Here is a 71,369-nt window from a genome sequence, read left to right as displayed (position 1 = left end):
AGTGACCTTTTGGTGCATAGGGTGATGCCCAACCAACTAAGCCACACTGGCCAGGGCAACATCCAGGTTCTTCATCTAAATGACTAAGATCCTGGCGATGGCCATGATGGAAAGAGAAGAATAAAAAAGATTCCTAGCTGTCTGGCCTCAGCAGCCGTGTAGATGGCTGTACCATTAACTGAGAAGGTTGAGATCAGGGGTGGGGAACCTTTTCTCTGCCAACGGCCATTGGATATTTATAACATCATTCCCTTAATATAATCCACTTAATATAAATTTATGTTGCTATAAAAAAGCTCCTAGATTTATTGAATTTCGAGTCCTATCTGCGGTTGCCTTGGCAGGGCCAGAATGAATGATTTTGCAGGCCTTATGCAGCCTGCGGGCTGGACGCTCCCCACCCCTGATTTAGATCAATGGTTCTCAAAGTATGGCCTCTGGGCCAGATGAATGAGTATCACCCCACCCCACCCCCTACCTACTAGATGTGTGCTGCTACAGAGACTACTAAGAAACTCAAAACTGGTTGATCAGAGGAGGAGGAAAGTGTCAAAAACAAGAGAAGAGAGGGCCACTCCAAGAGAAGGCTGGAGTTGGAAGTCTTTGAAGAGGTAGGAGGGGCTGACCAAGCCAGATGCTGCTGGGAAGTCTGCTAAGATGGAGATAGAAAATCAACCATCTTGATTGGCAAGGTTGAGGCCATGGGCAAGGTCGTGAACAGCATCTTCAAGGGGATGGTGAGCAAAATGCTGTCTGGAACTGGCAGAGGAGGGAATAAACAGAAAGGAGATAGAGACAGAGAATATGGAAAAAGCACTCTCTGAGCAAAGCCAACCGCCGCATACAGGTAGACCTGAAAGAAATAGTCTTTACCACCAAAAAAAAAAAAAAAAGTCATGAAATGGGCAGCAGGAACCCCAAGATGGAAAGAGTACACGAATGACTAAGCTTTCTCTTCTTGGGAAGCATGGAAACTACATGAATAAACAGATGATGACAGCGTCTGGGTACCATGCTCACCTTCTCCTGGCCGCTCTCTCGCTCTCAGAACCCAGGAGTAATGCGAGATGCATTTATAAATACACCCACACTTGCCGGAAGCTCAGTAGCGTCAACTCCACGTCCCTGGAGGACTGACGACAGGAATCCATTCGGGGAATGAGGGGCTGGTGCAGCTATTATCTGTGCAACATGTTATAAGCATCAGGCCACACCTGAATCAGGGGTTGTTTGCAAAGCTCTCGCTTCTATTTCTTAAGTGTCAGGGTGTTGGGTGCCATGATGGGCACACAGAGGAAGATATGTGATATCTTACATGAGCTGTGAGGACACGGATGCTGTACTAACATCACCCTCATCCTCTTCCCCTAAGGAAATGGATTTTTTTCCCCCCTTAATATATTTTTATTTTTTTCAGAAAGAAGAAAGGAGAGGGAGAGAGAGATAGAAACATCAATGATGAGAGAGAATCATTGATCGGCTGCCTCCTGCACCCTTCCCCCCAATGGGGAAGGAGCCTGCAACCGAGGCATGTGCCCTGACCTGGAATCGAACACTGACCTCCTGGTTCATAGGTTGACCCTCAACCACTGAGCCACACTGGCAGGGCTGGATTTACTATTTTATTTATCATCTCTGGGGGAGGGGGAGGACTGTCAAGAGAAAGACTGATTCTTCATCTACTAAATGTTAGGTTAACTGAGGAAAGTGAGGACATTTCACATTTTTTACCTTTTGAATTTAAACAGCTAGAAATTCACATCTACTTTGTGTCCAAATCTGGGACAGTGCAAGGTGTCCATTATTGATTTTCATGAATAGTGCAAGGAGTCAATCTATTATTGATTTCCATTATCAGTTATCTGGAGAACTGCTCAAATTTAATGTCTTCACCAAGGCTAGAAGGGGCAAAAAGAAAAGGGCCCTCGCCCTCACTGGTTTTGCTCAGTGTTTTTAGAGCATCGGCCCGAGGACTGCAGGATCCCAGGTTCGACTCCTGTCAAGGGCATCGGTTGCAGGCTTGATCCCTGGCCCCAGTCTGGACATGTGCAAAAGGCAATCGATGTGTCTCTCTCACATCGATGTCTCTCTCTCTCTCTCTCTCTCTCTCTCTCTCTCTGTCTCTTCTCCTCCCTTCCACTGTCATAAAATCAATGGAAAAATATCCTCAGGTGAGGATTAACAAAACAAAAACAAAAACAAAAAAAGAAAGAGAGAAAGAAAGGATCCTCTGAAGAAGTAAATTGGATTTTCCAACCAGCTTTGGGTGACCGGTGTCCATCGCCCCTCGATGTGTTTGCCTTGAACCCTGATTTCCTGACGTCTACTTGTCATTTCAATTCCAGTTACGTGGTGCCTGAAAGTGGCTTTTGTGAGTCTACGCAGGTTAATAAGCAAAATGCAAGATGATTGCCTTTTGGGCAGCGTGTCCTCCCATGTTCTCATTCTCTCCATTTCTCTCAGACCCTCCCTGGCCCTGTACTTCCCTGGCACTGGCTGAGCCCAGCAATGCCCCTATGTATTTCCTGGCCCCTCTCTGGCACAGTGCCACCTGGTGGCTCCCCTCCGCTCTTACAGCAGGACGACAAAAGCATGAAAAAAACCTACCCAGTAAACTTCTGGGATTGACCGCAGAAAAGACATCAAATGACGGATAGGGAGAGAAAAGTTCCTCCTTTCGTGCGATGGCGCATACATTCACAGGCTGTATAAAAGCGGAATAAGCACTGACTGGTTCCCTGGAGACTATTTCACAAACATCAAAACTATTCCTCTCCACGTCTTCTCGGAAAATACCTCTTATGTTGTATTTTGTCAGTAGGCGAGGATGACTTCTGAGTGGTTAACAACTCCCGGCGGAAGCCTTTCTTGACTGGCTTCTGAGAGCAAAACTGTACAACGGTTTGCTATTCGCTGACAATTGTGATGAACCATCGATATCATTGATACGTGAGAGTTTATCTCTTCGAATGGCTGCAGTGACCTCGGAATGACACCTGCTATTGCATACGCAGCGTGTGGCTCTCACGATGGCTAGCTGCGCGCTGTAGTGCTGGGTCCTGCCTGGGGCTTTGCCAGGGGAAGAGAGAAAGAAAAAGTGGTAATTATGTGTTTCAGCCATTATCTTTCTTTGAGCTGAAAATGTGGAAAACGACAACAAAAATGGTCGTTGGATGTGATTTTTAAATTTTTCTATTTTTTAAAAATGAGCGCTGCTTGGTGATTCCCTCCTCCCCCATCACTATTTGTGGTCAATTCCTCCCTAGAAACGGAGAAAAATCAGTTCTTTTCCTGCCGGCTTCATCTTTCCCATTGATTTCCTGGCCCGACGCATGCCCCTAATGGAGCTTGAAATGAAGGTGGTTTTGCTTTTGTTTTCGTCCTTTGTTGGCACACCTCTGCCAGAGGCCAGCTGTGGTCTGAGCCCTGGGTACTCACCCCTTGGGAAGAGAGCTGCCCCTCTTAGCGGCTGCCAAACACTAGATAAGGAAGGGGAGGGGGCGATGCGGTCCCCTTTGCTAGGCCTGGAGCCATAACAGAGCATGGTCTTTTGAAATGAGCTGCATCACGGAAAACAAAAACATAGAGTGTCGGCCTGCAGACCAAAGGGTCCTGGGTTCGATTCCGGTCAAGAGCACGCACCTCGGTTGCAGGCTCCTCCCTGGCCCTGGTCAGGGTGCGTGCGGGAGGCAACCAATCGATGAGTTTCTCTCACATCAATGGTTCTCTCTCGTTTTTCCCTCTCTCTTCCACTCTCCCTGAAAACCAATGGAAAAATATCCTCGGGTGAGGATTAACAACAAAAACAAAAACAAAACAAAAACTGTATAAAACGCTAGAGACCCGGTGCACGAAATTGTGCACTAATTGGGGGTGAGGGGTCTCTCAGCCTGGCCTGAACCCTCTCGCAGTCCAGGTCCCCTTACTCCTTACCACCCTCCTGCTCACTGCTCCTTATGGCTCGACTCGCTGCTCCCCTGGTGGTCAGTGTGCATCATAGCGACGGGTTATTCTGGTCATTCTGGCGTAATGGTCGCTTAGACTTTTATTATATAGATGTGAGAATCAGGAAGTTAGCGATCCAGGTGTTCAAGTAGAATGACAAGGCTGAGAATGAGAGGGGTCCTTATAAAATGCCAGATGAAGTCCCTTAGACCTTAGAAACTGCACAATAAGTATTCAAAACTCATCTCAGATGGGCCCAACGGGGGTTATTCACAGAGGAGCCGGGCAAGCAAGGGCCCTGGGAGAAGGTCCCCCGAGTCCTGCGCTGTCACTGGTCTTCCTTCCTTTATAACCTGTCCCTGCAACTCCAGAACCACAAGCCACACCAACAGCCGGGACCATGGACTTGACCCAGTGGGTCCTTCTGGTAAAATTTAGAGTTTGGCTGAGGATCTTATGGGCCCTTTAAGGCCTAGAATAACCCCGCGAGGAGGCCTTTTCCAGATCTGAGACCCTTGCTTTTTCCCTTTGAAGGAAAACTAAAAATAAAAAAATAAAAATTCAAACTAGCCTTCCTAACCTCTCTGGGACCCATGTGCAGCTAGATTGGGAAAATCACGGGGCATCTGTCTGACTCAGGATGTGAGGAACTTAAGTGCTCACAGGTGTTGCCATTAATGGCCCTGTCTGCCTCCCAGTGATGTCAGATGGCTGGGAGCCAAGCCCGCTCCCAGGGCCACTCAGGACCAATTTAATGAACTGCTTCCCGACCAAAAGGGTGACCCAGCACTCATTTGTCATCTCGATGAATTTCCAGAAACCTGCAAAATGGACTGTGTTTACTGCACCAGATCACGGCAGTAAGTGGGACTCTGTTACTGACCAGGGACTTGGAAGCCAACAAATCACAGCTATTACCCATAATATGTTGACAAAAGGCAGGTACGCGGCTACAAATCTCTATAATCATTAAGAACTGTCAAAATCATTTCCCTGTTCGTAAACATTTTACTTGCAGCTTCGGTTATTCATGGGATTCTAATGTGCCGTGGAGAATATTTGCGGCACAAAAACACGCAATACTACTGGGCCGTAAACACGGTCTTTCCAAAAAACGTGAACGCGAATGAATGTTAAGGAGTAATAATGCCCTCTTAGAGTTGGGGAGAGATTGAGACAATTCGAATTTTATAAATCTCTAAAAAAAACTGTCTAGGAAAACTTTTTCATCTCTATAAATTTTGGAGGAGGAGGAGGAGGAGGAGAGGGAGGGGGAGGGGGAGGGGAGGGGAGGGGGAGGGGGAGGGGGGAGGAGAAGAAATTCAAAAAAATGTAGTGCTCATGTACCTGCATACAAGGTGAGGATTATTCTTCTCTAAGAGAGCTGTGTACAGTGGGATGACTTGAAGGCCTGGCCAAAGACTTCATTTGTGACGATATGAAAAGAAAGGATGTCTTTTTTTTTTTACTTCTTTTTTTAAGGAAAGGATGTCTTAAGATCCTCCGGTTAATGTTACTCCTTCAACCCCTCATTCTGTTTTTGGTTTTTGTTGTTTGTTTGGTAATCCTCCCCTGAGGATATTTTTCCATGGATTTTTTTTTTTTAAGCCAGAGTGGAAAGGAGGGGGAGAAACGGAGAGAGAGAAACACCGATGTGAGAGAGACACCTCGACTGGTTGCTTCTCACATGCGCCCCAACCAGGGCTGAGGATGGAGCCTGCCACCGAGGTATGTGCCCTGGACCAGAATCGAACCTGGGACCCATCAGTCTACAGGGCCACCCCTTGTTTTAATGTATCCTCAGGACTGTTGCCTGCACACGGGCAGTAGAGTTGGAGCAACGGTGAGGCAGAGGGGACGTGGCCGGCGGGGTTTGGGGCGCCACGTAGGTGTAAAACCACTACCTCCTCTCCCTGCACACGGATCTCTGAATGGCCTCTGTGCTACAGCAGCTGGGGTTTGGCTGTGCCCAGAGCATCAGAGAAGTCCGGGTTAGGTGTCGATCAGGCTCAGGCAAGAAGGCTAGGAGAGGACGCGCCCCCAGGAAAACTTCTCACACCAGCAGGACAAAATTGGGTCAATTGCGTTTCTTCATCAGAAACTGCACTATGAATATTAGGCAGATCCTTATGAAACATCAAGGAGAGATGGGAAATGGTTTGCAAAACCAATTTTCTACACTAAATATGTGTGTTTATATTGGGTTATTGAGAAAGAATATTAAACTCTGGCAGGAAAAAAAAATTCAGTGCAGAGAAAACAGGCACAACAAATGTTAATGACTTTTTTTTTTTTTCCTGATTTCCAGAGTAATTTATGATCACCGTAGAAAATTTATAAAGCGGAGAAAAGTATGAAGAAAAATAAAGAACCACCCAGGGATAATCACTATTTGCATTTTAGATATGCCCTTTCTACTTGTGCATTTTCTTAAAAACAAATGAAAGTCCATAACGTAACGATCACTTACTTTTATGCTCCCATCCTACTCAGTGCTTGAGATATATTCATTCAACTCCCAAAGGGACTTCTGACAGGAAATTTTCTTGGGGCTAAGGGTCCCTCTCCTTTGGCATGTTCTGTGCTAAGATCCCAGCAGGGGGACGTTCTGCGGGGTGTGGCCATGACTTTGGAGTTTATTTTAGAAATGGTACTTCACCCAGCACGCTCACCAAGTTGATTGTGACTGTGGCAACTTCTGTTGTGCTGGAGATGACTCATGCTGATTGATCAACGGAGCCCTCCTTAAAAATGAAACTGACAGCCTGGCCAGTGTGGCTCAGTGGTTGGGCATTGACCTATGAACCAAGAAGTCACGGTTCGATTCCCACTCAGAGCACATGCCCGGGTTGCAGGCTCGATCCCCAGTAGGAGGCGTGCAGAAGGCAGCCAACCAGTGATCCTCTCTCATCATTGATGTTTCTCTCTCTCTCTCCCTCTCTGAAATCAATAAAAATATATTAAAAAAATTAAACGTACGAGTAAATAGTTACGAAAAGCAAAGGCAATGCACACTCAGAACTCATCACTGTCTCATTTCATTGTCTGCCTTTTGCTATTATCTATGCTCTTGAGATTATGTCATATATTGTGTGTATGTGATGGAAATACTCTATCTCGGTGTGTCAATGCCCACCTCTTCCCAAGGTTGCCTTCAGTTGTGAGATGGGGTGACTTGAAATTGGCCATGGCAGGAACAGGTAATTGATTGGGTTCCGACCAGACTAGATAACATGGAACCAGAGGGGAAGAAGGTGTCCCATCCCGTGGGAGCTTACAATCCCACCAAAGTGTCGTGAAAAGGTGTGCGTGCAGGAGAAGCAGCATTGCACTCAGCCAGGAGACAGACAGACAGCTCTCAGCTCGGAAACTCCTGTGGGCAAGTCTCTTGGTCCCTGGGCCCCAGGGTTTTCCATCTGTAAAATCCCACAGGGATCTGACCTCCGCCAGGGTTGGCATCATGCCTGTCACTCACACGGCTCCTGATCCTCTAGTGTAAATCCGGACACGGGACAGGTGAGGCAGCAGGCTTGTTAAATGGCGAACAGACAGGAACACACTATCTCTACCCTCCCCTCCCAACTCTGGAAATGTGCAGGTCCATGATGATCCAAGTGAGACTAGAGTCAGGGGTGACTGACAGGGCCCAGATTCCCCAGATGCCTCACTAGGGGGTGAGGGGGGAGGGATCATGCTGGACTGTGGGCAAAGCTGAGCGAGCTGATTCAGAGAAATCTGATTCAGAGGAGAGGTGACAGTGACAGTTCCGTGGAAGCCCTGGTGGGCATCATGAGGGGACAATCCTTTTTCTTTATCCCTGCCATCTGGTACCTGACTCTTTGCTTGAGTTCAAGACCACCTTGAATCCCTGGCTGGAGTCTGGAAAAATCCCAGCAAAAAAGCAATTGACCATCTCCCCCTCCCCCTCCTCTGCTATCACCTCCAACTCTAGGCGGAGCTCATGTCCACATCCCTCCCGACATCTCTTGCTGTTAATCCCAGAAACATTTAGAGCGATCGTCCGGGCATATTTCTTTTCTTTCTTTAGCTAATACACAATTTTGCTGTTTACAAAAGCTACAAATGGAATGCAAATGTGTCCATTTACTCTTCTGTGCCGATACTGCTAGGATTCTGATCGGAAGGGGAGAGCACTGCATTTGTGAGAACATTCTAATTTAGTGCCAATTTCAAAAGAGAAGGCGGGTTCTCTCGGTTATGGAGGTGCAGGAACACAATAGCCTGTTAGTCTATTCCAACTATGATATTCTACCTCTTGACACCCCCACCCTGGATGGACGTAGAGCTATTCACCGCTCCCCTTTCACAGAGAACGCAAGGGCATTACCATTTTGTAGTCAACCTTCTAAACTGCTTTCTGAGTAAGTTCCAGGGTGTTGGGTACTGGATCAGAATTTTAGATAAGAAAATTATTATTTAAATATTGAGCTTTCCCCCCTCCGCCCCCAAGTCGGATTGACTGCAAAGACTAGTTTCTGCGATGTGGAAAGATAAAAATTGAGATTGATGATTACGGTCTCACCGATATTGAAGAGTGTGCAGTGAGCTAAGATAAACTCATTCCCTGAATCCTGACATTCCGGAACTAAGAGGATACAGTTGGAATCAAAGGAGGTGCCTGTTTACAAATCTATTTAAAACTGCCCACCCTGCTGGCATGGGTCAGTGGTTGAGTGTTGACCTATGAACCAGGAGATCAGGGTTTGATTCCTGGTCAGGGCACATGCCTGGGTTGCAGTCTCCAACCCCAGTGGAGGCCATGCAGGAGGCAGCCCATCAATGATTCTCTCTCATCATTGATGTTTCTCTCTCTCTCTCCCTCTCCCTTCCTCTCTGAAATCATTAAAAAAATATATACTTTTTAAAAAAAAAAAAAACTGCCCCAACTACTGCAGGGGATCTTGGCCATCCCGTGTTGTAGAAGTTGCTGAGGTCAGGGGAGGATGACTGAATTAAAATTCCCTCTCTGGCCCAGCCGGTGTGGCTTAGTGGTTGAGCATCGACCTATGAACCAGGAGGTCACAGTTCGATTCCCGGTCAGGGCACATGTCGATCCCCAGTAGAATCCCATCTCAATGACTCGCAAGAACAGCTTCTACATTGCGAAGCTAGCTCTTTCCCAGCAGATGTACTGAGGGACGTTGCTCTGGGGATCTCTTCCTGAGGAGTGGAAACTTATTCAATACGTTTCCACTTTTCCTGACTACTCTTAATGACTCCTCACAAGTGGCTCCCAAGGAGGGAGGCTCTGAACCTGGGGCGATAACAGGGTCACCTCATAGGAAATGCAAATAGGCTCCAGTGTAACAGTGTTTATAGCTATGAGGTTTACCTGGCCTGGGATGAATTTAGGATCGCCACAATCACCCCATGATGCTCAGGATAGTAAGAGTGGTGTTGGTAGAGAAGCAGAGAGCAGAGGCCAGCGAGGCCAGCCAGCTTCTTCTTGCTCTTGGGTGATCTTACTAGTGAACTAGAGGCCCGGTGCACAAAATTCATGCACAGGCAGGGTCCCTACGCCTGGCCAATGACCAGGTCCGATTGGGGCCTTCCTTCCCATGGCTGCCAGCTGGGGCCTTCCTTTGTTCAATGCCGCCCCCTGGTGGTCAGCACATGTCATAGCAAACGGTCAAACTCCCAGTGGGTCAAACTCCCCAGGGGACAATTTGCATATTAGACTTTTATTATATAGGAGGATTATAAGCCACTCAGGACACAGCTGGTTTGTAGCTCACATCCCATATAATTATGCACTTGCACATCTGTCTTCTTCCTGAACTGTGAGCCACTGGAGGGCAGGAAATGTGTGTCTCTTGTCTTAGTATCTCTAATCCCTAGCATAGAGCCTGGCACAGGGTAAGTGCACAATTAACACTGTTGAGTGATGGAGGGAGTGAATGAATGAATGAGTGATGGATGAATGAATGAATGACTAGAATATCGAGCAGCGTTAACAGCTGCACCCTGTTCTTACCTCTCCCTGTTCAGATATCCCAACCATCAACCATTCATCTCAGGAAAACAAGGCAAAATGATGAACACAGCCCCAAAACTCCTACCCCCACCCCCCCTCCCCCCCGTCTAGCAAGAGTGCCAAGGCACTCAGAAAACTCAGAGACAGGACGGTTTGACCACGTGGTCTGGGGAGCTGTTGGAAAACCCTCTTTGGATGCCTGCTGCCACCTCTAAGGGACAGGACGCGTGGCACCCAACAGTCTCCCCCCAAGAAAAAGAAGTGGCGATTTAGAGGCGCTCGCTGTCCCCTTGCGTGAATTTTGCAAGGGGCTGGGGGAGAGATGAAATGCTCACCAGGGAATGGGTGCGCCCTCCTCTTGGGAAAGGACATCTGCTCCCCACACTCAGAGGGTCCCCGTTTCTCTGTGCTGTTTCCTTCTGCTCTCAGGCAGGGCGATGGGAACTCCTCCTGCAGACTGGCCAGCAGCCCCTGGCTGGGAAGCCTCCCTCCTGCCGGTCCTTCTTATACACCAAGAAGCAAAAGGACTCTGGGCGCAGGTGCTGGTGGGGAAGGCCTCTGTCCCCCTCTTACCTTCCCAGGGTCCCCCTGAAAGGACTGAGCCATTGCCAGCCCCTCTGAGGCCTGGCTCTGTTTGGAGGGGGGCGGGGGGGGGGGGGGGGGAGGAGAGGGGGGGCGGTATAGGCAATCTGCCCCACCCATTCATTCAGAAATCCTTTCCAGGTGGTTAGGACATTCCACAGGGCGTCTACACAGGACTCTTTCCCCCAAATGCAAACCCCAGGGACCCTTTCTGTCATGAAAAACAACATGATCATTTTTGGGGAGTTACGTTTCCTGATTTCAGGATTGTTATAGTTAGCGCAAGAAAAAAAAAAAGATAACTATTAATTTCAGTAAAACTTAATGGGGCCCTTCCCACCCCAGGCTAAGGATTGGTGCAAAAATTGAGTTCAACTGGCTAAGACTGGGGACGCATAAATATTAGGTATGGGGGGGGGGCATGTTACTTCTTGGGGGAGCCATATTTTCTAGCAGGCCCTTCGATCAAGATCGGACTGGAGTGGGAAGAGGGGGCTACTGCTTTTCCAGGAGCCCAGCCCGGAGTCAGCACTGCAAGGGTTAAGGCGGGCGGGCGGGCGGGCGCTGCTGTCTGACATTGTGGATAGCATGCGCCTAGGGTTCCAGCCAAGGCGGTGTGACCTCTGGCAACTCAGGGAACCTCTCTGAACCCAGTCTCCCATCTATCAATGGAGACCAAGATGACTGCCGGGGGAGGGGAAAGGGTGGAGGAAGAGGTGCGGCGTGTCTCAGGGTTCAGCACCTACCCACAAACCGCAAAACCCGCAGTCAACATCTCCACCGAAGTTGGCCTGTCTTGGATATTTCTTCTCCCCTCCCCTTCCCCCACCTCCCCTCGAATGTGTCTCTTGCAGAAACGCCTGGCGGCAGGAAACCCCCTCCTGGCCGTGCGCTGGCGGCTGTCCCCAGGTGCGGGTCTTTGTGTCGGGAAAACTTTTCGAGAAAGCGGGCGGCGCTGGACAAAGAGCGGGCGGCGGAGGGCGTCTGCCAGCCGACGGGGTACGCGGGGCGGTGCTGGGTACCTGGGCGCACGCGGCTCCCCAGCTCAGCCTCCCTAGGCTGGGAGTGGCCGGCTCCAGCCGCGTCCCAGAGCCCCCCCGGGAGCTGGAAGAAGGCAGGAGGGAGACGCCACGGCGGGCGGCTGGACATCGGAGTGGACTGGGGTGGGCGGAGGCGAGCAGAGGCGCGGAGCAAAGCTGTCAAACTGCGCGCGGAGCCCCACGCAGGGCGGGGAAAGGGAGGGGAAGGAAGGGGAGGGGAGGGGGAGAGAAGGGGCGGGCGGGAGCCGAGGGGGAGAGCTGGCTCGCCGCGCCTGAGCAACCCCTGTGTGCCGCTGTCGCCGCCGCCGCCGGCCCGGACTCGCCGGGAGCGCAGGGATCTGCCCGGCTGCGCACCGCGCGCTCGGAGGCTCGGGCGCCGGCCGCTGAGCCCTCCAGCCCCGCTCCTCGCTCCAGCCCGCACGGTCCCGGGGGCGCGAAGCCACCATGCAGCTGCAGTTCCGGAGCTGGATGCTGGCTGCGCTCACGCTGCTGGTGGTCTGCCTCATCTTCGCAGACATCTCGGAGATCGAAGAAGAAATCGGGTAAATAGCTGCGCCCGGCCGCGCCGTGCCGGGCGGGTGCCGAGCCCTGGCGGGATCTCTCCCTCCCGGACTCTCCACATACACACACCCCAATCCGCTTTGTGTGCGCCGCGCCCCCCTATCGCTTAGCTGGAGAGGTGGCGGGCGGTTTTGGCCAGCGTGGCCGCACCTGGGGCCCGGGACGGTTTGGTGAGCGGCGGGTGGGGTGTCCCCTGGGCAGGGAGCGCGGGCAGCCTCCAGCCGGCCAGCATGTGGGAGCAGACTCGCACCCCTGTCCCCCTCCCTTCTCCGAAGTGTCCACGCGCGATGTCGCCGGGTCGAGGGAGGGCGCTGGGGAGTGTCTAGGGCGGGCGGAGGGGCCGAGAGTGGAGGAGGCAGGAGTTTCTTTGTCTCCGGCTCGGCCGCTTTCTCGCCTTGGCAAAGTGGGCAAGGGGCGCGCAGGGATCTGTGCGCTGGGGGAAGGGCTCCCCGGGCCCAGCGGAGGGCGAGGGCTCTGCACGGGCTCCCGGGAAGGGGAGTGTCCCCCATACAGACGGACACACACACGCTCTCCCCGCAGCCCCGAGAGCCTGGCGTTGGGGTGCGCGCTGGAACCGCTAGAGCTGGAGCGCGCGGGGCGGGGCTGAGACCCCCGCCCTCGCCGGGCTTTGGACGCTCAGCGAACCCACGGCGCCCCTGCACCCCCGAGTCCCAGTGCGCTCTCGCCGCGGAGCCTGAGACCTTTCTGGAAAGTCTGTATCGCCGCCCGGTGGTCTTCGGGGCCCCCTGGCGCGCGGTCTCGCCCTAGCGTTTCTCGGGATCTCTCCAGGGGCGGGGCGGGGCGGGGGCCCCTGCCCGAGCTGGGGACTCCCAGGAGCGCGCACTCGCAAAGCTGGACACACCAGCCCTGGTCCCGGAGGCTGATATGCGCACCCGGCCTGGCAGCCTCCCGCACGCACGTGGGGCCCGGCCCCTCTCTGCTCCCGCACCACACAAAGCCTCCAACCCGCAGTGGGCAGGAGGGGAGGCAGCGAGGGTTCTGAGGGGCCCAGAGCAGGGCTTCCTAGCCCCGGGCCCCGAGAAGGTGAGTTCTCAGGGTGGGCAGAAGGTCCCATCCTCCATGGGGCTAGTGCCCATCCAGGCACCCGCGCCGCGGGGCGCCCCTCCTTTGTCCCATTTGTCATTTCATCCTGTCAGCACGAGTTGAGGGCCCCTGGGTTGACAGTTTCCTGGAAAGGGAAATGCCAGTCCTAGGCTGAGGCTGCCCAGGCCCTAAGGACCCCCAGGTGGGGCAGGCGCCACTTCCTGTTCTCCCCTTTCCCCCTGCCCCTATCCAGCAGTGCCGCCCCAGAATTCCTCCTGTGAACTCCACCGCCCTTCAACAACCCTCTCTGCCTCTCTCTCCACATCATGCTAGGTTTCCCCCACGAGCTCCGAAAACTTTCACAAATGCTGTTGAGTTAATACACGCGCGCCACCAGCTCCCACACAGACAGGGAAGAGCGTTCTGTAGCTGTTTAACTCCAAAGCGTGGGTAGGAGAGGAAGTGGGCTGGCCAAGTTTGGGGTGATGGCGGTCCCACTGGGGAGGGCCTTCCTCTAGCCGCCCCCCTCTGCCCCCAGATACTGGGCTCTGCCTGGGCCAGACCACTTGGCATGTGAGAGGGCGGGACCAGCGGCTGCCCATTGTTCTGCTATAAAATCCTAATTAGATGCTCATTCAGGCATCCCTTGCTTGTCCATTCCCGGAACTTTTGCCGAATGCCTTCTACATGCCGAGGACTTCTGATTTTTTAAATGCCATCAGGACATCACTTTGAGCCCCCACTTCCCACATCAGGTTGTTCCAACAGGGTATCCAGCCATCAGCTCCAAGGCCTGAGCTAAGAGGGGCGCTTACATATATATTTAAAACCCGCCATTGAGCATGGCTTAGTGGTTGAGTGTCGACCTATGAACCAGGAGGTCACAGTTCAATTCCTGATCAGGGCACATGCCCAGGTTGCAGGCTCGATCCCCAGTAGGGGGCGTGCAGGAGGCAGCCGATCCATGAGTCTCTCTCATCATTGATTTTTCTCTCTCTCTCCCTCTCCCTTCCTCTCTGAAACCAATAAAAATATATTAAAAACAAAATAAAACAAAACCCAGAGCTCTTGTGCTATGAGTGTGCCCCCCAGGACCTGTTTCATTGGGGGGTCCCCCGTTTCATTGTGGGGGAGGTCCCCTGCCTGGGAAAAATTGTCAAACAAGTCAGATGTGTTATATGCCATACCACTGTCCTTCACTCTGGTGCCCCTGTCCTGAGGCTGACCCCTGGCTTGACCAGTTCCGACCTGAGACACCTACCTCCTCCAGGAACCCCACATCTGCCCCAAATGCGTTGAACTCAGACGAGTGGAGGCATATCTGGGAGTTGCCACGGCTGGGGAAGGAAGGATATGAGGTGTAGGGCGAGAACCCCAGCTGCCCCTTACATCTACTTGTAAGCCAGGCGCAGTCACTTATTTGATCCTTGTAAGCACCCCAACTTTGAGCAGCCAGAGGGCGCTCTGTGCGGTGAGTGTCCTGGCACAGTGACAGGGAGGGGTGCCAGCTCTGTCGCCCTCACCATATGCCTTTCCAGGAGACCTCAGATCCCACTGGAGACCACGGTGCCCTTGTACCAGCCCTGCCCACCCTTCCCCAACTCGCTCTCGACCTGTGCTGCGGAGGATTAGGCATCCTCTGCCCGGGTCAGCCCCACGGGCACAGCCCTGATTCTGTAAAAGCCCGGCTGTAGCTGGAAGACAATGAACAGTGGGACCCCATGATTTGTTAGAAAAGGAAGAACCTCTTTTCGGAGTAAATGTTCAAGGATTAAGGCATGAGAAGTGAAAGAGGAGTGAAGAATGACACCTGTGTTGTCTGAGGGACAAAACTGGGGTATCTTTTTCTTAGGATCTTGATTCTCTTTCTTAGAAAACGAGGCTTTTGATGTCGTGGCCTCGGAGGGCCTGCACCGCCCCGGTAAGCGTGGACGGTACCGTGAGGGGCAGAGCTTTCTTCCAAAGGGCTCTTCTGAGAGACACGCCTCTTACTCCTAAGTGATGATTTTCAAAGTTACATTTCTGCACAGACAGCAGCATGGTGATTACCAGAGGGGAAGGGGGTGGGGGAGGTAGAAGAGGGTAAAGAGGGGAGAAGTGGTGATGGAAGGAGCCCGGCCGGTGTGGCTCAGTGGTTGAGAGTTGACCTATGAACCAAAAGGTCACGGTTTGGTTCCAGGTCAGGGCACATGCCAAGGTTGCGGGCTCAATCCCTTGTGTGGGGTGTGCAGGAGGCAGCCGATCCATGATTCTCTCTCATCATTGATGTTTCTATCTCTCCCTCTCCCTTCCTCTCTGAAAACAATCAATATATATATAATATATATATATATATATATATATATTTTTAAATGGTGATGGAAGGAGACTTAACTTGGGGTGGTGAGCACACAATACAATATACAGATGATGTATTATAGAACTGTACCCCTGAAACCTATATAATTTTATTAACCAATGTCACCCCAATACAGTCCATAAAAAAGGGGAAAAAAAGTTGCATTTCTAACTCACCTGCTTGTGAAAATACTAGTACCTCCCTGAGGCTGAACGAGAAAGAGGAACTGTAGAAAGATGAGCTCTCTGTAAAGCACCCAAACAAATCAGGGGCCGGGTGGCGCTTTGGGAAAACCACCTCTGATGAACTAATGCACCCCAAATTTTGGAGTCAACTGGACCAAGTTATAAGCTAAAATCTTTTCCTGATTGTCCCTTGGGTTTCAGTTGTGATAATAACCTCCAGGCGGGGGGGGGGGGGGGGCGGCACGACGGCTTGCCTACCGTGGTGTCCCCTGAACCTGGCATTCAGAAGCCACTCAATGAACATCTGTGGGATGGATATCCTTCAGATGGCACACACCATCCCTGGCCAGGGCTGGGACTCTCAGAGCCTTGGGACAGGCAGGGAGTGTGGGTTCCCTCTAAGAAACCTCTCTCTCTCTCTCTCTTTTTTAAAAATATTTTATTGACTTTTTACAGAAAGGAAGGGAGAGGGCTAGAGAGTTAGAAACATCAACGAGAGAGACATCAATCAGCTGCCTCCTGCACACCCCCTACTGGGGATGTGCCCGCAACCAAGGTACATGCCCTTGACCGGAATCGAACCCGGGACCCTTTAGTCCGCAGGACGATGCTCTATCCACTGAGCCAAACCGGTCAGGGAAGAAACCTCTCTTTTTATACAATTAGGTAAACTGGATCCTGAGAAGCAACACTCGGTTAAGGAGAGGGCACGCCTGCCCAGGTCTCCTCCTCCAGCCGAGCCCCTCTAATCACAGAGGAGGTACAGAACTCTGGTTCAAGAGGAGGTAACTAGTGATAGTGATTCAGATAATGGTGAAGATGAAGATAATGATGGTCCTTATCACTGATTGATTCACTGAGTGCTTGCTATGAGCCAAGAGCTAATCCAAGTGCCTTGTAGACATGAGCACCTGCCATCCTCGGGGCCGCTTAATGGCCACCTGCCACCGAGAGTTACTCTCTTCTGAGCTCTGTGCCAGGTGCTGTGCTGCTTCGTTTATTTATTTATTGTTAGTCCTCAGTCGAGGATATTTTTCCATTGATTTTTAGAGAGACTGGAAAGTAGGGGTAGAGGCAGAGAGAAACATCGATGTGAAAGAGACACATGGTCTGGTTGCCTCCTGTACAGGCCCAACCAAGGCTGACCTGCAACCGAGGCACGTGCCCTTGACCGGAATCGAACCCGGGACCTTTCAGTCCACAGACCAACGCTTTATCCACTGAGCCAAACCAGCTAGGGCTGTGCTCACTGGTTTAAAGTACTAGTTCACTCCGTCCTCACCAACCTCACCGAGTGCAGTTCTGTAGCTACATTACGTGTAGGAGTGAGGACACGGAGGCTCCGAGAGGCTGTGTAAGTTGCTAGTGATAAAGCAAGTAACCTTAGTTCTACAAGAAGTCAAAGGTTGGCCGAAACCGGTTTGGCTCAGTGGATAGAGCGTCGCCCTGTGGACTGAGGGGTCCCGGGTTCGATTCCGGTCAAGGGCATGTACCTGGGCTGCGGGCACATCCCCAGTAGGAGGTGTGCAGGAGGCGGCTGATCGATGTTTCTCTCCCATCGATGTTTCTAACTCTCTATCTCTCTCCCTTCCTCTCTGTAAAAAATCAATAAAATATATTATAAAAAAAAGAAAGAAAGAAAAGAAGTCAAAGGCATGCTCTTGACCACCCACATGCTAGCCCGCCCTGTCCCCTGAATTCCTTCCCCTCTGGAGCCCTGTGACAGAACAGGTGTCAGAACCAGCCTTCCTCGCTCATTCCCCAGGGTCCTTCCCAAGGCCCGGGTGAAGGAAGAAGCCTGGAGATGGACTCAGGCCTGTCCCCCTGCAGTGTCCCTCTGGTCCAGTCAAGGTCGGCGTGATGCGACAGGACAGAACGGCACTGTCCCCTGGCTTTCCAGACCAGCTCACCCGCCGTGGGTATGAGCAACTCAGGCCCACAGGTGTGCCCTTGGGCTGCATGGGGAGGGATCGCCCCCATCCCATTGCACACCTGCCTCTGCTGTCAGTGGAAGGCACCTTCCCCACTTGGCCATGCCACTTGCCTAGGCACCGGGGAGTCTGGACCGAGGGTGATAGGAAAGATATTTAACAACGGGTCCCTCCTGGTAGAGTGGACATTCAACCAATCAGAACCAAGGCTGTCCAATATACTGGGGCCAGCAGACCCAGTGCCCCAGCCAAACATCAGGCCAATCTAGGGAAGTAGCAGATGCCAAGCGGTGAGATGTCATCATCAGCCATGACTAGATCCCTGAGCCAACAGCCAAGTTCGAGGTGAGGGGCACCCTTTAGAGGCGGTGTGAAAGGAAATGACCTTTCCTTTGAGTTGTGGCAGCCAGGCACTCCCTAAGGAGCATATGTATTTGTTCAAGACGATGTGACTTTTTTCTCCCTAAAGTTCATTCTTTTCAGTCCCGGATACTTCACTCAGATAGAAACATGCCTGGAGAATGAAATAGGAAGGGAAAAGTCTCTGGTTTTTAACTCGCTGTTCCCAGTCCTTGTTGCCAGTGGTTCCTAGCATCAAATTTAAGTTGTAAATAGATGTCCAGCTTAGAAACCAATCGCTACTCGTGGTCTCTCTCCTGTTACAGGGCAGGGTTGCTGGGTTTTAAAATTGTTTAGGTCTGACCAATTGGGGGTGTTGTAAATGGCAAATTATAAATCCTTCTCAGAGAGAGCGGAGTTTTATAAGGGCTCCCCTTGCTTCGAGCACAAGTAATACACAACCTAGCCCCTGCCTCCCTCTTCATTCTTCCTGGGCTCCAGCCATCCATCCATTCCACCCCATTCACAGTTCCCAGAATGCACTGTGGCTTCAAGCTTCGGGGCCTTTGCACATGCCTTCTTCTTTCTGGAACAACCTCCTTGCAAAGCATTCGCAGACCCCATCCCCCCCTCAGAATGTCTGGGGTAGCTGCCCCTCCTGTGTATACCCTGATCATGCCAGTAGCCTATGGAGATGGGCTCAACAATTATGTTTTAATTTTCCTTAGCCCCGGCCCCTGGTGATAAGTATATGGCTTATTAAACGAAGCCGATAAAATATCATTTGCATGGCCAAAACCGGTTTGGCTCAGTGGATAGAGCGTCGGCTTGCGGACTGAAAGGTCCCAGGTTCGATTCCGGTCAAGGGCATGTACCTGGGTTGCGGGCACGTCCCCAGTGGGAGATGTGCAGGAGGCAGCTGATCGATGTTTCTCTCTCATCGATGTTTCTAACTCTCTATCTCTCTCCCTTCCTCTCTGTAAAAAATCAATAAAATATATTTAAAAAAAAAATATCATTTGCATGAACTCGGGCCTAGGACATGACAAAAATAAGCATTCAGCCTTCTGCCCCCCCCCCCCCCTACCACCCCCCGACCAGGCGGCACAGCCCAGGGAAGGGCACTGTTCATGGTCAGCACGTGGGGAAGCAGCCCGTGGAAATGGAAGGCCCTTTCTGGTGTGTAAAGAGGAGGACCGGTGGTACATTTCCCGCTGCCGGTTCAGTTATAAGCAGAGGTGGAAGCCCACCTCCAAGCCTCTGTCCAGCTCTTTATTCTCCGAGAGTCACCCTCCTCCTGCCTGGACACGAGGTGCCGTTCTGTCTTTATCACCTGACCGGCTCCCATGCTGGCCGTAAGAGCAGACTGAACTTGGGGCCGATCGTTTCCTTGCGAGGGCTGCTCCCCAGAAAGGAGGCTGGGAGTCGTGTGTCTGAAATATTGAGGGCGTAAGACATGTGAGGCCAGGTCTGCGTGTGTCATCTCAAAGATTTTCTTTATGAAAATAGCACTTGTCAGCTGGGTTTTGGTTTTCAAATGCTGGTCACACCAGGGGGTGGGGGTGGGTCGGTCAAGACTTGTGGCAGCTGTGTGGCCCCGAAACAAGCTCAGGAGCCTCATCTCCCTCAACAGAAGTGAATTGGACAGACAGATGGGAACATGAGTGAAAATACCTGAGGGAGGGGCAGAGACCTGAATTGGGGGGGGTGCATCAGGAGACAAGCCCGTCTCCCCAAGAGAAGCCCCGGGCGAGAGGCTCAGGTGCCATCAGTGCCCGGGGACACCATCCCCTGCGTCTGGGTGACTGCTGGTCCGGGGCTTGTCCTTAAACGTTGGGATTACTCACTCTCCTGGGTGGCAGCTGGGCTGGTTTTAAAAGCTCCCCGGTGGCCTGCAATTCGTCACTCGGCTGGGAAGCTGCCTGGCGTCCTGACGGGACCTGTTTGTCCCAGGGTTTTCTCAGCGTCAGCTGTCTCAGACTTCACGCCGGAAGGGGGTCGCTCCGGCTGGGGAGACAGCCCTGGTCCCGACAAGACGTATCTATTAGATCGGCGGGGAGCGGCCCCGCCTGGCATGGCTAGACTGGGAGTCTTGATTCACTGCTGGAGGAAACCAGCTCCCGCCTTGCGTGTGGGTGTGTATTTGAGTTCTGGAATTGCTCCGGGAGAACGACGCTCTCGCCGTCACAGAGAGTTTCCCCGAGCACTTTTTTTGTTATTATTGGACGCACTCGGCTCTGCTTCCTGGTCCCTTTGTAAGGCTCCGAGCTGCAATTTCCCATCCTCCGTCAACGGCTGGAGGTTGAGTGACCCTGAGGTCAGTGGTTCCCAAAGGCTGGTCTGCTTACGGGGGGCGATCCCCCAGGACAAAGAAAGGAGAAGTAAAATAGCACAGGGCAGCTAACAGCAATTATGTTAGTTTCAAGCTGCCAACTGGCATCTCCTGAGAACTGCTCTATATTCTGAGATGCTCTTCTTGTTTTCTCGTAGGCATTGATATTCTTTCTTTCCTGAAAGGGGGAGATGGTAGATAAATCTTGCGATCGCCTTGTTAGCTGAAGAGGTTGGTTAACCTGTGACTCCCCAACCCCAATTTTCTGGAATTATTACTGACCCCTGAAATCCGATAGTCTGGCTCTGAGTTCATCTTGAAGAGCACCTCACACATCTTTTCCCCGTGGAGGCTGCTGTCAGCAGGGATGACAGTGGTCATTTTTGTCCTCGCTGCTGTGTGCCAGGCGATATCCTAAGCCAGTGATGGCGAACCTATGACACACGTGCCAGAGGTGACACGCGAACTCATTTTTTTGGGTTGATTTTTTTCTTTGTTAAATGGCATTTCAATATATCAAATAAATATCAAAAATATAAGTCTTTGTTTTACTATGGTTGCAAATATCAAAAAATGTCTATATGTGACATGGCACCAGAGTTAAGTTAGGGTTTTTCAAAATGCTGACACGCCGAGCTCAAAAGGTTCGCCATCACTGTCCTAAGCCCTCTTGCTATATATTCACACCTGTCATCTCCCCAGCGAGCCCCTGGGGTCTGAGTTATTGTTATCGCCATTATACAGACGAGGAAGCTAAGGCCCAGAGCAGTTAAGTAACTCAGCCACAGCCACACAGCGAGGAAGTGGCAGTGCTGGGGTTTAAACCTCCAAAGGATGAGACCTCTCCAGAAATGACACCCAGTGGGGAAATACGCTGCCTTCTCTCTTGCCCTCTGCTCCCTGGCCCCACTGAGTCTCATCAGAATCGGAGGCTCTGGAGCATGGCATTTGTTTGACTATCTCATTGAGAGAGAGAGAGAGAGAGACAGAGAGAGAGAGAGAGAGGGACTGGAGGAAGAGAAAAACAGCACACATGATCAAGGCCTGGAGGAATTTTCTTGTGGGAAGAGAAAGGCTAGTGCAGTCGGCTTCCGTAGGCCCCGTGGAGCCTGGTAAGGATGGAAGGACGTGGCCAGGAGGGGACAGACTTCTGCAGGGAGGCTGCACAGGCACAGGGAGCCCAGGGCTGACGCCGTGCCCGCAGTTCTCCTGGGAGCGCCATGGGTCACGTGCTTAGCCCTCGTAACCACCCTGTTTGCCCCCTGGCAGACGAGGGAACAGAGGCTCAGAGAGGTGCCAGGACTTGCTAAGGTCACGCAGCTAGAAAACACGGAGCTCAGATGTCACCTGGGTTGGCCTGAGCCACGGCTCACACTACTTACTCTGCTACTTTCATGCACTGAAGTCACCGGGCTTCCTGCTCTTATTCCTCCTGCTGCCCCAGGCCCCCGACACTCTCAGTCTCACTGTCTGTGCCACACGGAGTTTGTAAAGGGAAGCTGGGAGCATTGGAGATGATGGGAAAGACCCATGGCAGGCCCGGCCGGTGTGGCTCAGTGGTTGAGCGTCGACCTATGAACCAGGAGGTCACGGTTCGATTCCCGGTCAGGGCACATGCCCAGGTAGTGGGCTCAGTCCCCAGAGCAGGGTGTGCAGGAGGCAGCTGATCAGAGATTCTCTCTCATTGTTGATGTTTCTCTCTCTCCCTCTCCCTTCCTCTTTGAAATCAATAAAAATATATTTTTTTAAAAAGACTCATGGCAGGTCAGAAGAGCCTCCTAATCCCAATCACCCTCAGGAGTGACACTTCAGCGGATGTTGAAGGGGTGGCCGCACTTGGACTCAGCCCAGTGAGGTGTGGGTGCTTGCTATTGGGTTTCCCCGTCTCTGATTTCAAGAACAAGAATATTGGCTGTGCTCGGAGGAGCGGGAGCCAGGATTAATTCACACCTTTCTCGGTAAATGTCAGCGGAGCTTAAATAATGAAGGGAGGAAGCATATGATATCCAGAGAACATGAGTGGGTAAACTGATAGGGTGGTGGCTTTCGTGTGCTCTTCTGTACTCCGTAAGCCGCAAGCTCCTTCCACCGCCCTTCTGGTCCCAGAAGTTTGGCAGTTACTTCACATGGACTCTGGATATGCCTGCACTATACCCTAATCAACATGAAGAGCGCCTGGCAGGTGCCCAAGGCACATTGATTTAAGAGTGGGATTTTGGTTTCAACAACGCAACATCAACGTATTATTTAATTCAAAAAATTGTATAATACCAAGAGGCATGGCGGGGAGGTGAAAGGAGGGAGAAAAAGAGGAAAGGACACACACCAAGAATTAAAGAAATGATCACATTTTTTGTTATGCGTATACTAGTACTTGAACACACTTTCTGGAAGTGGCCCAAGCAGCCGACACCAGGAAGTTAAAACTGTGACAAGTGCACATGCGTACTGTTTTGTGGGTCCTCTGTACATGCTGTTGGCCCGCCTGCGTGTCCCCACTCAGTGGAGGGACCCATCGGTCTCATGAAAGCCTAAACCAGATGGAGGGAAGACGCGGACGGTAGGGCAGGGAGGGTGGGGCAGGGAGGCTGGAGGCCAAGGGCGCAGACAGCCCAGAGCACCCCCGCTCCCAGATCCAGAGTCCTAGCTGCCCCTTCCCTTACCACCGGCCTCCTTTAGTGTTTGGGTCAAGGGTAAATCCGAAAAGAGAAGAGGGTCCCAAAATGCTCTTCCTGAGATGTGGCTCTTGCTCAGCTGGGAACTGCTGACATACAGCTGTCCCTTCTCTTTTAGGCGCATGCCACTCAGTTCCACTAAGACAGTGGTCGGCAAACTGTGGCTCGCGAGCCACATGCGGCTCTTTGGCCCCTTGAGTGTGGCTCTTCCACAAAATACCGACTTCTGCGCATGGGCCACGAAGTTTCAATCACACTGTACATCAGCGCCCGCACGTGGTATTCTGTGGAAGAGCCACACTCAAAAGGCCAAAGAGCCGCATGTGGCTTGTGAGCCACAGTTTGCCAACCACTGCCCCAAAAAACTGGGTGCAGCGTGTGCTGTGGATTCCAGGGGCAGTATGTGCAGAGCTGTGGCTCAGGACTGTCTGAGGTAGAAGGTAGAAGCCGTGCTGGCCCCACCCCAGAGTTTCTGACTGAGCAGGTCTGGGTGGGGTCTGGTACCTTTGGTTCTTTTGGAGGGCCACACTGGAGGACCACTGGGGCTAGAGCCTGTCACTCAAAGGGAGGACCACACCGGGAGGACCACTGGGCTAGAGCCTGTCACTCAAAGGGAGGACCACACTGGAGGACCACTGGGCTAGAGCCTGTCACTCAAAGGGAGGACCACACCGGGAGGACCACTGGGCTAGAGCCTGTCACTCAAAGGGAGAACCACACTGGGAGGACCACTGGGCTAGAGCCTGTCACTCAAAGCGAGGACCATACTGGGAGGACCACTGGGCTAGAGCCTGTCACTCAAAGTGAGGACCACATTGGGAGGACCACTGGGCTAGAGCCTGTCACTCGAAGGGAGGACCACACTGGGAGGACCACTGGGCTAGAGCCTGTCACTCAAAGTGAGGACCACACTGGGAGGACCACTGGGCTAGAGCCTGTCATTCAAAGGGAGGACCACACCGGGAAGATCACTGGGCTAGAGCCTGTCACTCAAAGCGAGGACCACAATGGAGGACCACAGGGCTAGAGCCTGTCACTCAAAGCGAGGACCACACTGGGAGGATCACTTTTGTATGCACCCTCCCAGTACTGGTGGGCACAACTGGCTTCCCAGCTTTGTGCAGAGTCCCGGCCCGAGGCAGTGGCCTTGGCCACTCAAACCAGGGCAGACTTGTCTGAGGATCCCTGGTGCCCATCACAGAGTTGGTCTACAGTGACCCTCACATGGATGCCATAGAAAGTAATAATTATTACAGCCACTTACTGGATGCCTACGTGTGCACCAGAGGTTTTCATATATCATTTCACATCTTTGTTATAAAACCCCGGCAAAACCCACTTTATGGACAAGTAAACTGAGACAGTGAATTAAGTGCTTAATAAATAGAGGAAAAAGAGCTGGGTTTTGTCAAGGTCCAGCCACTGTTTCTCAGGTGCCGGGATTCAGCCCTGGGCACGGAATGCTTCTCTCTTTGTCCCTCTCCCAATGAGGCCCAAAGCATGAGGTACGGCAAGGAGGAATCCTAGCGAAGGATTGAACTGATTACGGAAGATGCTTAAGGAGGCTGCAGTGTGCCTGGGCATGAAACCACCTTGACTCGGGGCTGGAACAGGGATAGAAATCTCCAGAGAAGCTGGTCAGCAAAGCGCTCCTTGGCCTTGGCCTTAAGCCCCTCGTGAGCTTAGCTAAGACGTGACCACTTCCACAGCCAAGGGCCCCACTTCACGGCTGGCACACACAGTAACAGTTCCCTAGAGTTTTGGGGGTTCCTGAGTGGTCTGGTCTTAGTGGCCTGCCCAGCCTGCAGTCTAATTCCAAACTCCACTCCGAGTTACGAAAAATGGAGGAATTGAGGCGGGTCAGGGGCCTCTAGGGGCGATGGAAGGTGAGGGTAGGGGGCCTTTTAGAACCCATCTGCTCCTTCGGATAAAGACAGCCTCCGGGCGGGATGGAAGCCAAGAATGTAATTGTATTTGTTTTTGCCATTATTTTCGATTTAGGGCAAGGGACCGTGGTATGCTACTTAGGATAGTGATATCAAGATTCCTTTATGATAAATTCATTGATGTTTTTAAGTGAATCAATTGAAAGCAAAGTATTAAGTCAACAAAGTAAAACTATGCAAACCCATGAAGGCAGGCCGGGAAGATGACTGAAGTCTACGCAGTGCCGATGGGCTGGCCTTCCTTCTTCCACACAGCCATCACCTGCCCCCTGTGATGCACAACTGTGACAACTCCTTGCAAAACCTCCAGAGAGAGTGAGCTAATCTTTTCCAGACAAAGTATCAGATATAATTTCCCAATGTACCTGGGAAACTACCCAGTGCACAAACACAGCATCCTCCAATCAAACCATCTTGTGGATGACTTAAAAGGCAAGGATGGCTCTGACAGCGTGGCTCAGTGGTTGAGCGTCGATCTATGAATCAGGAGGTCACAGTTCGATTCCCAGTCAGGGCGCATGCCCGGGTTGTGGGCTCGATGCCCAGGTCGTGGGCTCGATCCCCAGTTGGGGGTATGCAGGAGGCAGCCGATCAATGATTCTCATCATTGATGCTTCTGTCTCTTACTCCCTCTCCCTTCCTCTCTGAAATAAAAAAAAACAAACAAAAACCACACAATATATTAAAAAAAGAAAAAGAAAGAAATCCCAGCCCACAGATAAGTAAGCATTGTTAGCAGGGTGATTCATGGTTCTACACAGGCTCCCTGGCCTGGTACACAGAAGCCAGAGGACTGGAAGGATGTGGCCAGAATTGGGAATCAGCCAAGCTGGCGGCTGGCTGGCTGCAATCAAGCTGATAACAAGGAAATTCATCAGGGTCCACAAGCTCCCCCCTCCCATAGCATCACGGAGGGTTTTTAAATCAATGCTGGTCTCGCTGGCTTGAATGGTACCTAATCTTACCTTTTGAAGCTGGAACATTTGGGAGTTGAGATCAATTGAGATAAAATAAAGTAAAATGTATTGACTTTGGGATTTGGGGTCTTCATCAGAGCCCCATTGTGTAGTGTTGTTTTTATTTTCTGTCTTGGAAATAGGTGGAGGTTAGCCACTGAGGAGGAGGGTTCTGCCTGGACCCAGTGCTGGTAGATTGTTCTAGTCTTTCTCATCTTCTACAAGATGGTTTTTCCTAAGGGAAGGACCCTCTCCTGCCCTGTTTATCACTGTATACCCAGCGCATGGCACCTGCCAAGTGCTCAATGCCTGTTCTTCACGGGCAGCGTTTCAGGGTAGCCAGCACCCGCTGGGAAAGCATGTCTGTTTCCGGCGAGGTGCCGCCGTACCAGGCCCTCACGATGCCCCTGGAGAAAAAAGCCTGGGGACTGCTCCCCGGTGCCTGGCCTCTGTGACAGGTCCGTGGGCTCCCGCAGTCATCACAAAGCTGGTTGCGTGACATGTGTCTGCCTCGCCATGCACAGGGGTTTAGAAGCTCTGTGCTAGATGCTGGGGACACACAAAGATGACCGGAGCACAGAGAAGGTGCCCAAGGCGCCTGCGGGCCAGTCGGGGGGAGAGTTCTCGTGTGATGATGGGAAACGAGTCTGGAGTCGGAGATTGGGGCTTTTCATGTGCCCTTAAGGACAAGCTCTAGCTCTCTGGTCCTCAGTGGCCCCATCTCTGAATGAGGGTTAGGTGAATGGGCAGGTCTCTCTGACGCAGTGGTTCTCAACCTGTGGGTCGCGATCCCTTTGGGGGTCAAATGACCCTTTCACAGGGGTCGCCTAAGACCATCAGAAAACACATATATAATTACATATTGTTTTTGTGATTAATCACTATGCTTTAATTACGTTCAATTTGTAACAATGAAAATACATCCTGCATATCAGATATTTACATGACGATTCATAACAGTAGCAAAATGACAGTTATGAAGTAGCAACGAGAATAATTTTATGGTTGGGGGTCACCACAACATGAGGAACTGTATGAAAGGGTCACAGCATTAGAAAGGCTGAGAACCACTGGTCTAATGCATCACAGTGGGCACCGCCCTCCATGAGTCTCCCTATTGAGAGGGGAGTGCAGACTCGCTGGAAATAGCGAATCCTTTTGCTTTGCCTCTAACTTCCTTGCTCTGAAATTTTAAAGCGGGGCAGGAAATAGGTGCTGATCTATTTTCATCCACCACCTGCTCTACATTGAAAAGGGGGGGGGGGCACTAACAGAGGAGGAAGGCAAGCTAACCCACTGAGCATCTGCTCCAGGCCAGGCCCTGCAATAGAGGCGTTGACACTCGCAAGACAGACTCGATGGCACTGCTATTCCCGCCCCTTGGCACCACCAGGAGAATGGTGGCCTTACAGCAGGACTGGTGTTCCGGGGAAATTACGCTCCATGGACCACATTTCAGAGAAGCTCACGAGTATAATCAAATACAGCAGTGGTTCTCAACCTTCTGGCCCTTTAAATACAGTTCCTCATGTTGTTATCCAACCATAAAATTATTTTTGTTGCTACTTCATCACTGTAATGTTGCTACTGTGATGAATCGTAATGTAAATATCTGACATGCAGGATGGTCTTAGGCGACCCCTGTGAAAGGGTCGTTCGGCCGCCAAAGGGGTCGCGACCCACAGGTTGAGAACCGCTGAAATATAGGAAAGCTGTCATCAAACATAGCTAAGTTGGGGGACTTGGGAGGCCTTCTTCCCTCGGTTATCAGAAAGATTCCTTCTCTCCAGCAAACATCTGGGGTGTCCGGTATATCAGCCGGGGGCAGTCCCTGTCCTCGGTGTGAGCCCTGCCATGTAATAAGAACAAAAAATGGCAATGCTGCACTAATGATGCTGATGATTAGTACTGTAGGAGCCCCAAGAGAGGCGTCCCCACGAAGGACGGGGGACCAGAAAGACATTCTCTGGAAGAGGCAGGATCAGGGTGGACCCTGTGATTCTCTATTCCCTCGGCCTGTGAGTCTCTATTCCCACTTCTGTTTTCTCAGCGCCAAGGCCTGGGTGGGTGCTCGTGACTCTGTGCCTTTGTTGGGATGTTTGTCTTTCTTATGAGGGTTTCCTGCCTCCACATTTAGTTTTTAAGCAGCTTCACAGGGGAGACTATCTGTCTCCATCCCCGCTTTGTCCCCCCTCTCCCGCAGCCCAGAGCCCAGCTCAGGGCCTGGCACATAATAGGTGCTCAATAAATGAATCTATGGAGCAGCAGGAATCATAATTCTATCTCAGTTAACACATTCTGTTTTCTTCCACCCACTGCTCCTTGTTGCTCCCTCGTGGGCAGCCCTGATGAAATGCCACTTCCCTGAGGGCAGCTATTTGGGGGTCTGGGCAGAGTCCATAGGCAGCAGTGGCTTGTTCTGCTCCAGAGCGAGGGCAGCAGCCATCGCCTTCCCTAACGACTCCGCACTGACAGTCACGTGTGTCCGGTGCATCTCCCTGCCTCCCCGCAACAGGACCCTGCTTTCCAGGGATGGACATCAAGACCTAGAGAGTCAAGTCTAGGGCGGCACAGCTGGAACCCCTCAGGAGCCAGGACCCGAGGCCCCGCCCCGGTGGCCCCAGCTGTCCTCTTCCCACCGCTGGGCAGGGGCAGTGGACATTTATCCAGGACCCGGCAGGGTGGGGAGGGGGACACATCAAAGACACAGATGAGAAGCAACTTCAAAGGCCTCCCCTTGCCGGGTGCCCTCTGGGGGTTTTCTCAGGAAAAGGCGGCAGCTGACATTAATGGGAACACTGCGCCTGAATGGGGTCCCTCAAGAAACGAACAAAAGGAAGGGGAGAGAGGCTGGCTGAAGGCAGAGGCTTTTCAAGTCCTGGCGAGGCGGGTTCAAGAGCTAAGCGTGGCGTGCGGGAGTGATGGAGGGGCGTTCTACTCCTCTTTACAGAGCCCAGGGGTTGTGCCACGTGAATGAAACGAGAAGTTGGCAAGGCTGCCAAGCTCAGGGCCAAGGTTTTGCAGTAGTATATGTCTAATACAATAAAAGGTTAAATGACTTCCAAGGTTAAATAATGGATACTAGCCGGGCTGGTGTTGATCTCTGGTTGAGCATCTATCTATGAACCAGGAGGTCACAGGTTCAATTCCCAGTTGAGCACATGCCCAGGTTGCAGGCTTGATCCCCAGTAGGGGGCGTGCAGGAGGCAGCCGATCCATGATTCTCTCTCATCATTGATGTTTCTCTCTCCCTCTCCCTTCCTCTCTGAAATCAAATTTACAAAGCAGATACTAAGTAACTGGCCAATGGAGGTGCTATGGTTTGAATGCGTATGTCCCTCTAACGTCATGTTAGAAACCTAACCCCCCAATGTGATGGCGGTAGGAGGTGGGGCCACTGGGAGGTGAGTAGGCCACGAGGGTGGAGCCCTTGTGGTGGGATTAGACCCCACAGAGCTCCCTCTTACTGCTGTCAAGTGAGGGAACAAGGGGACATCTGCGGCCTGGGAGAGGACCCTCAATTAACATGCTGGTTCTCTGACTCAGGCTCCGGGCTTCCAGAACTGTGAGCAATAAATCTTTGGTGTTGATGAGCCACCCAGGCTATGGCACTTTGTTCTAGCAGCCCAAATGAACGAAAACAGGAGAATTCAGTGCATTTCCACATAAAACCATTCCTAAGCACAGCTTTTCATGGCTGGATCGCTTTTTTCCCTTCTTGGAGTGGTGGATCTCACATGGATAGTTTCCCAATTAGCTCACGAACTGTCTCACAGCTACTTGTCGAGTGACTTTGCCCCCTCTTAATTCTCAGGTGCCTCCTGGACTGTATCGTCAGTGCTTACGTGCAGCAGGTGAAGGGCAGGGTGCGGGGCCTCGCTTTCTGCAGGCGCAGGAGACCTGGCTACACTCAGACCGCAATCTGAATCTTGTTGGGCGTGGATAGAGAGAAAAATGGAGATTTCCCATTGGGGGCACCCGCCGCCAGGGGGACAGGAAGACTCCAAGAGAGGCTCGATGTCTTACAAATGGAGCCATAAAGTGTTGAGAGGCGATGATTTAAAATAATGGCTTTTCTGAGCCAGAGGAATATTAAAGACGCCCTGAGGACTCTAACCCATCCCTTGGAGTCGTTCATCACGCCTCAACCTAGTATAGGGTGTCCCAAAATTCACGCAAGATTTGCAATTGAATTGAATTGCAAATCTTGCGTGATATATTTCCTCCCGAGGAGAAGCTCTGTCCAGGGCCACCCTGTGGTCAGACCCAGGTGCCTCCGTTTACTCCGAAGGCGTTCTGGTTTGGGTGGTAAATTATTGGGTCCCCCTGGTTACAGGTGACAGCTTCATGGTGAGGAAGGATCAGGAATAAGCATGGCGGGGAATGTTGGGCATCCAAGTGACCTGTTTTCTTGCATTTTGATGTGCAGTTGCCTATAAGTACTTTTATAGAAAGACAAGCGCAGTTGGCTGGAACCTGACCAAAGCCTTAAGTTCTCACTGGTGTTTTCTGAAGTTGAGCGGAGGGGAGAACCTAGAGCAGTGATGGCGAACCTATGACACGCGTGTCAGAGGTGACACGCAAACTCATCTTTTTTGGTTGATTTTTCTTTGTTAAATGGCATTTCAATATATAAAATAAATATCAAAAATATAAGTCTTTGTTTTACTATGGTTGCAAATATCAAAAAATTTCTATATGTGACACGGCACCAGAGTTAAGTTAGGGTTTTTCAAAATGCTGACACGCCGAGCTCAAAAGGTTCGCCATCACTGCCCTAGAGTGAACCAGCACCTTTTTGTACTATGACGGAAGCTGACTGATAAGCACAAGTTTGCTGAAATGAAAGCAAATGGCTAAATCACATCAAGCTAATATTTAACAGGAAGAAAGCGAGGCTGGCAGAGCAAGGAGCTGAGCAGTCAATAAGGGGTGCGCAGTGGCAGAAGAGAGATGGCCATGAGCTGCTGACCTCACCCTCCCTGTTGGCACCTATGGAAGCATCCATGGAAGCCCAGTTGTCATGGAAACACCATTGTCAAGGCTGCAACCTACACTGGTCTCTTCAGAGCTCTGTGCCCAGCATTGTTTCAATGTCTATTAAGTTCAAGAGCTTTGGTACACTGATAAGACTTGCTCTGTAGGAAAAGGTGTCTCAGAGACAGCTGAGCACAGGGATAGAGATACTAGGCCTGACCTGATGAGCAAGAAGTTAGTTGAGTGGGTGGAGCTGGAGGAAATGAACACTTTAAAGCTACAGCTGCTCTGATGTTCACGGTCACACTGAGTCCCCTCTGGCCCAGGGAGCCCCGGGTCTGACACGAGTGGATTTATGATTATGGAGCCAGAACTGGCCAGATAGTCCCAGACCCCAAGTTAGAAGTCAAGAGCTCCATTGTCCCCAGGGGAGCCAGGGGGGACAAAAAAGAAATACTAGGAATAGACTTAAAGTGTGAAGAGCCAATGACACTCTGTGTAATTAAGAACTAGACTTGGGAGTGACAAATTTGAGACATGAGTCACAGCATCCTTTCTGTTGTCTGGTCATCTGGCTGTGAACTGGGAGAACATTGCCTGTTGCCAAATAGTTTAAAAAGACATGTACGTCTATCAGGAAGAGACAGTATATGTGTTTATACATACACACACACACACACACACACACACACGATATCTACAAGTATGTGGAGCCTAAAGAAAGCCGATAGAAAAATCCAAACTTAAGACCACTGTGGAGATAAGCATCAACCTCTCCCAGAGTGTTCTCATTAAACCACATTATTCCTTAAAATACGCAGCTTTCCCAGTGACTTCAATTGTTTCTTTGCAGTGCACCAACACCTTGACTGAAAGGCTAGATTGAACTTAAAAAAAAAAATAGTAACAATGAGAAAAGTACGAAGAAATATGTCCTCAAACCACACATTCTAGAATCAGTAAGAAAAAAACCGATTTAACGTAAAGTAATTAGCCTCACATACAACTTTTTAAAAACAGTGCACATGGCACAGAGTGGGCAAGGTACCAGGGTAAGATGGATTCATCCATCGCCTGGCCCCGCGTGATAGCAAAGCAGCGCGAGACTTCATGGCCTGAGAGCCCAGGTCCGGAGTGGAATCCAACAGAACTGAATGGATGGCTGGGCTGGAAAGGGCCTCGGGGTGCTTTTACTCCAAAAACATACCCTCCAGAGGAACGAGCAAAGGACCCCGTTAGTCACCCACCTCCTGCTCCCCATAAAATGACATCACTTAGTATTATGTCTCTTGCCACCAAAAAACAAACCGCTACCACATTCGGTTGGAGGCACTACTGAGCCATCTTGCTGCCTCTGTTTGAACTTCTGGTGTCTCGAGTGTGGAGAGAATGTGATAACAACATCTTAACACGTGGGAGCGAAAGCCAGAGACTCAGGGAGCAGATGCTGGGACGTGCTAAGGAGTGGTGGCCTGTGGGGTGACGCAGGGGAAATGAGTCCCAAAGGACTTTGTCTCAGGGCCCAAGTGGAAGCCTCAAGTGGAAACCGTGGTGCGGATTAAACTATGTTCCGGGGGAGGAGGGGAGGACCTGGGAGGCCTACGTCCCTGAGAGATGTTTGGGTTTGTGGCCGGGTCGGGATGTTGCCCCTCTTGGAGAGGCCAGAGGGAGGTCTCGTCCACCCTCTGTGGGTCTCCGAGGCTGGCTGCGGGATCTCCTGAGACTGAGGAGGGCTGTGCCAAGAAGAGCTGTGTTTATAAATAATGCATTTCCTTTGTCTTGCAGGAATTCTGGAGGCAGAGGTGCAATCAGATCGGCTGTGAACAGCTTACATAGCAAATCTAATAGGTTTGTAAATTAGATTTTGTGTTCATTTGTTTTTGCTGTAAGGCAGCTATTAATCTGCTTCTCCTCTTGGCTGGATGGTGCCCTTCCTACTTGGGAAACAGATCTGTTTTCTTTCACTTTGGCTTTGCATTTTCCTAATCACTTTGTGCGGGGGTTGGGGGGGGGGGGTGGTGTCCATAAAAATGTCCATGAAATGGCCCAAGGTCTAGAGGCTGCAGAGATGGGATGCTCAGATGCTAAGAGTCACTTTCTGGACAAGAGTCCACCCACATGGAAGCACGTGGACCACCAAGGAGCTTATTCATAACTTGCATTTTTGCTGAGCAACGGAGACTCTGAAGGGAATCAGGACGTTCACCCAATTTCATTGTCGATCTCGCGTCCAGGACGTTAAGATGGAAAGTAAAGCGTTCAGAGACTTTTGCTGAGGCCCCTTAAAAATATTAGGGAGTCAACTGAGAAATGCTAACCGTGATAATTGAATGCACATTCTACATTCTGAGCATGCTTCCTCCCATGACAGGCCTTGGCCAGGGGACAGCTTGGTGCAGGGCAGCGAGCAAATGCGTGGCAAGCCAACAGACCCAGGCTTGCCTCTGGCTATGGTTGGGCCATGCCTCCGAGTCCCCATTCTCCATCAATGACGGCTGCATCACAGCTCTGACCGGAGTCTCATAAGCCCAAACTGACGGGGCAATGGGAGGAGAAAGGAAAGGCCAGTGCTCAACATGAAGGGGAGAAAGCACACAGATAATATGCCCCCCCCCCACCCCCCAATGAATGTCTTCTCTCCCTGCAAAAAGCAAATCGAGTACTGGGTTTAGACACCCTTTTTTAACTTGGCTGCTCCATGGTAAACGCAAGCAACATCGGTGCTTGTTTTAGGTTCTTTAAAGCTCTAGAATCGGGCCTCCCAAACCCAGTCATCATCGTCGCTGGGCAACTCTGCCGCCAGCACAGACAGAGCTTGGGAGGTGACCCACATGCGTCTGCGTGCGGCCGGCAGAAGCGGGCTGGCTCCTGCCTGTGGATGTAATTGTAACCTAGTTTCTTAGAAACCCACTAGCATAGATTTCAAGCCTCTGAACTGAGGCGGGGCCTGAGGTTCCTGAATTGGGTGGAAAGATGGTGTGCGCCCAGAATGGTGATTTGCCCTCAGCGAACAGAGCCATCCATCCAGGCTCCCCCAGGACAAAAGGCAAATGTGCATCCAGCAAACACTTAGTTACTGAGCACCCGCATTGGGGAATATAGAAATGAGGAGGGGTATTCCCCGGCTTACAGTCTAGTGCAGTGGTTCTCAACCTTCCTAATGCTGCGACCCTTTAATATAGTTCCTCATGTTGTGGTGACCCCCAACCATAAAATTATTTTCGTTGCTACTTCATAACTGTAATTTTGCTACTGTTATAAATCGTCATGTAAATATCTGATATGCAGGATGTATTTAGGCAACCCCTGTGTAAAGGTCGTTCGACCCCCAAAGGGGTCTCGACCCACAGGTTGAGAACCGCTGGTCTAGTGGGAGAGAGAGACACAGCATCGACAACTCGGAACAAGGCATCTCAGTGACAAAGGAGGGGGTGTTACAGATCTGTGGTTTTCTCCTCATTACGTTTGTAAACCATCAGGATACTCGGCTGCTAATGCAGCTGCTAGTTGGAGTTTTGCTAAAGCAACTTGGAGAAGTTTTATTCTGACCGTGACTGCTAGGTTTCATTGGGAAGAAACACGGGGGTGCAGGGAGAGAGAGAGAGTTTATCACCCCCTTTCCTGTATGTCGGATACACCACAGAGAGGATTTTGTGCATTCTAGAAGATAAATAGACTTTCTTCTCTTCTCAGGTAATAACTGCAATTTTGCTCTTTGGAAGAAGTTTACAGTCAAGCCCCAGCAAAAACAAAGCGATGGGACTTGTCGTTGGCATGCTAACACATCATATTTATCCCTCTCTCCCTTCTCCCTTCCAGAGCTGAAGGTGTAATAAATGGCTCCTCACCACCAGCTGTTGTTGACAGAAGCAACGAGAGCATTAAACACAACATCCAGCCGGCCTCAGCCGCGTGGAGGCACAACCAGACGCTGTCTCTGAGGATCAGGTAGTGGTAATTACCTCTCGGACGAGACCCGGGCTGGGCCTTCTTGGGCACAAGCCGGCAAATTGCCACTCTCCATCATCTAAAAAAGTTGGTTTAGAAGGAAAATGCGTACCTCCCACTGAGGCAGGTTTCGTCTGGAAGCGGTCAATTGGAAATAAAAACCCAAGGCCGGCCCAGTGGCCCGGCATGTGTGTGCAGCTGCTCGGTCCCATGGCTGGCAGGAGCGGAGGTCCTGGGTGGAAGGAGTGGGCGCTCAGCAGTGGGGCAGCTGTGAGAGCCTGGAGGCAGGGGTGGGGGGGTGCGGGGCCAGAGGTTGCTTCTCCAAAGGACCAGGGAAGGACTGCTTGCTTGGGGACTGCCTGGCATCAGGACCTCCCACTTAGAGAGTCTTTGAAGAACTCCCCCCTCTCCCTCCCCCCACATACACATTCACACAGTCCTACAGCTTGGGTAGACTGCCTTCTCCAAAACATGAAAATGAAAAGCCATATCCGATCAGGTGGCCCAGGAGCTGGCATGACACCTGGTTGCAAAGGCAGAGCTCTGAGTTGCTGGGTGGCGGGAATAGGCCCCTGTAACCTAGGAATTTCAGCTTCAGCACTTTGGCTACTTGCCTTTGATATCGCCGCCACTGACCCAGCAACGATGGGTCAGTATAATCCAACCGTTCGTTTCCAGGCATTGCACCGGGGGCCCGAGTGCTGCCATGAATCAGGCATGTTAGTGGGGAGAGGATCGAAGCAAGGACAAGACAGAACAGGACAGGACAGGATGGTGTGATGCACACGGCAGGCAGTACTGCATCTTATAATGAGGTGGAAATAAAAGATCATCCGAGGAAAGACTACTTCATTTTGTTAGAGAACCAAGAGGGCTGGCCAGGAAAGGAGCGATGGGTTTTGAAGGATGATTAGGAGTTTGCCAGGCATGCCAGGCTGCGTTCCCCTCGTATGCAGTCTGAAGAGCAGTGATGCCCAAACCTAGATGCAGGTTACAGTCGCCTGGGGAGCTTTAGGAAGCGTGCTGAGACCTGGCCACGCTCGGGGTCTGGGCTTCTCAGGTGTCAGCGGAACCTCTGGGTTCTCTACAGTCCCCAGGTGATGGAACGGGCACCTGCCGGGATGCACCACAGGCTGCGAACATCCCCATCCCGCAGGCTCAGGGGGCAGTCAGCCATCTGAGTGACGGGGCAACCATCTTGCAAATCCTTTCATTTGCAACGCATGAGGAAAAGCAGACGTTCTATCTGAAAGGGCGTCTTGTGTCTGTTTCACTGCAGGAAAGGGAACGCGTTTCAGCCGATCTGGGTACCAAACTTCCTTCTCTCTAAGACTTGTGTCATCTCTAAGGATATCTGGGGTGAATTAGAACGTTCTTTAAGTAAAACCTCAGGTTCCTGGGGGCCAGGCCGGCAAGGTTTGAGTAAAATTCCCCGGTGATGCATAGTGGACACCCATCCTTTCTGTGGCTACAGGCTATGCTAGGTGATTCTAGAACTTTCCCCCTAAATCAAAGTCAGCCTAGAGCCTAGACAGCTGTCCTTTGATCACCTTCGTTTTGAAACCACACAGAGCAACCGCGCTCTGAGGGACGAGAGAGGCATCACTAGTTACAAACCTCAGACCAGACAGCAGTTAGGAGGCCGGGAAATCATACTTCACAAAACAGACCAGCTTATGAACTCAGTCTCAAAGGGAGAGCGATGGACACACCTCACAGTAACCATGTTCGCATTCACCCCCTGGGAGGGCCCTGTGCCCAGAGATGTCTTCCATGGAGGCATGAGGGATGTGTGTCACCCTGGCTGCCTGTTCCCAGTTCAGGACTCGTCAGATGGTGGCCCTGAGTCCTGCAAAGGAGGGGAGTAGCTGACCACTGTCTGGGCTTTGCCGAGGCTGAGGGGTCTCCTGGGGAGAGCTGAAACCTGGCAGCCCTGGGAAAACCGGAATGTGGGGCACCCTCCCTTCCAGGGCCCTCTGTGATGAGCTCACTTGTGTCCTAACAGAGTCATTTCCCTCCCAGGGCAGTTTGCACGCCTCACAGGAAGTAGGCATAACCATAGCAACTGGGTTGGCCACCGCCATAATCGCCTCTGGGCCATTTCTGACAGTCCCTGCCCAGAACCTCTGCGGGCATCTGAACTCGGCGCTCCCTGGGTGCCGGGCGCCATCAGCCCCGCGAGGCGATGCCGGGCAGGAGAAGCCGGGTTGGCAAAGGGCAGCTGGCACCGGGGAGACTGATCCTCATGTTTGGTTTTGGCAGGAAACAAATCTTAAAGTTCTTGGATGCTGAGAAGGACATTTCCGTCCTCAAGGGGACCCTGAAGCCGGGAGACATTATTCATTACATCTTCGACCGAGACAGCACGATGAACGTGTCCCAGAACCTGTACGAGCTCCTGCCCAGGACCTCGCCGCTGAAGAACAAGCACTTCCGGACCTGTGCCATCGTGGGCAACTCGGGGGTCCTGCTCAACAGCGGCTGCGGGCCGGAGATCGACACGCACAGCTTCGTCATAAGGTACCGCAGCAGGGGCGCTGGGTCCAGGGCCGCAGGGGTGCTGGGTCCAGGGCCGCAGGGGCGCTGGGTCCAGGGCAGCAGGGGCGCTGAGTCCAGGGCAGCAGGGGTGCTGGGTCCAGGGCCGCAGGGGTGCTGGGCCCAGGACCGCAGGCATACTTGAGTGTTGCCAGTTGTCCCAAGGGGTTGAGCCAGGACACACTGGCTGTGTTAGTCGCAACCTCGTGGGTGGTGTAACAATTGTACAGTGTGAATGGAATGAAATAAATCCATGTAAAATGGGGGGAGGGGGAACACCTTGATGTCTCTGGTCCCAATGTCCAGACTGCACCCCAGACCAGTTATCAAGCTGGGGGTGGGGGGGTAAGTGGCCCAAGGAGCCAGGTAATTCTGTTGTACAGTTAAGGATGGGAATTGCTGGTCTAGTGCAGAGGTAGGCAATCTATGGCCCATAGCCTATTTTTATCAATAAAGTTTTATTGGCACACAGCCAAACCCATGTGTTTTCATATCCTCAATGGACGCTTTCTCACTGCGAAGGGTGTAGTTGGAAGGAGTTGAACTGTTGCAATAGTGTATATAGCCCGCAAAGCATAAAATATTATCTGACCCTCTACAGAATAAGTGTACCGACCCCTGCATAGAGCCTGCTATAAAAGAGTAGTAAGAAGATCTCCTGGTTAGTCCAAGTTCGCAAAAGTCTTTGAAGTGTTGTGGCAGGTCATAGGCTCCTAGTAACTTTATATCCTGGAGTCGAAATCTGGGAAGTGAGAGAGCAATGGAGAAACTCACGTTTTATGTTTGACCATCATTCTCACTGAAATATCATCTCTCATTTTTCAGTCCCCTGGGACACACCTGGAAGTATTTACCCAGGCCCCCGACACCTGACCCCCAATCCAGACAGACTCGGAAACAAGGCATCGCTGTCCCCTGGTCAAAAGTAGGGCACTGGGAGCCTCGAGTTTCATCCCAAACAGTGCCCCAGCCCTGGCAGAACCGCTACCGCGTCTCGCGTTTCTGCCGGGACCGTCCCTACGCAAAGGGAGCCTTGTCCTGGCGGCCCCGTCCTAGAGCTCCTGGGACCTCAGAACGTGGGACTGGGCAGTGTGTCTGCCTCGGTGTCCACTGGGATGGAAAAGCCACCGCAGCCTGGCTGCCAAACCTGTTTTAGTTTTAAGTTTATCTTTTGCCAGGTTCTGCCTGTGCCTGGCCTTTATAATGGCTCAGTCCCTCCTTCTCAAAGCCCTCCAGTCTGAAGACTGAAGGAGGAAGGGGAAAGGGGAAAGAAAGCATGCTAGGTTTGTCTCACTGAGAGCCAGAGAAGGGGTGAGGGTGGGATAGGACAGGAGTTAAAGATTTAAAGTTTGGCCCTGGCCGGTTTGGCTCAGTGGATAGAGCGTCGGCCTGCAGACTTCAAGGGTCCCAGGTTCAATTCCGGTCAAGGGCAAGTGCCTTGGTTGCAGGCACATCCCCAGTAGGGAGTGTGCAGGAGGCAGCTGATCAATGTTTCACTCTCATCGATGTTTCTAGCTCTCTATCCCTCTCCCTTCCTCTCTGTAAAAAAATCAATAAAATATATATTTTTTAAAAAGATTTAAAATTTGGGGCGGAGGAACCAGTGTGAGGAAAGCATGGAAATAAGAAGGCAGAGGCACGCATCCTGGAGGTCACTGCCTGGCCACACATAGGCTGCACGCAGGGCTGTTAAGAATTAAGGCCAGACAGGAGGGCTGGTCCCCACAGGGTCCCCGTGAGCCTTCAATGCCAGACAGAGGAGACTGCCTATCTTAGGGTCACAGGTGTGCAGAGTCAATTCCCAGATGTTTGGGGATTAAAACAGCATTGTGCGCATGCGCACGCGCACACACACACACACACACACACACACACAAAACCTTTCATAGGGAGAATCCTATACACAAATGCTCTTCCACAGGGCACGTGTTAACTTACTTAATTCTCACAACTCTGTCAGGAACGTTCTATTTTGTCCTGGCTTTTGCAATGAGGAAACTGAGATACAGAAAGTCAGAGGTCACACGGCTAGTTCAGGCCAGTGTCAGGCCTTGGGCATGAGCTGCCTCTCGCACCTGAAGACTTGCCTTCTGATACCCAATTCCATCCCCGCCAATGGTACTACTTTGTCTAACTGTTGTCTAACTGCTGCATTAAGTGCGAATCTGCCCATGTCACTCTCCTGCTCAAGAGCCTACAGTGGCTCCCTATTGCTCTCAGAACCAAGCCGCTGACACACAGGCCCTTGTTAGCTCACCCTCCTTGCCTCTCCTGCCCCATGTCCTCCATGCAATATGCTTTGGTCCAGTGGTTCTCAACCTTCCTAATGCCGCGACCCTTTAATACAGTTCCTCGCGTTGTGGTGACCCCCAATTTCATTGTTATAAATTGAACATAATTAAAGCATAAAAAAATATGTAATTATATATGTGTTTTCCGATGGTCTTAGGCAACCCCTGTGAAAGAGTCATTCGACCCCCAAAGGGGTCGCGACCCACAGGTTGAGAACCACTGCTCTAGTCACACCACATTACTTGCCTTCCCCTAAATACTCACTCTGTTCCCCACCTCTGTGCCTTTGGACACATTTCTGGCACCTAAAATGCCACGGTATGATGTTTCCTAAACTGTCTGGTTATAGGACTTACCTAAAGAGCTTGCAAAAATAAACATCAATTTCTAGGCTCACCTGTTGAATCTGGATCTCCAGGGGACGGGCCTGGGGAATCTGCATATTTAACAGGTGCCTGAGGTGTTTCTTCTGATCTGTCCTATGCGCCTTTTCCACTATTGGGCTTCTGCTCATCCATCCTTCTAGACTTCCCTCAATGGTCACCACCTCCGGGAAGACCGCCTGATGCTCCACCTTCCCATAATACTGATGACAGTAGCGACATGTACTGGGCCCTTCCTGTGGTCCAGCAGTGTTCTAAGGACTGGGGGTGGCGACTCCTCTAAGTCCTGGGAGGGGTGGGGCTCCGATCTTACTATCGCTAAAGAAACTTAGCCAAGAGAAAGCTCTCAGGAAGCACAGAGAGGCTGAGCAGGTTGCCCAGAATCACACAGACAGCACGTCTCAGAGCTGAATTCTGAACACAGGAGTGGCCCTACAGAGTCCTCCCTCTGTCACCTACTGAGGCCAGGTCACACCTGCCGATGTCATGGTCACCAGTGGGCTGGGGGCTGGCTGGCTTGCTTCTTTCCTCCTCTGCTGGGTACTGAACTCCAGAAGGCAAGCACCTGACATCCCCAGGGTGCAGCGGAAGGTCATGTATGCGCTGCGAGCCTAGTGAATGTGTGTGGCAGGAGGAGGGGTGACAGGAGCCGCCGGTGAGTGGAGGAGGGTGGTTTTGGGATGAGACGTAAAGGATGGATCAGGTTAGATGTAAGCCGAGGTATCTCGGCGTTCCCAAAAGAACCACCTTGTCCTTCTCTCTGGCAGGTGCAACCTGGCTCCGGTGCAGGAGTACGCCCGGGACGTGGGGCTCAAGACAGACCTGGTGACCATGAACCCCTCGGTCATCCAGCGTGCCTTCGAGGACCTGGTCAACGCCACGTGGCGGGAGAAGCTGCTCCAGCGGCTGCACAGCCTCAACGGCAGCATCCTGTGGATCCCCGCCTTCATGGCCAGGGGCGGCAAGGAGCGTGTGGAGTGGGTCAACGAGCTCATCCTGAAGCACCGCGTCAACGTGCGGACTGCCTACCCGTCTCTGCGCCTGCTGCACGCCGTCCGCGGGTGAGCGGCCCCTCCCCGGGGAAGGGGGCTGTCGCTGGGTGGGGGAGGTACTTGGTAGGCAATACTGCTTTCCTAGATTCATTTCCATCCCAGCCCTAGACAGTTTTGCTCAGTGGATAGAGCATCGGCCTGCGGACTGAAGAGTCCTGGGTTCGATTCCGGTCAAGGGCATGTACCTTGGTTGCAGGCTCGACCCCTAGCCCTGGTCCAGAAGCCTGTGGGAGGCAACCAATCAATGTGTTGCTCTCACATCAAAGTTTCTCTCTGTCTCTCCCTCTCCCTTCCACTCTCTCTAAAATCAATGAAAAAATATCAAGGATTTAAAAAAATTAAAAATTTCCATCTCAGCTGATCACTCACTACCTGTATGACCCCCACAAGTCACCTGACCTTCCTGAGCCTCCCCTCCTGGGCAATGGGGGGGGGGGGGTTGGCAAGTGGGTTTTTGACCAACTGGCAGTGCCCGCCTAGACAGCGATGCTGAGAATAAACTGTAAGGGGGCAAGAATGGCAGCAGGGATATTAGTTGGGAAGCTGACTCAATAGTTCGGGCAGGAAATACATTTGACTTAGATAAGGACAATGGTGGTAGATATGCAACAGATTTGCCATAAATTTTGGAATAGAGGCAGCAGGACTGGCTGATGCATTCTCTTTCAGGACCTCATGGGGTGAGAGAAAGAAAACATCAGGATGACCGTTAGGATCAGAGCGTGAGCAAATGGGGGATGGGGGTGCCATTCTCTGTGACAGGAGAGCCTGAGGGAAGCCCATGCTTGTTTGGGGGTGTTGAGGAAGGCGGTGCTTTCTTGGGCATATTAAGTGTGAGATGCCTGTTACAAATGTACCCCCCCCACACACACTCCTGACCTCCCAGCTTGGGGCCAGGCCCTGCATCTAATTGCCCATCCAACCACACGGCAGCTCACAGCCCTGCTCCAGGGACACGAGAAAGGCCATCGTTCAGCCTCCCCCCACGCCCCCCCCCCCCGACCAATAAACCTTAGCATAATGCTGTGTGACTCTGGGAAGCCCCGTGAGCCACCCACAAAGGACTCTGGGCCTCACAGAGGTGACACCCAAGCCTGTGACCAGCACTGGACTCTCTAGGGTGGGTGCACACACAGAAGTCCATTGCCACCAAGGAAGACCTAGAGAGGCAGGCAACCAAAGGCAGCCGCACTCGTGGCTGATGGAGCAGATGACACTTGTATGGACACAGGCCAAACAGGGGCCACCTCCCTCATCCTGGAGGTTGACCTGTCAGGGGTCCCTTCAGCATCCTTCACTTCCTCCCTGGCACGGAGTGGGGCTGCCGCGGTAACCCCCACCTCATGGGTTTAGGATCCATTCTTTAAATCTTGTTTCTTCCCGGAAGGAGGAAAGTGACATGGCTTGGGGGTCAGGGCGGTGAGAAAAAAAAGGGCTGCCTTTCGGTAAAGAGAGAAAAGGTCCCGTGGTGGGGAATGGGCAATCAACTGGAAGAAACATATGCGATGAGAGCTATTTCCAGCTATAACCGACTCATTTTCTTCTGTCAAAACAGCATTAAGCACCAGTAATAAGTGTTAATCCTTAGATCCAACGTCTTCCTTCGCAGGGACTCCCAGAGGAACACTGCAGGAGAGGCAGGTGGGGTGGGTCTCTGATTTGGGGGAGGGGGGAGGGAGTGGGGAGGGGGCTTGAGGGCCTTGGAATGGGCTTCTGCCAATGGCCTTCTCCCTCTGTGGGGCCATGGGGCATTGTGGGGTGCAGGGTCCAATAGAGCTTCAGGGTTGCATCGCAATTATTTTTGACAGGCTGACACAATGAGCTAATCTAAGAGGCAGAAATGTAACAGGGACAAATGCAGCATTCTAAACAACTGTATGGAGAGATGAACGGTGCCAATCACCAGCGGGTGAGTGGTCGCTCAAAAGAATCTATGATCTTGGGTTGCAGCCACGGACATAGGATGTCTCTGAGAGTCGGGGAGGGTGGCCATGGCCTTTTTTTTTACTCTCCCGGGTCAAATCCCACTCAGAGGATCACATTCTGTGTTGGGTACCCGGCTGGAGAGGGACCACAGAAGCAGAGAAATTCGGAAGTTGAAAGGTTTGGGGAGAGAAGGATGCTCTGAGGAACATGAAAGCAACCTTTCTTCATTCAGTGAATACTTACAGGCACCTAGCGGGCTCCAGGCTCGTGTGAAAGTCAATAAAACAAGGCATCTGCCCTTGAAGGGCCCACCAATTTGGCCTGTGAGGCTCCAGGGGTAAAACTAGGGCGGGGAGAGGATCTACAGGGAGTCAGTGCCATCTGGGCATAGGGAAGAGCCTCCCAACAAGTCAAGGTGATCTGCAATGAGTGTGGCTGCCTCCCGGGGGGCAGTGGATTCAGCCTCCTTGGGGACGTTCAGTGAAGTCAGCAGCGGATACCCCTTAGTCCTGGAGCCGGAAATCCACGCCACACAGAACTGCTGTATGAGTTTGCTCAGGCTGCTGTGACAAAGCACCACAGGCCGGGTGGCCTACACAACAGTTCTGGAGGCTAGAAGGCCGAAATCGAGGTGTCGGCAGGGCTGGTTCCTCCTGGGGGCTCTGAGGGAAGAATCTTCCCAGGCCTCCCTCTATGGCTCATTGGTGGCCACTCTTCATGTTCACATGGCATCTTCCCTGTGTGCGCGTGTTCTCCAAACGTCCCCTGGTTTTAAGGATGTCAGTCATATTGGATTAGGGGCCACCTTTATGACATCATTTTAACTTGGTCACCCCTTATCTCCAAATAAGGTGACATTATGACAGTGATGGCGAACCTTTTGAGCTCGGCGTGTCAGCATTTTGAAAAACCCTAACTTAACTCTGGTGCCGTGTCACATATAGAAATTTTTTGATATTTGAAACCATAGTAAAACAAAGATTTATATTTTTGATATTTATTTTATATAGTTAAATGCCATTTAACAAAGGAAAATCAACCAAAAAAATGAGTTCGAGTGTCATAGGTTCGCCATCACCGCCCTATGAGGTACTGGAGGTTATGGCTTCAACATAATGGACCTTTGGGCTAGCTCGCACCCTTTCCCATTCAGACTCTTTGATGCCGTGAACCTGTGCTAGGAGAGTCTCTAACCACCGTGTGCTCTCAAGATGCTGGCCCATCTGAGACAGTTCTTGGGCCTGGGCATTGCAGGGGGTGGACAGCATGGCACAGAGACCTGAGCAGAAGGCCTGCCCTTCGACTCTTACCAGCCCCTGCCGCAGCCCAAGCAGCTCTTCCAAAGGACTTCTGACTCTGCTGGCCTGGACAGTGGCACAGCGCCTCGCTGGCTGGCTATTGGCAAGGGAGGTGAGCAACCGAGGGGGAGGACACCAGGCAACTGAGTGTGGCCGCAAGAAGTGGGAAACTGGTCAGCAGCTGCTAGCGCGTGGCTCTAATTCAATTACAACAACGGGGAAGGCTGTGAGCCGCAGAGAGGGGGGCCCATGGGCAAGAAAGCAGGCCCATTCAGCCGCCCAGCCACAGTCCTGGTGCAGAGGAGGCCTGTGAAATGGTGCCTAATTAGGCACCAGGAGTGCTGAGCCGAGGCCCCGGGCTGGCACTGATCCAGCGGGCATCTCTGCCAGGCCTGGAGCAGCGTGTTGGCAAAGCGGGCCCTGCTGCCCCTCTGTGGGGAGCAGAGACTGAGGACCAGCCTGCAGGCCCAGCGGTGAGGGGCTAAGCATGGTGCAGAGAATTGGGGAGACCAGTGAGGGTCGGAGTTGGCCCCCAGGACATGCCCATTGCAGTACTAAGTCGTGGGCTCTGGGTCCAAGTCTCCTGCAGGGACACGAGTGTGGAAGTGTGTTCCATGGAGAAGAGAAGGAGGGAGTCTGTGGTATTGTGGCACAGGTGGCTGCCAGCATTGGGTCATTTTTAATGGACTGTCTCTATTATTTTTTTTTAAATAGGAATGCACATAGTAAAAAGAAAATCCCAAATAGTATAAGAGGATTTAAAGTGAAAAGCGAGCCCGCCTTCACAGAGCCAGCCTTGTTAATTAAACTGGTTTTCTGTGTCTCCTTCCAGAAAAATCATCTTTTACATACAAGGGAGCATGTTTTAAGCACCACACCTTACTAAATTCTGGAAATTATTTTATACTGGAGGCCCGATGCATGAAATTCGTGCGAGAGTAGGCCTTCCTCCCCCCACCTGTTGGCACCGGCTTCCCTAGCAGCCCCAGCTTCGTCCGGAAAGTCAGAAGGTTGTCCAGAAGAACGTCCAGTTTAATTAGCATATTACATTTTTATTATCATAGATTGACAGGTACTGCCTTCTTTACCTTCACAGCTTCCTGGCCTTCCACTGAGTCAGGCTCATAGTTTACATAAGCAGAGACCATGTGTGAGGGGATTGGGAGGTGCGTGGACATAAGTGGGTGTTTCCATCTTTTGCGGATATAACCAGTACTACAGTGACCATCTTTTACTGACATCTGCACATATATCTATGTGTATAGGCTTGCTTTTTAGAAGTGTCATTGCTAAAGAGAGAGACACAGATATAGGCATTGTTAATTTTTATAGATATTGCCAAGTTACTCTCCCACCTATGATTAAAAATACCTGCTCTCCCATAACCTTGCAAACGTTCCTTTAATTATAAATGAGGTTGAATATCATTTTTCAGCTGGGAGTGGCATTAGTTTAAATTCCAGAATCCAGCCAGAAGGTTTAACTGCCCCCCGCCCCGCCAAGCAATGGTCTGATTGGGTCCCTGCTGGGTCTGTGTGTGAGCAGCAGCATCTGGACACCCTGGGGGGCTCACCCTGAAGCAGGAGGAACCCCTCAAAGTAACCAGCATGATGGTTTTCTCTTTCCTTTTGGCAACATGCCCTCTGGACTGCTGTCAGCCTGCCTTTCACATGCACAGACCTGGTGGCTGCCCAGGAGAGGTTAGGGTGAGGCCAGTGCTGTGTGGGTTGGTCTCCCACACAAAGCTACTGTGATCTCCCTCCCCTCCCCTGCCAGCACCCTCAAAGGGAGCCACTGGCCTTGCTTGTTCATTTTCATGCATTGCTTCATGAAGTTTGTGCATATGCTATGCGAGGATCTGGGGTTATGGAGAAGCTAAACCACTTGCTCCCAGAATTTTTAAGTGTAAGGGAGGAGAAAGACAAGCAACCAGTAGTTACAGTGTCGCATGATGCGTGCTGCAACAGGGAAAGAACAGCTTATGGAACACAAAACCCTCCAGGGAGGTCCGGGAAGGCTTCCTGCAGGAAGTGACATTGAAGCTGAGACCAGGAGAAGGGCTGCAGGTCAGGAGACACGGGAAGTGATGGTGAAGAAACCAAGAAGGTCCCTGTGGCGTGTGACTGTGCCTACCAGGGGGTGGCAGGGATTTCTGGCCCGGATCTCAAGGGCTTCGCGATCCTGGCTGAGGCCTTTGGATGCCATCCTGTGGATTCTTTGGAAGGTTTTCGGTGGCCTGGTCAGACTTGAGGTTAGCTGACTTATTTGGATAAACATGGAAGTACAGGGACCAGGAATCAGCTTCGAGCATCCCCAGGCTTGACCAGCTCTGCACTCCAGCCCCAAATTCTGAGACAACATCCCCAGCTCACCATTACCACTGGGCAGCCTTGTGCAGATGTGTCTCCCTTACAGTAGAGGCTTAACCAGTGTTTCCCAGGGAAGGACAGCAATGGGCTGTGGAGCCCCAAATCAGGGCCAAGGCTGATGATGTGGATGGTGCGAGACCAGAGCTCAAGAGGGGACCTTCTTGGTTTCGTCACCATCACCTCCCGTGTCTCCTGACCTGCAACCCTTCTCCTGGTCTCAGCTTCAATGTTCCTGGCTTTGCTGCTGATCTTGCACCAAATATCACCAAGTGGCCCTTGCCAGCCACCGGGGAGGCATTCCTGCCCCGTATGGATGAGATGAGCTCTAGCCCACAAATTGCTTTGAGCTTCCTGGAGAAAGCCCTTTTGGTCTCTTTTTCCAACACTGGCAGCCACCGCTCTTGCCACGTACCAAGCCCAGGCATCCAGGGAAAAGGCTGAATGTGCTTTCGATATGATTGTGGCAATCCTTATTTATTGGTGTCCATGCTCATAAAATACAGTGCTTAATCGTCTTAGCAGTTGGGGTAACCAATTTGAAAAATAATTATTGCCTTCTTAGAGATGACTTTGCCTTCTAATTAAAATCTCAAGCCGGGGATATTAAAGGTGCACTGTCAATATGATGTCCCAGATGCACCCAGCTAACCTCATTTGGGCAGGCAAAATTAATTAGTTCGTGTTTTCACGCCCAGCTGTTATCCTAAGGAAAGAAACCGTCTACGAATTGGCCAGGCACACAGTCGCTAAATTGGCCGGAAAGACTGAGGAGACATGAAGGAAGTGTTCTGAGTGTTCTGTCCCTGCAGAACTCAGCCGGCCTCTATTACAAGCTGCTCGTTAGAAGGTGCCCCATGTCCCTGTCACACATCTCAGGAGTTCTTGTTTAGCTGTGGAGGCAGAACAGGAAATAAGTGGGTCCCTCCAGGCCACTGAGTTCACATTCACCCCGCAGCCTCATTTGCTGCTAACACCTTTCCCAGTGAGTGATTCTGGGTGGAAAGCCTGGCGCCAGGGACGAACGGCTGGGCGTTTCTATTCCTTTCTCAGCTGGCCACAGCTACAAAGCTGCGTGCACTGCTCGCTTCCTCTTCTCTCCTTTCCAACTTCTTCCTGTTTCTCAGTTCCATTGAAAAATAGAAAGTTTGCTGAGCACAATAGAAGCCAGGATCATTAGTTTGGCTATACTGTGATAGCTAACCGTAGAACTCGCATGGTTTAGCATGGCAGAAGTTAATTTCTCATTCTTGCAAAGTACCATATGTTGGCCGGGGCTCTCTTCCAACCAGTGATTCAGGGATCCAGGATTCGTCCATCTTAAGCTTACACCATCTTTACAGGAGGCTCTGAAGTCCTCTGATGCAGGAGGAGAGAAAGCAGAGGACCTGCTTTTGATCAACATCGGCCCAGAAGGAACACATTTGTGGTCACAGCCTATTGGCCATAACTGGTCACATGACCCCGGCCCAATGACAAGGGATTCTGGGAGATGTAGGGGTACATATGGAGTATTTGCTGAGCGCTGCTCTCTCTGCCATAGAGCCTTGGCTGCACCAGATACTGAGCCAGAAGCCCTTGAACTCCCAACACAGAGGCGTCAGGCATGGCCCCTGCTCTCGGAGAGATCACAGTAGAGTTTGATGAGGGAGACCAACCCGCGCAGTAACGGATTGTCAGCTCGGGTTGATAAGCACATTGGGGAAAGCAGAAACAAAGCTCGAGATAATGATGTGGAAGTGATTAAGTCAGTTTGAGCTGGAGAGAAGCGGGTAGAACAAAGGGAACATTCCCAGGAAGATGTGATGCATGTATTTAGTTTGGGGAAAAAAAAGAGAGAGAGTTCACTGAGGGGACACGTGAGGGAAAGGCACAGCTACGAGGAGGGCGCATTGAATGTCTGTGTAACCTCGGACCCACCTGTCAGCTCCTTGGGTGTTTTGCCACTGATTAAATTCCCCCTCCCTCTCTCCCTCCCGACTACCACAATAGCCTGCAAGGAAATCCATTCTGAAAGCTGGCCCCTGCTAAGGCCTCACTATCACAAGATAAACAAACCACAAATCCCTAATATGGCACGTGGCCGCCGTTAGAGCTTGAATTGGCTCAGGAAATGAACAGCCACGGAGACGCACTCACACGGGGACATTGCGGGTGGCTTGCAGGTCCGTGGGTGATGACTACAGCAGCTGCAGCTAGCTCACTCCCAGCCCCGACTCTCCCAGAGCTACCACAGGGTGAGAGAGACCCAGCAAGCAGGCAGGGAGAAGCTGCCTGTCATCTGAGCTCTATGAAACTGGCTGCATGAGCTTGACTCTTCCCAGACAAATCGCTCTGGCCTCCCCGGTTGGTCCTCTTCATAGAAAGAATCATTCCTAAACTCGGGCCTCCTTTTTTGTTTCTTTCCTCCCTTGTTTCAGATACTGGCTGACCAACAAGGTGCACATCAAAAGACCCACCACCGGCCTCCTGATGTACACCCTGGCCACGCGCTTCTGCAACCAGATCTACCTCTACGGCTTCTGGCCCTTCCCGCTGGATCAGAACCAGAACCCCGTCAAGTACCACTACTACGACAGCCTCAAGTACGGCTACACCTCCCAGGCCAGCCCCCACACCATGCCCTTGGAGTTCAAGGCCCTCAAGAGCCTGCACGAGCAGGGTGCTTTGAAACTGACTGTCGGCCAGTGCGACGGAGCTACGTAAGCGGGCACCCGGCGGACTCAGTGGCTCACATTTCCTGCCAGCTACACCACGGGCAGATGGGAGTCGGGGTGGCACAAACTCTAGAACAAGCAGGCTAGTGGTTTTCTTTGTTAAAGTGTAAAACAGTGACCAGAATATATATATCTATACCTGCATATATATATTGACCTGAGTATTTATAACTGTGTGGTGTTCATCTAGCATTAGGCAGATAAGCCACAAGAAGAAGGTATGGAGAACCCACCAGAATGGAGACCCGGTCCATCTTTGGGGGCGAAAGGATTCGACGTGGAAAGAAGCCAGTCCCATGACTTTGGATGACAAACTGCCTCCCGGGTTGGAGGGATCTTTGGGCTCATGGATGAGTGGAACTGCCTGGAGCCTCTGAGACATGTGGGTTCTGGGTGAGCCAAGACCCAGAGGGGACAATGTGACCCAAGTCTAAACGGTGCTGTTCACGGGGGAGAGGGAGGTCGGAGCGATCAGCTGGGCGAAGGAGCACACGGACGCAGAGAAGCAGGGGCCATGTCCCAGCTGAAGGCCTTCCCGCGAACGCAGAGTTTCAGTGCTCGAGGGATGAACCGCAGCTATGGAGAGAAGGCCGGAGAAGACACGATGGACAGTTTATGCTCTGGCTTAGCACAAACCACCACGAACCTGGGACGGAGCAGGCAGAGGGCAGTGAAGAGTGTGACAAATTGTACTTTTGAAAAATTGCAACCTACCGCTAAGGGTCGGCATTCCCGCCCCGGAACAGACAGGAGAGGGTCCAAAATTTTGCTGTAGTGGGTGTTCTCTAAAGCACCTTGAGTCCACCCAGGAGGAAGGGACCAGGGATGTCATCCCCAGAGTTAACCTCCTGCCCGGCCTGTTAGAATGTCACATGAGGGACTGTACTGTCCCCTCCCGCCTCCGGGGAAGCTCCCGCGAGAGCTGGAAAAGGCCCCGCAAAGACAAATGCCAGCCTTTTTAAAATACGTGGTTGCCTTTCTGGGTGCCTCCAGCGCCCCCGACTGGGAGACCTGGAAGAATGTGTAGTATTCGGCTCCGTTTCTCCGCAGACACTCTCTCTGTTTGCCTCCTGCTCGCGCACACCAGGGGCCTCTCTGGCGTCACTTCTGGTCCCTCTCCCGTCCTGATGGTCACACTGAGGTTTTCTCCTCTGCGGGGAATGGGGCCACCTCCACTTCCTTTCGCCCCAGAGGCAATGATTTTAGAATTTTGCAAAATCCATTTTCCCTTTGTTAAGATAAAGAGTTAAGACTTAAAAAACACACACCAAAAAAACCCCAAAGCACATGCAGTCTCTAAATACTGGACATAAACTCCCTGGGGGAAACCTGGGCTCGGTGCCCGGAACTTGGGGCTGGAACCACAGGTCACGTTGAGACCGGCGTCAGCCGGCTTGGTTTGTTAGATGTGCTTTCTTGTCTGATAAGTGCGTCTTTTACAACGAATTTGAAAGATGAGTCAAAAACCATTATCTGGAAGGTGAAGGGAGTTGAGGAAAGTAATCAAGACCTGCTCCCCAGCACAGGAGCGCGGACATGATGCATCAATGGCAGTTCGGAACAGGCCACTTGCTTCTAATTAATGGCTGACAGGAAGCCAGGGGAGGACAGTCCGATCCATTAACCCCACACACGCACGCTCCAGCTCCAAACCTCGACTGTGATTCTACGACTCTGCGTTCCTTTCCCTGTTGTTCTTGTGGGTGTGCGAAGCCAAGACTTGGGCTTTGCGTTATGAAGTGGATATGTCAGGAGCCCTAGCAGCCTCGGTGGGCAGTGAGCGGTGTGGACTCGTCAGGAGAAGTGGAGATAGTTAGCATCGGACTTCACACTTCTGCAGGGCCTTTTATCGGGAGGCTCTCCGAGGCCCTGGGAGACGCTTAACTTCTGAAGCTTGCAGAGCCGTGGGGAATGGGCAGGACTGACAGCAGGGCCTGCGTGGGTGAGCCGAGGTCTTGGGTTCTAGAACATTCCAGTGGAGAGCCGTGATGTCAGGTCCTGGAGCTGGCTCTGAGCTCCGTCCACCCGCCAGCACCCCTCCCTGGGGAGTGTAGGAGCCCAAGCACTTAGAAAAGCCTGGTTTTCTTCCTGTCCCTTCCTGGTTCCTGAAGCTGACATGATGCGAGTTGAAGTGGAAAAGCCCTTACAACCTGCCTCGGGCTCCCTCCAGAGAAAGGCTGCGGGCCCAGGACCACTCACATGTGCTCATCCTCCTCTCCTCGTCCTGCATCTGGGCACTCACTGTCAGGGGCAGCCCTCCCTCCTCTGTCCCTTAAGAGCTCAGCTTGCGTGAGATTCCACTGCAGCCTCCGGCATAAGCAGCTAGCAGGAGTCCTGGCCTGTCCCCCGATCTACTGTCTTGTGATGGCAGTGGACACAGCCACCCGGGCCCCTTCGGTCACCGCCTGTGGACCCCCAGGCAATCCACCCTGAAGCCCCGCAGACCTCCATTTCCCTCAAGTTCCCCGAATGACCCCCCTTGTCTGCCTCCTCCTCCACTAAAGAAATGGAGCCGCTGGAGTGAGGTCCCCCATGACACGCTCCCTGATACCCTAGCCACTCCTCTGTGGCCTCCATCCTCTCTGTCCACCAACACATGCTCATTCTACCCACCCTGGCTCCCATGGCCTCTTCCCTCACCTTCCCTTCACCCCCCGCCTGGGAAGGGGCCTCCAGGCTTACACAGCCTTTCCTCCCGACCCCCCCTCGGCCTCCATGCCCCTGGCACCGCCCACAATGCCCATCGAAAGGCCCTTTCTTGCCACCAGCTCTCCAGGGACCCCTCCTGGACACTCCCTTTCCTCTAATTTCTGGGACCACACGTTCCTGTGGTTTTTCTCCTCCCTGCCCAATGCCGCTCTGGCCCTTATTTATGTATTTATTTATTTATGTATTTATGATTTATTTATTGATGCCCTTAACCGAAAAAGGAGCTGAGGTGGACCTGACCATGATTCCCCTCTCTCCTCCTTGCCCGCAACATAGACATCCCCCCTCTCCTTACCTCCCTGCACCTCCATCAGCAACCTGCGCCCCCTGTGGGCCCGCCCTCCGCACGTCCCTGCAGCCCAGCCCCTCCCGGGTCCCAGGCCTGGACTGCACATTCCTGTTGGACATTCACCCCATCTGCTCTGGCAGCACCATGAACTCAACACAGGAAGCCAGGTTGGTTATCTCTGCCTCCCTTTCCTCCATGGCCCCTCCTTTTTCAGTTCGAAGGCCGGGATCCTCTCAGCCACCCAGTTCAGAAACCCGCCTACAGGCATCTTCGACTCCTCCCCTTCCTTGCCGCTCCTTCCCACCAGCACTGCCCTGGCCTCCTGGACGTGTGGGCAGTTTCAGCAGCAGTCTCCCCTCCGAGGGCTCCTGGGCACGCGTGCACCTTCTCCAGTGCGTCCTCAACATGCACAGCGATCTTTATCTCCAGCCACGCACACGCTTTTAAAAGTGACGTCCAAGTCTTCATGCTGACATTACAGATCGCCCAACGAGGCCCGTCTTCCTTTCGTCCGGCACCCATTGTCATTCCTGGAAGGGGTGCCCGGCTTTCCTGTCTCTGTGCCTTCGGACTTGCCGTTCTCATCTCCTGGAATGTCCGCGCCTCCTGAAATGCTCTCTTCTGTTTCCTTCAAGGCCCATGCAGAAACCGCGTCTTCCATGAAGCCCTCCCCGATCTACCAACCGCTGGGGTCGCTCCCGCCGCTGAACCACCATAGCACTTTATTTGTACCTTTCTCATGGCACTGACCATAGTCTGCCTTGTATTATAGTTCCTGTGCACTTGTCCTTTGACCGTTCCTAGACTGTAAGCTCGCCGAGGGCAGGGCCTGTGTTTTATTCATGTGTCCATCACGGCACCAGGAGTGGTGCATAGCACACAGCAGTTGCTCAATAAATGTTTGTTGGATTAAATCCTTGATGCCTGGTAAGGGCTGTATAATTAATGAAGTCGTTTTGCATCTATTGTGTCACAAGAACCTTCAAAATAATCGTGAGTTGGGGAGATGCAGAAATCATTATCCCCATTGTATAGGTCAGGGGTCCTCAAACTACAGCCCGCGGGCCACATGTGGCCCTCCGAAAACATTTATCCAGCCCGCTGGGTGTTTTTGCCGCCGCTGTGTGCACTGGAATTTGTTCATAGTTTTTTTTAAACTATAGTCCGGCCCTCCAACGATCTGAGGGACAGTGAACTGGCCCCCTGTTTAAAAAGTTTGAGGACCCCTGTTATAGGTCATAAAACTAAGGCAAAACATGACATGGAAGCCACATAGCTCCCCGGCAGAATTTGCACCCAGAATTTGCATCCTATCCCCAACTCCAGGGCTTCTCTGTTAGTCCTTGTGGTTGGGTCACTGTATACAGAAAATGAACCCTAAGCACAGTCCTGGGCATCACTTCACAGTCAGGAGCACCTCAGCATGAACCCCCGTTCTTTTGCCTATCAACACAGACCAATTCTCACTCCCCCTGGGGGAGGACTGAAGCCACTGAGGTTTCACCAGGCTCGGGGGTGGAGCTGGGGGACCTCATAAATCATTCCCGTTGCTGTGTCACAGGGTAGGGGACTGTCTGTGCAGATGGCGGTGTGACCAACCGCTCCTCGGGTTGCTGTTTGATAAATCTCTTCGTGCTTTTGAAGGCTCCCCTTGCAGAACGGATGGAGCAGGAACAGGAATGAACGGTGCCGCTCAGATGGGAAGATGGGACTCAGACGCGTGTGCTGCCTCCTGAATGCCCTCCATGGCTTCCTGAATGACAAGGCAGCCTGCCCCGCCCTCCTCTCTCTTACCAACGCTGCTGATGTCATCATCATTCCCACCTCCATCCTCTATTTCCGCTCTCCCTCTCCCGGGCTCTTCCCCTGGGCATCCACAAGAGCAGGGTATTCCCAGAGAATTGCAGCTCCTCTTGGGTCCCCGAGCTCTGACCTGGGGCATGCGGGGAGATGGTAAGGAGGGAGGAGGGTGGGGAGCGCTCTCTGCCACCCTGGCTCCAGGAAGCTAAAAAACTAGGGGCTTGGTTCTAATGGCAGGCCAAGCGGACAATGGGAGGTTTCCATGGCTACTGCCCAGAAGCGATGTATTTTGCCTGTGGGCTTCATGGGGAGGATAGGAGTTTCACTTCCTGTAGTCCAGGTGGTGGGGCCGTTTCCACATGCAGTGAATGGAGCCATCCAGCCCCCCATCATCCAGCTTGTCTAGAATTGCTCCAGTTGTGTTTAACCAAAATGAATAGCTCCGACCCACAAGGACACCAAAGGTTCCTGGTGGTGTTTTGCTGTCTTCTCCAGCACTTCCTCTGTGCTCCCACCTCCCCTAGAAACAGGGTGGGAACTGGGGTTCCTAAGAGGTTCTAAGAACCATCAAGAAAGACCCAAAGGCTTCAGCTGTGACCACATGCTCCAATATTGAAGAGGCTTCTCCGAAACTGACCCAGCAGCAGTTGTGAGCAGCCAATCCTGGCAACAACGTAGAACATGAGGGATGACAGCCAAGCGGTGGGGAATCTGCCCCGTGGCCAACTCAGACGCAAGCAGGGCAGGCCCAGACGCCAGTGCCAAACACCAAGGGGAGCCGAGGCAAGGGGTTGGTTCTGCCAAACACCCCTTCAATTGAGTGCACAGAGCCTTCATTTCTAAAACGAGTTTGTCACAATGGAGCTGCCGGACAGGGTCTGAAGGGATGACCGGCTCATCAGAATAATAAGCGCTTAATGGAAGTGGGATGTTGCAAAGAAGACAACTGGGCTAAGCCGCTGTGCTCAAGGGAAGCCAAGGTTGTGCTTCTCCATTTCAACGTCCAGGGTTGGCGAGAATGTCACTCGCTGTAATAACCACGGTGGCTGCTTCTCGTCCTGTGAGCATCTCTGGGCAAGAGCGCTGGGAGGGGTACCAGATGACACAGAGCCTGCCACTCAAGAGCCCGGGCGACATGGACGAGCCACTTCTCAATTGCAAAATGGAGAAAATACCTCCTTACTTCCCTCACAGAGTTATGGCGAAAATGCAAATAAAGGACAGGGTAGAAGCTGGGTAGGGGTAGGCGGAGAGATCAGTTCTAAAGAGCAAATGAAATGCATGCGCTGGGAGTTTTCCAGATTCTGCTCAATGCAATTGCCCGGCTTAACTTTCCTGCACCCTTGGGAGATAATTCCAAGCATCTTACTTGATTTTACAAGGTCTTGAGCCCTCTAGCTCACTACATTCTAGCCACACAGATCTTTCTGCTTCTCCTAGAATTTTCCAGACTCATTCCAGGCCCAGGGCCTTTGCACTGGCTGTTCCCTGTGCATGGAAAGCTCCTTCCCCATCTCCTCATCTTTCAGGTCTCAGACTGAATGTCACCCCTGGGAGTCGGTCCCAGGTCACCCCCAGCTAATCACGCTCTGCTCCACATCACAGTATCCTGCTGGGTGGCCTTCATAAACTACCTGAATTGCCTTGTTTATATTTTGTAGCTCTTAACCCTGAGAAACTTCATCGAAGAGCCCAGTGCCCAGGCCACAATGGGGACACGTTGAAGCAATACCCCTGGAAACTGATCAAGGACATCAGTATTTTTTTTTAAAGCACAGCCAGGATCTCATGGAAAACACTGACATGGATGCTCCCTGGTTTCTTGTCTGTCTGCCTTCCTGGGGACCTGCTTTCCACAGCGGTACCCTGTGCCCTGGGTGGCAGGAGTGACCAGCCTCCTGGACGGTGGCTAATGTCTTTGCTTCGGGTGCTGGCCACAGGCTGGCAATGGGACCACTTCCCTGACACTCTCAGGAGGTACGGACCAGCTCTGAACTGTCACGGGTCACACTCTGCCCCTGCAGCCCAGGTGGGTGGCCAGTGTGTTACTCCTTTGGCTGAGCTGGTGGAAGCAGATTTTCCAGTTGCCCTTTGACCTACTCAGAGAGCCTCAGGACTCCGGCCCTGGACGGGAGGCTCATCCCCGGCCCGAGCAGGCATTAGAACCTCATCCCCACCCCCCAAAGACTGCGGACTACACCGAGCCACTGGGAGAACATTTTTTTTTATTCAATTACAGTTGACATTCAATATTATTTGGTTTTAGTGTCAGGTGTACAGCGTAATGGTTAGACAACCATATACTTTGCAACGTGTTCCCTCCCGATAATTCAAGTACTCACTTAGCACCTCACACAGTATCTTAGGGAAGTCAAGACGGCAATGGGGAACGATGGCCTTGAATGGCACCTGCGAGGCACAGGTGATGAGTGGGAGGGAGATCGGGAACGGAGGGCTTGGCAGAGGCCCATAAAAAAGCTGATAATGTTTCTTGAGCCCCAGTTAAACGCTTTACCTGGGTTAACTCATTTAATCCTCACAGCGCCACCCCCCCCCGCCCCCGCCGTTTGATGCTATCATTATTCGCACTTCACAGATGAGGAAACCGAAGCAAAGAGGTTGATGAACTTGCCAAATGTTCAAGAACTGGGCCAGTGATGGCGAACCTTTTGAGCTCGGCATGTCAGCATTTTGAAAAACCCTAACTTAATTCTGGTGCTGTGTCACATATAGAAATTTTTTGATATTTGCAACCATAGTAAAACAAAGATTTATATTTTTGATATTTATTTTATATATTTAAATGCCATTTAACAAAGAAAAATCAATAAAAAAAAATGAGTTCAGGTGTCACCTCTGACATGCGTGTCAGGTTCGCCATCACTGGACTAGGAAGTGGTTGAGCTAGGATTTGAACCCTAGTCCTCAGGTCTCAACACGGCCCAGGAATCCCCAAGCTTCACCTTGATCAGCAGCCCCAAGGCCCTGGGGACTATATTAGCCTTACCGGCGAGTGACCCAGCTGGGTCCCGTGGGTGCTGTTCCCACACCAGCCTCAGCCGACAGCCCTCCTCACACCCGCAGGCCCATGGAGTGGAAACACTCATTAGTGTGGTGACAGTGACAGGCTCTGGCTCCGCGGCCTCGGGCCCTGTGGATGCAGCTGCTGCCTTTGGAACTCGGTGGGAAATGAGGACGAGACATTTCCCTCTGCACACGCCGGGCCACTTGGCTCCATGTCTGGGGATGACATGGGGACAGCCAAACCGCAGGCTGCTGGAGAAACGTGGAGTCACCCTCTGGCAGAGGCCACCCTGGAAATGAGAACTGAAACCGACAAAGCACAGAATGAAAGAAGGGCAAGCGCGGAAGAGACACAGGGTGGGAAAGTTCCCAGGGTCAGCGTGCGCTCCTGGGAGCCTGGCAAGATGTCACCAGCTGTCCCGGTCAGAAATTCAGCACTCACACCAGGCTGGGCTACAGCAGGGAAGTGGCCTCCAGCCCACCTTTGCTGCACTGGGGGCCCCAGGGATCCCAGATGACCCAGACGCTAACCTTTTCCCCACAGCATCCTGCCTGAGCGGCACAGGCCCAGCCACGTCACCTCCCGTCTCTGTTTCCCATCAGTTGACTGAGGAAAGAAACCCTGCCTGGCTGGGACACGTGTGATAAAACCTGATAAGGCACCCGCCTTGAGTCCTTCGCCAGCAGACGGCATTCGACGCATGGCAAATCGCTGCCCTCTGCTCGGGGCCACTCTGCCAGGCCGAGGGACAAAGGCGAGTTGGTGCTGAGTTATGCTCTGGTTGGTCTCTGATGGTCTCCTGATCTGCAGTCCAGTCTCTCAGGAAATAATACAGAGTTGCCCAGGGTTACTGTCAACTGCAGAGGCCCGTGGTCGGCAAACCACGGCTCGCGAGCCACATGCGGCTCTTTGGCCCCTTCAGTGTGGCTCTTCCACAAAATACCATGTGCGGGCGTGCACATACAGTGCAATTGAAACTTCGTGGCCCATGCACAGAAGTCAGTATTTTGTGGAAGAGCCAGTATTTTGTGGAAGAGCCACACTGAAGGGGCCAAAGAGCCGCATGTGGCTCGCGAGCCGCAGTTTGCCGACCACTGGCATAGGCCATTCAGGGCAGCTCCGCTTTCACCTGTTCTTTCCCAGGGACAATGGACATTTCTTGCACCTTATAATGGGACCCAAACTGGACAGAGATGGGGAGCTGAGGAGGAGAGAAGTGACAGCTCCACACATCGCTGGGACGGGTCAGCAGGACCCTGTACTTTTCTGCCCTGGAGGGAAAGGACCTTTCCTATATATGAGGAGCCAGGGCTCAGTACCCAATGGCGCGTCAGTCAGGATCCCACTCAGGTTGCCATAATTTCCAGGAGACTCTGTTTCCCATCCTGAACAAGGCATTAGCCTTACCCTGTCCAAGGTACGAAATCAGAGCGTTCACCCATCCCCACTTGTAAGAGGAAGATGGCAGGTAAATGCAACATGGTGAAGAGTGGGGTGCCTCACAATTCCCTTCCTCAGCTAAAAAGAAAGGGGGGAAACTAACAAGAGGATCTACCCTGAACCATATCTAGAGGTGGGGGTAGAGGACAGAGGAGAAGGCCGTTCTACAAAGTGGTACCTTTTCAAAAATATTTAGCCCTAACCGGTTTGGCTCAGCCAAACAGTCTGAGCATCAGCCCGCAGTCTGAAGGGTCCTGGGTTCGATTCCGATCTAGGACATGTTTCTTGGTTGTGGACTTGATCCCCAGTGGTGGGTGTGCAGAAGGCAGCTGATCAATGTTTCTCTCTCATCAACGTTTCTAACTATCTCTCTCCCTTCCTCTCTGTAAAATCAATAAAACAGTATTTTTAAAAAATATTTAAGGTAATGAGTTGACATGACAAACTGATGAAAAGAGGTTAGAGGAAGCAGGGTGGTAGTGTTTTATGGGGGCTCTAACCTCACCCCAACCACGTGGATGCCAACAGAGTTTCTGCCTGAGTCACGCTCGAATGGAGACACAAGCTTCCCTTCTCTACACCAGATGGTGCCTTTGAACTCGGTCTATTTAAAAACAGCATGCACAATGTGGCGTCCAGGCCTTCTCAAGGCTGGAGACAAAGAGGAGCCCTGCCTGCTTTTGATTCAGGCACTGTCCCTGCCAGTCCTGAGGGAGAGCTTGAAGAACAATGCGACTTCCATGACAGAATTCAAATGAGGCTTTCCAGGGAAACACGAAAGCAGAGGCTAGCTGCAAACCAAGGGTTTCCTCCTGCGTGTGCCAGGGGCAGGAAGCGGGCCTCGATGGCATGGAGGAGACTGTCTGGCTCTGAAACTCTAGCCCATGGCTCCGACGCATGACACCAGGCAGCTGCCACCAGAGCTTAACTCTGAAGGGTCTTAGTTCTGCTCCAGGGGACTGAAGAGTGGCACATGTAAGTCTGCGTGTGCTGACTCCGAGGTACCCAGAGTAAATTGAAAAGCAGTGTTGATTAACTGAGCGCCGATAATCTTACAAACACTATCCCAGATGAAAGGCACCCTGATCCCAGGGATCAGAAGCCAAATCCCAAGCACAAAGCATCTGTTTGTCCTCCCTTTGGAAGCACGGACAATGGCCCATTTCTACTGGAAACAAAATAAAGCCGGTACAAGCCTCTTCCAGGCCACAACTTTGACATACTGTCCCCATGTCCCTCATGCACTCCCCACCACGTCTCCTTTATTCTGCCATGTTCACCAAGAATAAATTCTACACTAATAAAAGAGAAAAATGGTAATTGGCGTACGGCGATACCTTTTTCATTGGCTAATCAGGGCTATATGCAAATTAACTGCCAACTAAGATTGGCAGTTAACTGCCAACAAGATGGCGGCTAATTTGCATATGTAGGCACAATGCAGGGAGGCGAAAGGGAAAGCAGGAAGAGGAAGAAGCTCCCTGCCATTGACAGTGATCTGAAACCCAGGGGGGAGCTAAGAGCTGGGGGGCAGGGCAAAGGCGGCCTTTGCCCTGCCCCCCAGCCATGATCGGAGAATCAGGCGCCTTTTCCGCCCTGGCCAGTGATAGCAGGAAGTAGGGGTGGAGCCAGCGATGGGAGCTGGGCACGGTCGAAGCTGGCAGTCCCAGGAGCTAGGGGTCCCTTGCCTGGGCCTAAAGCGAAGCCCACGATCGCGGCGCCCCCCGCTGCCACTGCAGGTCCCCGCTGCCTGGGGGGCAATGTTACAATTTGAATATAATTAAAGCATAGTGATTAATCACAAAAACAATATGTAATTATATATGTGTTTTCCGATGGTCTTAGGTGACCCCTGTGAAAGGGTTGTTCGACCCCCAAAGGGGTCGCGACCCACAGGTTGAGAACAGCTGTTCTATAGTCAATGGTCCTACTCTACTGAACTGGCTGTCTCGTCCCCTACTAAGGTCCCCAAAGAGACAAGCATGATCCAGATGAAACAACTACCGCAGCAGTTCTCAACCTGTGGGTCGCGACCCCTTTGGCAGTCGAACGGCCCTTTCACAGGGGTCGCCTAAGACCATCTGCATATCAGATATTTATATGACGATTCATCACAGTAGCAACATTACAGTGATGAAGTAGCCACGAAAATAATTGTATGGTTGGGTCACAACATGAGGAACTGTATTTAAAGGGCCAGAAGGTTGAGAATCACTGAAATGCCGAGTGATGGAACTGCCGTCAACCTGGGTCTCTGAGGATGGAGCAGAGTTCTATAGCAACCTTCATGGCATACGCTGTGTGCAAAATCAACCTTTATGGTGTGAAGCCACTGAGAGTTGGGGATTGTTTGTTTCAAAACATTAAGTCCAGCCTGGCCAGTGTGGTTCAGTGGTTGAGCATTGACCTATGAACCAGAAGATTGTGATTTGATTCCCAGGCAGGGCACATACCCATGTTGCAGGCTTAATTCCCAACAGAGGGTGTTCAGGAGGCAGCCAATCAATAGTTCTCTCTCATCTTTGACGTTTCTCTCTCTCTCTCCTTCTCCCTTCCTCTCTGAAATCAATAAAATATATATTTTTTTAAAAAAAAACATTAAGTCTAGTCTCTTCTAACACAAAGACATACACACAGTTTTCACACACCATTTTGGGGTACGGTGCTAACATGTGAGCACTCGATAGTCACCAGACATCTGGTTCATCACCCTTCCAGTTGTACATCTCAGGCAAAGTCCCGTGTAAGGAATCCCCAGGTCAAATCTCCCCCTTATGTCCATCTGACTCATGGGAAATTCTAACATTGCCTCCCAGCAGCCCTGGTATTCCCAGCTCTGGTACCTTAATTTCTAACTCAGACGTATTTCAGGCCTTAGACCACTGGGTCCCCCAATTCCATGGAAGAATAGCTTGCAGGTGGCTTCTCTCACTTCTTCTGCCTCCCATTCCCTACAGCATGTGCACTGGGTATGGAGACGGTCACATCACATACCAACAACTCTCCACCAAAATATCCAGTCTCTCCAGATGCCAGTCTCAATGATTTCATACCCAAGACAGGTGATGGGCTAAAGGTCAGGACGCTTAGGTTGTAGGTCCAACCCCTTGGCAGGTTCTGCATGGATGTCCTGGCTTTGGAATGTGAAGGTGCTTGTCTGCTTCTGTTTTGTTCTTGGCCTTCAATATTTCAGCTAAAAAAGCAGCAGGAAGGCCTGTTTTAAGACGCTGTTACAGGTAATGGTCCAGGAGGCTTGTGTGACAGGTCATACTACAGGGGCAGGCAATTTCAGAGCCCTACATTCTTAGAACTCCATCTCTAAGGACCTAGAAAATAGACATCTGGTAACTGAAGGGCCGCGATTGTGGCTAACTGGAACGTAAAGAACTGCAATCTAAAACAAGATGAAATTCCATTATCTGCCCCTTGCTTCTGGTTTACAATCGCATTAAAATCAGAATTCCAGATCAGCTGGATCTGTGTTTCCATGGCATCAAATGGTCTGTTGCTAGAACTGTTCCCTAGCCGGGATGTAAAACTTCCCAGCGATGGCAGATGGACACGGGCGTCTGGACGGCGGCTCTCCTGGTGTCAGAGAATGGTTTCGAAGCTGAAGTGCCCTTCTTCAGTCTCCAACAGGTTTCCAAATGGTGCTCAGCCTTCTTAAGGTCAGTTGTTGAACGGACTGAATCACAGTTACACAATGTTATTGCTGGAAGGAACGGTGGAGACGTTCAAGTCTGAATCAAATTAAGTCGTGAGCACATCCTCGCTCAGATCCTCGGCTCACATGTAACGTATTTCACCGCCCTGCCCGCTAAGCCCAGCTTCAGGCAATGCCTATCAGTCCAAGGTGGCATGAGTGATGAAACTCACTTGCCAGTCCAAGTTCTACTTAATACCCTTATTTTACAGATGAGGAATATCATCCTAGCATCTGCTCAAGGTCCGAGGGCTAGTCAATAGCAGAGAAGAAACTAAACTCCCTGCTCAATATTCTTTCAACCACCCCAATCTGGATAGATGGGAAAATGAACCGTTCCCTCTTCCTTATCTTTGGTTAATCCCTCCCATCAAGTCTCTCCAAACACTCAAAGCTTCTTCTAGTTTTCAATGTGATCCAGATGCCATACTTATCAATCTCTTCTGAGCCACAGTACTCCTGCTTTTCCATTCTGAGGTCCCCTCAAGAAGCATCAAACTCAATTTAAATGGTTTTTAATGGAGCTGAGCCACTTAAGTCATTATTTATGGAGCCTTCTGACCTTAACAAAAAATCAAATGCTCTGTTTTCAAGTTAAAGGGCCTAACATATTCCTGGAAAAGAGAAAATGGAATATTTCCAAGGACCATGTTATGGATGCACTAAACTCTTGGAACTGATTGCATTTGAGGTCTTCAGACTGGAAGGGGCCAGAGAAAACAAACACCATTCCTCCGGAATCTCAGCATCTTTCTGAATCTTTGCCAGATGAACTTGCCTACTTCTGTCCAGAAGGGAAAGTGCTTGTGGGTTAGAGGTGCCTGGAAATGCAGATGTAGAGAAATGGTGTGTTCTATTCTTGGACTGCATATTACTGTTCCATATGGGGGGGGTAAGGCAAAACATATGGCGTGCCATCTGCAAGATGGGGTTGGCTGGGTCCCATGAATGGCTTTTAATGCAAGTAGACTCAGCCTGATTTGGTCGGCCTCCAAAGGACACGGAAAGCCAGTGATTCAAATGTTGCTGAAATTAATGGCACAGAACGGGACTCATTTGTATTCCGCCTAATTTAAAAGATGTCTGCTTAGTGTAAAGTAATGAATTCGTTACGGGGGTGTTTGGACTAAGTGTTCAAGATTCTTCTTAAAAGAACAAAACGCCTTTCTTCCTTCTCTCAAGCCACTCTCTGTTAACTTATTTTGTGCCATTTTCCCCCCCACCTCACCCCACCCCGGAAATTTCTCGTAAGCATTTTGGCTCCTAGAATGGGCCAGATTTCACAGAGTTCACAACACGAGGCACAGCTAATCCTACTGCCAACTCCCCAAGATGGGGTTGGGAGGGAGAATTTAAGAAGATGCTCTTTTAAAAGCTGTCTAATGGAGTCATCTTGTTCATGCCCCGCCAGTAAAATCTCCTAGGACCACTTGTCATCAGCGGACCCAGCGGGAGAGAACTTGGAGCTCAGACTTGAATGATTGTACTGCGCTTCTGTGTCACCCGCTCCACTGGAACGTCTCAGAGAGCTCGTGTGCGGCTCCCGCACTGCTCTGTCCCTGACCTGAGGTCCTTCCGCTTCCAGGGTAATAATGATGAGAGTCCACTCTGTGCCAGGCATCATGCTGCGCATGACACGTGAGTTATCTCATTCCACTGTGACAATAACTTCATGCGGTAGGTTCTGTCCTCCCCACTTCGGCGCTGTCTTTCGTCACCTGGTTTCAACCCAATTTCACCAACACAGACCTTTTCTCCCCCAAGTGAGAGTGGCAAACGGAACCCCTCCATCTGAAGGGAAACTGGGAAACTCGTGGCTTGCTTTTCTCAAGGTTCGTATGCTTCCAAAGGGCAAGCCACAAAGACTGAAAGGCATTGAAAGGGTCCACGCATCGCCATTGGAAAGCCTCAGTTTACCTTCTACCTGTAGGGGTCCTGGTTGACCTGGTGTCAGGGGCACATCCTGTGAGGATGCAGAATGGTGGTGGGAAGCAGCCAGGCCTATAGATAACAAGAGCTATTTGCATAACAGCATGCATTATGTGATCTGTCCCATGACAGAAGGCAGGGTTCCAGGGACCCCCCAACTACGTCATTCCCAAGGGAAAGTGTGAGTGACCGGGACCCTTCAGTCAGGAGTAGCCTTTCTCGTGCAGCAGGCCACGTGGTGCACGCAAGGTGACTGTGCCTTGTGTGTGGCTTAACTTAAAGAAGGCCGTGGACGCTGCTGCATCTGTTGTGTGCATTCTAGTGCTTTTCAGATGGGAGTCAAGGTAGAAAGGAATTAAGAGGAGATGGTTCTCATTCTTTAGTATCCATTCTAAAAGAATTTATCTAAAAGAATAAAATGTGGACTTCCGGAAAAGGCGGGTCAGGGACTTTCTTTGCCAGGAAGTCATAAAGGTTCTTTTCCTTTTTTGTGTTTTGTTCCGGCACCGTCTTCATTTCGACACCCAACAGGAGGCTTTGCACAATTTAGTTCAGGTCTCCCTATCGCAGAGCGCACCCCACGGAGTTCTCCACCGAGAAGCTATCTGTCAGTGGCTGCCAGTGGAGGTGAGTTTCATGGGCAGCGGTTATGGAGGTGAAGAGATGGTGAGAAGTAGCAGATGCGCTGAGCTGGACCTCGGGCCTGGGAGGATGGCCTGACTCCTCAGGCTGGAAGCCATCTCTTGCTTCTAAAAGAACATTCTCTCTGGAGCCCATATCCTGGATAAGTTAGGTTCTGCTGAGAGATTGGTCCCTGCCTCCTTACTCCCTTCCCTGGGACAAAGAAATCAAACAGCACCCCCTCTGCCAGGTACCCCCTCCCCATCCCTACTCTGCCCTACCCATATAAGCTTGTGCCTCCCCACTTGCTAATTCAGGACGGGCCCCTCTTGCCTTCTTCTGCATCCAATCTGTAAACAAGCCCGGAGTTCTGCCACCTGAAGAAAGGAAAGGGCCTTTAGATCTTGTAACATGTGCTGTAAACACAGATCAGAGTCCCCCGTTTGGTGTGCAAGTATTAAAACTTGCTTCATCTTTCCATAACTCAAGCTTATTTCTATTTTGAGCCATTACTCCTCCATGGAGCTGGGGGGAACCCTAACTCAGTCAACTCAGAATTTCCTCAGCTCCCCAAGATTGTGCCCAAATTCTGGGGGCTCCTATGGTGCCATGGCATGAGGGAAGGGGTGCCACCTGTGCCTTGATGTCAACTGTCAACTCAGGCATCTGCCAACATCACCTTCATTCCTCTCCTTGGTGCCCTTTGGGGTTAGCTCTCCCCTCCATCTAGGCCTGTTGGAAGGTTCAGGAAAGATTCTGCCCTCTGGCCCTCAAGGTGGACTGAGGATGGCCACCCAGAGTCCAGGTTCTACCCCTTATGTCTCCATTATCACCACCACTCGCTTAGGATTCTTGCCTTCTCTGAAGGGCAGTTGCCTGTTAGACTCCATAGGTTTTGTTTCCTTTGACATTACTTGCTGCCATGGGATGTACAATAATCAAGGTGGAGGAGAGAGGCACAGACTGGAATTATCAAGGGACCAAAACAGTCAACATCTCTTCAAAAATGGCCCCACCCTTCCGGTGACTACACAGCAGCAGCCCGAGGCACTGTTTAGACAGTGATCCAAGCTTAAGAGGGTTGGAGACAAGGCAATCTATCTGTGGTCGTGGTGAGGACAACCCAAGACCCGCTCCCTGGAGGGCAGGTGTGAGCTGGAAGGAAGTAGGGTATTTTGGGCAAGAATGTGGCCCATGCAGATGGAGGTGGTCTTCCCTAGAGTCCCACTACAAATGCTATGGTAGCCCTACCCAACTAACATGGTGGGGAAGAACCTCTGGAAAGAAGCAAGGACCTCGATCCCACCCAGCACAGCCCTGCTTCTGATTGCCCGGCACCTCCCCTCCTCCCTTCAGAGCAGACGGGGGCATCTGCTTCTAAAGGCGGAGGGACTTGAGGACTGATGGCCGCACCTGGCCTTCGCAAGCCTTTATCCTCCCTGAAGCCCGATCATCCCTTTTGCCGGACTGACGGTTAGCAGAGGACTCAGCGCCTAATCTACCCTCCTGCAGACTAGACTCTGAGCGTCACTGATTTTTTGCCTTCTCTCCTCTTCTTCTAACCATGGAGTGGAATACAAAACGACTTCTCGCAAGTCCCCAAGGACAATTGTGCATTCCAGCTCCCCTCTCAGACAAGGAGCACCGAGCTGGCAGTTTAAGGATTATCTCCTCAGCTTTAATGACAGTCACTATGAAAACAGACTTCCCAGGAAAAGGGGGACACGCCACAAAAAAAAAAAAGAAAGAAAGAAAAGAAAATGTCTATCCTAATAGTGCCTCCAACAGGGTCTCATTATGCATCTACTTCTGACATCTGCCAGTGGTGCTAGATGTGGGTTGCAAAAATGTCTTTTAAAAGGCAAAGTGACATTTGCCATGACCATCCCCCATCCCTTTGCCCCCTAACATTTAAGCATTTGCCACGAGTGCTGGGATTAGGAAAGGAGAAGGGGGTAGTGACTGAACTCATGGCAGAGGAAGAGAGACTGATAATCAGGGAGGGGGAGGGCAAGAGAACATTAGAGCGACATGTGAATGACCCTCATCTTCTGTGTCTCGGTGTGATTTCCTTTTTGGGAAACATTTAATAAGATACAGAAGCCAGATTTGGTTGAGCTGAAGGCAGGATCGCCATGGCAACCTTCCTTTGGAGGTTATCCAAGTCAGGTAGCGAAGGCAACGCTGAGTTAAAGGTCACCCCAGCCGAGAAAGACAGGCATTGATAACGTCTTTTAACAAGACTCAGAGGAGCTCGTATTTCAAAGCTGCCTACAGAAGATCAACTTATACCCAGAAATGGGAGGCAACCAGCGGCAGCGAAAGGGGGTGCCCTGTGGGGTGTTCCATCCGAGCTACAGGGCCTGGAACTGGAAATATCATCTTAGAGACAGAGAGCTCAGGTCTCCACCCGAAGCCCAGACTTGACACGATACGTAGCAGGTCAACAGAAGGGCTCACGGCCCTTTTAACCAGGCACCTGGACGGGAGAGAAACAGGCTGTGCGCTCTGTACTGAGGTCTGTGTTCCTCCGAAGTCCTGGATGAGCCCCTCTTCCCAAGTGGAACAGCAATGACCTTTCTCACCCCAGAGATGCTTTATTTAATCTCTTTTCTATTAAACAGCACTTGCAAATCTGGGAGTTGAGAAGATCTTTCTTTGCCTGATATTGAAGGCAGAACCCTTATGAGGAAACCACACAAATATGAATGTCTGTGTGGCTGTGACCTCGAAAAATATGTACAAATGAATTTTGCACATAAGAAAACATGAAAAAGTAATCCAGCCTGCTTCATAAGTGATAAATTAAAAGATGGACATTAAAACAGTAACATTTTTGCCTATAAAATGAGCAAAAATCTGGAAGTGTGGAAATTGCTACAGTTGGTGGGATGTGGGTCCCATGTACTGTTGGTAGGAATATAAATTAGTGCCACTCCCGTGGGGGACAACTTGCAAATACTTATCAGAATTTAAAATGGAGCTTCCTTTGAGCTGGAAATTCCACATGTACATGTCTGCTCTCATGCAAAGATACATGGACATAGATGTCCTTTGCAGAAGTTCATATAAGCCAGTGGTTCTCAACCTTCCTAATGTCGCGACCCTTTAATACAGTTCCTCATGTTGCGGTGACCCCCAATTTCATTGTTACAAATTGAACATAATTAAAGCATAGTGATTAATCACAAAAACAATATGTAATTATATATGTGTTTTCCAATGGTCTTAGGCGACCCCTGTGAAAGGGTCACTCGACCCCCAAAGGGGTCGCGACCCACAGGTTGAGAACCGCTGACATAAGCAAAGATTAGAAACCATTTGCAGGCCCATCAGCAGGAGACTGAGGGAATAAATGAAGAAACATTCACGGAATGGGATAAGATACAGCTTTTACAAAGAAGGAGAGATTTATGGTGGACCGAAAGCCATCTCCCTGATATGGTGGGTGAAGCAAGCAAGCACAGAATCGTGAGCATCCTCTGTCACCGATACCTTCGCACAATCAGAAAGTTGAACGAGGGGCATGTATTAATTTTGCAACTTAAACAGTTAGGTTTAAAGGGTCATCTGGGTTTTGAATGTGTCCCATGTAATGGACACTGTTGGCACCTCCCACTGTCCACTTCTCCCTCCCTCCCTCACAGGTCTCAGCTTCGTTCAGGAGGCCGCCCCGCCCTCAACCAGCCCTTGTGGTGCCAGGGACTAAACCAGCTCCGTTCCATTGGCAGCTCTGAGCCGGTGGGTCTCAGATGAAAGAGGGCATCACAACCAGCCAGGGCTTTAAGTCAGAGAGTTTCTGATTCCCTGGATCTATGGTGAATCCTGAGAATTTTCCTTTCAAACAAGGGCTGACGCTCCTGATCTAGAGACCGCACTTTAAGAACCCCTGATTTAAGCCAAGTGCCTGAAACCCCTCCTTTCTGCCGATGATGGCTTCAGAGATAGGGTGCCGACACCTTCTGAGATATGGCGAGATGTTTGATGGGAGCTATTTGGAAGAAAACTTCCTTCTCTTAAGAGAGAATCACAAAGCAAACCACACTTTCTATCTCCTCCCCACCCCCACCCCCACCCCACCCCCGCCTAACATAGACAAGAGACAGGGAGGAAAGCCCTGACTGTTACTGGCAGGTGTCCTATAACAAGAGAAATCAACCTTAAGATATCACTGATATTCTGAAAGGTGGAGCAGGAAGATGGAAAGATCAGAGTCCTTGATCTGAGGCCCAGTCCCCTACAGATTTCCTTCTGTATGAGCCAACACATCTTTTAAATTTTTAAAAATATATTTTTATTGATTTCAGAGAGGAAAGGAGAGAGAGAGATAAACATCAAAGATGAGAGAGAATCATTGATTGGCTGCCTTCTGCACGCCCCTCACTGGGAATCGAGTCGGAAACCCAGGCACGTGCCCTGCCCAGGAATTGAACAGTGACCTCTGGGTTCATAGGTCAATGCTCGACCACTGAGTCACACCGACCTGACTGAGCCAACACATTTGATACGCCGTGAGCCCATCTGCACTGTGTCTTCCGTATCCTAGAGAAATACATCATCACTGACACAAGCCTAAGAGGCTCTATTTTAAAATATTTAAAGTTAAAACAATTTTTTTTGTTTTATGATAAAATGCCATAAACAGTACAAAGACTGATACCAGATTAGGAAAATTCTTTGAAAAATGATGGGGCACCTCACATGCTCCTTCTCAGTTAATCCCTGGTCAAATGAGTCTTCTTGCTCACTGTAAACCCAGTGTCACACAGAGGTAAATACTAAAGAAATACAGTTGTGATTTACAGCGCAAAAAAGAACTGTGCTTCATAAACAGCTCAGAGGGGAGGGGAGTGCGGGAAGCAGAGTCTACAAAGGAAAGATTACAACATCCGGTAAGACTTTCTTTAAAGAAAATGTTTAGCCCACCCGTCTTCCCCACATCCCAGAGTGGAACAGCTGCCCCCAATCCCCTCCATCCGTCCCTCAATATGTTGCTGGGTTCTTCTCTTTTTGATCCCTGCTCTTTCTGGATATGCCAGTGTTATGTAAAGACATCCAACTCTCTCGGTGCCACCAATACCACCTCTCCCAGTTGTCCCTACAGGGGTGTAGTTGGGGGTGGGGGGAGAAAGAGTGCTATTTCACACTTGTGAAATATGAACTAATTTAGAGATGAAGAAGTGACGAGAGAGTTTCAGGGACTTAGTCACAAGTCACATCTGGAAAAGTCAGGCTCTCACCCAATACATTAATCTGCCATCAACAGAGGGTTCAGATTCCCTAAGACAAAAATAACTCTTACAAATCAAAGAAGAGGGAAAAACCACCCTCATGGAAAATTTCGCAAAGAACATGGACAAGCAAATCAAAGAAGAAAAACAAATTGAAGATGTTCAAGCTCACTGGTAATAAAAGGAACGGAAATTAAAACAATATTTCTGCTAGCAGATGAGCGAGACTTTTTAAGTTAATTATAGCCCATGTTGGAGGAAAAGGAACTCCCCCACACTGCTGATGAGAGAGTAACTGAAGAAAAAATAGGTAATGCCTCTCCCAATCTAAACTCAGCACACAGTTAACCAGTGATTACATTCTAATAACTTATTCTAATAAGTTCATCAGAGAAGCAGAATAGGGATATATACAAGAAGGTTTACAACACCTGTGTATTAATAATTTAATAGTAAAATATGAAAACAACCTAATGATCACCCACGTATGGAGCTTCCTCAAAAAACTAAAAATGGAACTCCCATTTGACCCAGTGATCCCACTTCTAGGAATATATCCCAAGAAACCAGAAACACCAATCAGAAAGGATCTATGCACCCCTATGTTCATAGCAGCACAATTCACCATAGCTAAGATTTGGAAACAGCCTAAGTGCCCATCAGCAGATGAGTGGATTAAAAAACTGTGGTACATCTACACAATGGAATACTACGCTGCGGTTAAAAAAGAAGGAACTCTTGCCTTTTGCAACAGCATGGATGGAACTGGAGAGCATTATGGTAAGTGAAATAAGCCAGTCAGAGAAAGATAAATGCCACATGACCTCACTCATTTATGGATTATAGAGAACAACATAGACTGATGAACAGGGACAGATCCAAAGACGGAGAAACAGCGATCAGACTATCAATCCCCAGAAGGAAAGTAGGGGAGGGCGGGGGTAAGGGGAAGAGATCAACCAAAGGACTTGTATGCATGCATATAAGCCAAACCAATGGGCATGGACAACAGGGGGATGAGAGCATGAGTGGGGGTGGGGGTGGGGATGGGGATTAATGGGGGAGGATGAGGACACATTTGTAATACCTTAACTAATAAAGAATTTAATATATATATATATATATATATATATATATATATATGTATATATATGAGAGAGGGAGAAAAAATACTCACTGTTTGCTTCTCCATACCCCCACCACCAACTGCCTTGCCTACTGGATCACCGGCAACATCAGACAAACACAGGCTCCCTCAA

General features: G+C 51.2%; 1 protein-coding gene across 2 annotated transcripts; it reads left to right on the top strand.

Moving 5' to 3' along the window:
• Positions 1 to 12,006: 12,006 nt before the first annotated feature.
• On the top strand, positions 12,007 to 49,352 carry ST8SIA2 (ST8 alpha-N-acetyl-neuraminide alpha-2,8-sialyltransferase 2; the record flags this gene model as incomplete). 2 transcript variants are annotated; one of them, XM_081114817.1, is made up of 6 exons in its annotated part: positions 12,007 to 12,104; positions 32,632 to 32,694; positions 34,666 to 34,794; positions 37,057 to 37,314; positions 40,772 to 41,065; positions 49,067 to 49,352. In XM_081114817.1, 6 exons carry the CDS (start codon positions 12,007 to 12,009, stop codon positions 49,350 to 49,352), a joined length of 1,128 nt encoding a protein of 375 aa, XP_080970943.1. The 2 variants fall into 2 exon arrangements, with proteins under 2 accessions (XP_080970943.1, XP_080970944.1); XM_081114818.1 differs by lacking the exon at positions 32,632 to 32,694.
• Positions 49,353 to 71,369: the final 22,017 nt, after the last annotated feature.

This window comes from Myotis nattereri (genome assembly GCF_964212035.1).
Source record: "Myotis nattereri genome assembly, chromosome: 21".
Taxonomy (NCBI): Eukaryota; Metazoa; Chordata; class Mammalia; order Chiroptera; family Vespertilionidae; genus Myotis; species Myotis nattereri.
The sequence above is the reverse complement of the archived record's forward strand: the minus strand, read 5'-3'. Positions and strand labels throughout refer to the sequence as shown.